General features: G+C 46.0%; 2 protein-coding genes and 1 pseudogene across 2 annotated transcripts; all 3 read right to left on the bottom strand.

The window, feature by feature from the left end:
• Positions 1-13153: 13153 nt before the first annotated feature.
• LOC123442044 (probable CCR4-associated factor 1 homolog 11) lies at positions 13154-14089 on the bottom strand. The gene has a single exon (XM_045118163.1). It carries the CDS (start codon positions 14087-14089, stop codon positions 13154-13156), a length of 936 nt encoding a protein of 311 aa, XP_044974098.1.
• A 16921-nt stretch (positions 14090-31010) lies between these two features.
• Positions 31011-60519, bottom strand: LOC123442045 (annotated as a pseudogene).
• Positions 60520-66526: 6007 nt separating this feature from the next.
• Positions 66527-67462, bottom strand: LOC123442046 (probable CCR4-associated factor 1 homolog 11). The gene has a single exon (XM_045118164.1). It carries the CDS (start codon positions 67460-67462, stop codon positions 66527-66529), a length of 936 nt encoding a protein of 311 aa, XP_044974099.1.
• Between the last annotated feature and the right edge of the window lie 3035 nt (positions 67463-70497).

Consider the following 70497-nt stretch of genomic DNA (forward strand, 5'->3'; position numbering starts at 1 on the left):
CCTCAAACATGTTGGATGTTGCTGCGCATATTCACAATTATGTTGGATGTTGTGAGAAATACATAAGAAAACATGGATAGTTGTTGAGTTATTCTTGCCCCCAATCTGAGTTCAAAGGTTGAGATCCCACGCGACACATATTCTTATGGATGTCGCTAGATCTCAGTTAAATGACGTAAAATAAAAGAAAACAAAGAAAAAATTGAAAATAAAATTTTGACCGCTTCTCAATGTAAGATCGCGGAAATATAGCATCGACTGAGGCGACTGAGTTTTTTTCGAGATTGAAAGGGGGGCAAAAACCCCACCTCTTGTTATATTCCAGCTCGAAAGTGACTTGACACTAGGTACAAGTACATGTAGCGCAAACGAGGCGCAGAAGGAAATTACAAAGGAAGGCATCCAAGAGGATAATCCATGACCCCTGCATGAGTTTTTCAAACTCACACAAGGCACGGGGGCTACTGGATATAGGGTTTGCTTATAAACCTATAAAACACAATTACTTGTAAAAAAGGAGCACACATTACCTTGAAACATGTTAAGAGGTCGTCGAAAGCCTCTTTCAGTCCGCTGTCAACGGACCAAATACTTATTAGAACCGCTCTCAGGTGAGCACAATCTTCTCCAGGGATGGAAGAGTCATTTAGACCCTCCTCCATCTTGACCGACCACCTAATTTGGGTCCGCTCTGTTGTGAACGGTTCTGGGTGCGAAATGGCAGTCTCCCTCTGCGGAGAAACTATTGCAGATGGTTCCGAAGGCTGAGAGGCCTTCAGAATTATCTTCGGAGAAGACCCGGAATGTTCGGGCTCTCCTTCCTTTCTTGCCACGAGGGATTCATCCTCCTGGTCCTTTGCGGGCGAGGTATTAGCCTCGTCCATGATATCGTCACCTCCGACCTTGGTTTCCAATTCCGGGAGATTTTGTCGAGATGCTAACTCTCCGATCTCATCGATGGTTGTGTGAACCGGACCCGCTTTCTGCCAGATCCACCGGCAAAGAGTCCCCCTATGAAATCTGATTAGCGAGGAAGTCACGCGGTGGTCTCTCAGGCGTCGCAACTTTTTTTTCTTTTTTCAATCTGCTCCAAATTTATATCTACATGATCTCATTTTTTTTTCTTTTTTCAATCTGCTCCAAATTTATATCTACATGATCTCATTTTTTTGTTTTTTCAATCTGCTCCAAATTTATATCTACATGATCTCATTATTTTTTCTTTTTTCAATCTGCTCCAAATCTATATCTACATGATCTCATTTTTGTTCTTTTTTCAATCTGCTCCAAATTTATATCTACATGATCTCATTATTTTTTCTTTTTTGAATCTGCTCCAAATCTATATCTACATGATCTCATTTTTGTTCTTTTTTCAATCTGCTCCAAATTTATATCTACATGATCTCTTTTTAGATCATCAGGATTGATGCTTCACGATCTATTGTGTTCTAGTATTAGTTAATCCCGAGCCTTCTTGAAATATAAATCCCGATCTTCTCAGACCACCTTTGACACATAATTCTCAATCTACTAAAGTACTTGCCATCCTGAGATACACTCAACAAATAGGATTAGTTTCCTATGTATGTGTTGTCATTGACACCAAAAGTCGATTAGGGGCATAACATGCACTTTCAATCTCCCCCTTTTTGGTAGTTGATGACAACATATACATAGGTGTCAAAAAGATTTAACATACATTATAGCCTAGGAGATATTTAGTACGGAGCTCCCCCTTAGTATGTGCATGATAAAATATCGGAGCTCCCATTTAATGTAGTGTATCGAACATATAATGGATCATCATGTAAGGATAATAAATCATCATAGAAAGACAATAGATCATCATAGAAGTAGTGGAGCAAAACATAATAGTCTATGATGATATCATAGCAATCCATAGCAATGACAATCATTCATAAGTAGCCATACATGAGTTTATCCATTACATTAAATCTCCAAAGACTAAAAGCTACGATACATTACTCCCCCTTTGGCACCAAGTACCAAAAAGGGAGGCACCAACAGCATCAACCATGCTTAGAGCTCATCAGCATCATCATCAGCATCATCCTCATCGTCAGGCAAGCCACTCCCACCAGCCTCATCAAGGAAATCAGCCCACTCAGGACCAGATGGGAAGCCAAAGTCAGAAGGAGGAGCAGCAGGAGGGGCCTCATCATCACTCACATCAAGAGTGCCCGAGGCTCTCAGACGATCCTTGAGGGCATTCTTGGAGGAGACTAAGCGAGAAACCACATCATGGGTTTGACCACACTGGAAAGAGACGACCTTCATCATAGCAGAATGTGCCTTGCCAAGGAATTTGGCAATGCGACCGAGAGGAGCGGAGCTAGATGAGGGGGTGGCTGACCTGGCAGCAGTGCGGCGAGTGGATGTGGAGGATGGGGCTTTCTTGGGAGCATAGTTATCCGCCATGTGAGCGGGAATGACCCACTTGCGATGTGTGTGAGTGACAGCAGCAGAGAAATCAGCAACATGATTAATAAGAGCCTGGATGAAGGGAGCATGAGGAAAGACTCGCTTGTATTGAAAGCTAGCAAGCCGAATCTCATGCCATGGAAAGTGAAGCACATTAATTTTTCTCCTCGGGTGCTCGTATAAGTCAGACATGATGTCAATACAGTAGCCACAGCAAGAGCCACTAGTAGAAAACGGGCCTTTGGCCTGGACCCTTTAGTCCCGGCCTGCCTCTCGGCCGGGACTAAAGGCCCGGCCACGTCGCCCCAATTCCCAATGCCTCCCTTGAATTATATGGGTGTTGGATTCGTTGAAATCAAATGGTGATGTGAACTAGATTGTTGACTCTAGTGCAAGTGGGAGACTGTTGGAAATATGCCCTAGAGGCAATAATAAGTAGTTATTATTATATTTCTTTGTTCATGATAATCGTTTATTATCCATGCTATAATTGTATTGATTGGAAACACAATACTTGTGTGGATACATAGACAAAACACTGTCCCTAGTAAGCCTCTAGTTGACTAGCTCGTTGATCAAAGATGGTCAAGGTTTCCTGACCATAGGCAAGTGTTGTCACTTGATAACGGGATCACATCATTAGGAGAATCATGTGATGGACTAGACCCAAACTAATAGACGTAGCATGTTGATCGTGTTATTTTGTTGCTACTGTTTTCTGCGTGTCAAGTATTTGTTCCTATGACCATGAGATCATATAACTCACTGACACCGGAGGAATGCTTTGTGTGTATCAAACGTCGCAACGTAACTGGGTGACTATAAAGATGCTCTACGGGTATCTCCGAAGGTGTTCGTTGAGTTAGTATGGATCGAGACTAGGATTTGTCACTCCGTGTGACGGAGAGGTATCTCGGGGCCCACTCGGTAATACAACATCACACACAAGCCTTGCAAGCATTGTGACTTAGTGTAAGTTGTGGGATCTTGTATTACGGAACGAGTAAAGAGACTTGCCAGTAAACAATATTGAAGTAGGTATGTGGATACCGACGATCGAATCTCGGGCAAGTAACATACCGAAGGACAAAGGGAATGACATACGGGATTATATGAATCCTTGGCAGTGAGGTTCAACCGATAAAGATCTTCGGAATATGTAGGATCCAATATGGGCATCCAGGTCCCGCTATTGGATATTGACCGAGGAGTCCCTCGGGTCATGTCTACATAGTTCTCGAACCCGCAGGGTCTGCACACTTAAGGTTCGACGATGTTTTATGCGTATTTGAGTTATATGGTTGGTTACCAAATGTTGTTCGGAGTCCCGGATGGGATCACGGACGTCACGAGGGTTTCTGGAATGGTCCGGAGACGAAGATTGATATATAGGATGACCTCATTTGCTTACCGGAAGTTTTCGGGCATTACCGAAAAAGTTTTGGGCTCATCGGTAGTGTACCGGGAGTGCCGGGAGGGGTAACGGGGACCATCGAGAGGGGTGTCATGCCCCAAGGGGTCTCATGGGCTATGGGAAGAGATAAACCAGCCCCTAGTGGGCTGGAATAAGTTCCCACTAAGGCCCATAAGGTTTGAGAAGGGAAAAACACAAGGTGGAAAGAGTTTCCAAGTGGGAAGGTGGAATCCTACTCGAAGTAGGATTGGAGTAGGACTCCTCCACCTCAAATTTCGGCCAAACCTTGAGGGTTTGAGGCTGCCTCCTCCCCTCCCTCCCTCCTATATATACTGAGGTATTAGGGCTGATTTGAGACTACTTTTGCCACGGCAGCCCGACCACATACCTCCACGGTTTTTCCTCTAGACCGCGTTTCTGCGAAGCTCGGGTGGAGCCCTGCTGAGATTAGATCACCACCAACCTCCGGAGCGCCGTCACGCTGTCGAAGAGCTTATCTAACTCTCTGTCTCTCTTGCTGGATCAAGAAGGCCGAGATCATCGTCGAGCTGTACGTGTGCTGAACGCGGAGGTGCCGTCCGTTCGGCACTAGATCGGAGCGGATCGTGGGACGGATCGCGGGGCGGATCGAGGGACATGAGGATGTTCCACTACATCAACCGCGTTTCTTAACGCTTGTTCTGTGTGATCTACAAGGGTACGTAGATCGAAAATCCCCTCTCGTAGATGGACATCACCATGATAGGTCTTCGTGCGCGTAGGAAATTTTTGTTTCCCATGCGATGTTCCCCAACAACCATAAGCCTAACTTTGGGGTGTGAACAAGGTATATAAGAATATGCTTAACCGCCGTATGATGGCTTTCCCTAGGGGAAGCTTGAAATCTAGCACATATGCCTACACTTAACATGATGTCCGGTCTAGATGCGCAAAGATAAAGTAGCGAACCAATCATGGAGCGGTAAGTAGATGGGTCAAAAGGAATACCGTTTGTGTCTTCATTTAGAACTACATCTGTGGCCATGGGTGTCTTCATTGGTTTAGCATTTGTCATATCAAATTTTTCAAGAATTTCCTTGAGGTACTTAGTTTGAGACAAGAAAATCCCTTCTTGAAATTGTTGTATTTGAAAACCAAGAAAGAACGTCAAGTCCGTGTTGAGTGACATCTCAAAGGTCTTGGTCATGGAAGTCGCAAACTTCTTGCATAAATGGATGTTAGGAGAACCAAAAATGATGTCATCTACATAGATTTGGCATAAGATCAAATCACCATTTTCCCTCTTAGTAAAAAGAGTGGGATCGATCACCCCCACCACAAAGCCATCATTGAGTAGGAACTTCTTAAGATGATCGTACCAAGCACGGGGTGCTTGTTTGAGGACATACAGAGCCTTGTGAAGTTTGTATACATGGTCTTTGTGGTGAGGGTCAACAAACCCAGGTGGTTGTGATACATATACCTCTTCTTGTAGAGGACCGTTAAGAAAAGAACTTTTCACATCCATTTGATGCAAAGTAAAACCATTGAAAGCAGCATAGGCCAATAAAATGCGAATGGACTCAAGACGAGTAACAGGGGCGCAAGTTTCACCAAAGTCCAAACCTTCAACTTGGGAGTACCCATGTGCTACTAACCTTGCCTTGTTGCGTAGGACAGTCCCATTCTCATCTTCCTTGTTCTTGAAAATCCATTTAGTTCCAATGGCATTATGTTCCTCAGTTGGTCGTTCTACCAATGACCATACTTCGTTGCGTGTAAAACTGTTTAACTCCTCTTGCATAGCAAGGAGCCAGTCATTGTCACACAATGCATCCTGAACCCTGTGTGGCACCGTACTAGAGACAAACAAAAAGTGAGCACAAAAGTTTGTTAATTGTTTACGAGTCACTCTACCTTCTGACACACCAGTGAGGATTTGATCAATATCACCACGACCGGCCACACGTGGCATGATGGAGGTCAGGGTTTCACGAGGTTCGACTTCGTTTCCATCATCAACGTCCTCAACATATGGATCATTTATGTGCGGAGGAAGATATTCCTCTTCGTGTTGCACCTGTTGAGGTTCATCATCAAACATACCCATACTTTGGTCTAGCTCTTGAAGATCAACTTGTTCTTGAGTGTGATCAGAGTGAGAGACATGTTCTCCCACTTGATCCTCAACAACTGGCATGATGTGTGTGCTAGTATCTTGTGGAGGTACAGGCAGTGAACTGTCTTGAGGATGAGAAATACTCTCATCATCTTCATCATCATCATGGGGTCTTTGTTCCATGGGAAGAAGTGCACCTACACCCATGTTTAAGATATCTTGTGGGGAGTCTTCTTCACCTGCATCATTTAGATCAACTTGCTCCCCATGGGAGCGGTTAAATTCATCAAACGTCACGTCACAGGTTTCTATAACACATCCAGTGGATTTGTTGTAGACTCTGTAGGCGTGAGAGTTTGACCCATAGACAACAAAAATCCCTTCAGTTGTTTTGGATTGAAATTTTCCTAACCGTTCCCGTTTGTTGAGGATGAAACACTTGCATCCAAACACACGAAAGTACTTAACATTGGGCTTGTTCCCGGTTAGGAGCTCATATGGAGTCTTCTCCAATATTGATCGAAGGAAGAGCCGGTTTGATGCATGACATGCTGTGTTGACGGCCTCAGCCCAAAAACTATGTGGTGACTTGTATTCGTCTAACATGGACCTTGCCATTTCCACAAGTGTCCGGTTCTTCCTCTCTGCCACACCATTTTGCTGAGGGGTGTAAGGTGCGGAGTACTGATGTTCAATTCCCTCATCACTAAGAAATTATTCTAGGGTGTAGTTCTTGAACTCAGAGCCATTATCACTTCTTACTGCTTTGATGTCCTTGTCAAACTTTCGCTGGGCTTGTTTGGCAAAATCAATGAAGGTGATCTTCGTTCGTCCTTGGACTTGAGAAAGAACACCAATGTATATCTTGAGTAATCATCAACAATGACTAGGCCATACTTTTTCCCTCCAAGACTTGCCCATGAAGGAGGCCCAAACAGATCCACATGAAGGAGCTCTAACGGCCTCGAAGTGGATACAATGTTCTTGGGTGGATGTTTTGATTGATGTTGTTTCCCAGCTATGCATGCACTGCACACACGATCTTTCTTAAAAGATACATTTGTTAGTCCAAGGATGTGATTGCCACCTTGCCCAACCCAATTACCTGCCCTTTCGACCCTCCACCAAATACAATGCTCATGTATGGTCGAATGGCTTGCATGAAGTCATAGAGCAAGTTACTATCTCCGGTCATATGATTGGTGCATCCACTGTCGATCACCCATTTGGCTCCTCCGGAGAAAACAACCTGTAAAGAATTAAGACTTGGTTTGAGGTACCCATTTCGTCATGGGGCCTTTCACATTAGTTACAAGAGTCTTAGGGACCCAAATAGCATAGAATCGGAATGCATTACGGGGACCAACGAATTTAGCATAAACCTCTCCTTCCTTTGATTTGCGTAGTACATAGGATGGAGGCATGAATTCGGTTGTCTTGTTGTGAGTAGGCGAACCCCTAGTGGCCGACCCACTCACAACCTTACCTTTCTCCTTGTGTCCCTCTCGTACAAATATTTCTTTAAGCGGAGTGGTACACTTGAGAGGAGATGCACTTTTCTTGGCGGTGCTTGGGTTGAACCCAAGCCCTTCCTTGGCAAGGCCTCCATCGTGTCGACTTAAGATCTCATTGAGAGTCTTTTGTCCTTGTGCACATGTCATGAGACCTCTGTCTAGCTGTGCCTTTAGCGAACAATTTTCCTCAAGGATAGATGTCAGTTCACTACTAGAGTTAGTAGTGCAGGTATCAACATTAATAATAGGTGAGGAGTAGGCCTTAACTAAAGTGTCAAGATAAGTAACCTTGAGTGACTCAAAGCTCTTTGTAAGAATAGTGAGTTTCTGTTCCTTGTCTTTGAGAGACAAGGATAGACGCTCACAGTCCTTAGAAAGGGAAGCATGAGAGTTCACTAGTCGGTTTTTATCATTTAGTAACTCTTTGCACACAGATTCAGCCTTTTTCAAGGAGGCAAGATCATTAGCATGTTTATCAAGGTTTTCACCTACTTTGGAGCATAATGCATCATTTTGTGCTTCCTCATACATGACTTTCTGCTCAAGGATTTCATTTCTTTCCTTCTCCTCAGTGACGAAGGTTTCGAGTTCCTTGATGGTATTGGTGTGCTTACTCACCATTTCCATAAGTATGCGAAACATAGTGAGATTCTTTCCTTTAAGAGAGCACATAAATTTGTTTATTTTAGCAAACATGGGATGATCTAAGTCATTATCCTCATAGTGATCTTCCGCTTCAAGATACTCATCAGATGGGGTAGAAGCTAGACTGAAGGAGTTTAACCGTGGAGTTACCTTAACCTTATCATGGAAGCTTTGGTCTTCCTCATCTCCCATGGCAGTCTTTGCCATCAAACACTTGTGAGCGTTTCCCTTGTAGTCATTCATATAGTTGTAGTGAACAACATCACCACTTTTGTTGACTAGCCTCAAGGTGTTTTGTGTATCATGAGCTACTCCGGCAACCCCACTAACATCTTCTGGATCTGATTCTCCTTGTGCAACCATTGCTCTTCCATCTGTCCTCTTGAGCTTGGAGTTCATAGGGTTTGGCAACTTCTTCTTTACAAAGGTCTTTGGAAACCTTGGTTTGTCTTCTCTCTTCTCATAAGGGCAGTCATTGGAGAAGTGGTTGGTTTCCTCACAGTTGTAGCATTTCCTTACCTTCTTCTTTGGGAATCTTCCCTTGAATTTTCCTGCACTGAACTTCTTTACAAAGAGAGCAATGTCCTCATAAGATGGGCTTTCATCAGAGTCAACATCATCACCATCTTCGCAGTCATCATCACCCTCTTCTTCTTCACTTTCTTCTTCGTCACATTCATGCTTGGCTTTCAAAGCAAGATTGATCTTTGATGTTGAAGTGCCATGCATGGCAAGGTGCTTTGTTGCATTTGCCTTTGACTCTTCAAATAATTGGAAAGTGGATATGATGTCATCTGGAGTCATTTCTTTGAACCCATGGTGCTGCCTCATGTCCCATACCATTTGATGGTGATATGGAGCAAGAGCATGAAGTAACTTGTCCACGAGAAATCTCTTGGTCAGATTGAAACCATCTTGCGTCTTGTCACAGTCACATGACTCAATGTCTGCGGCGGGAGTCATGAGCCGTTCTAGTAGTTGCTTGGGAGATTCACCCTTTTCCATACAGAAATTCTGTAATTGCCCCATGGCAATTTCATATTGAGCAAGCCGAAGAGTGGAGGTACCGGTCTTGGTCCTTATAATGCTATCCCACAGTTCCTTGGCACTTGTGATGTGAATGTAAGGTCTCCGTTGCTTGTCATTCATTCCTTTTCTTATGCACATGATCGCAGTGTCATTGAGATGCTTGTCATAAGTTTCTCTAGGAGTGAGGCACCTTGGATCTACAGGATTGTACCCATGCTCGAGGATGTCCAACATCTCATCATTGGCGTACCTAAGATGATCCTACATACCAACTCTCCACAAAGCAAAATCGGAATTGTCATCAAGCAAGGGAGGTTTTCCTCCAGGATTGTACTTAGGTTTCTCAATTTGAGATCTAGCATAAAGCCATGGAACACTGGTTTGGTTCCTTTCCGGAGGTTGTTGGCCAAATGAAGAACCGTGCACATGTGGCCCTGAGGCCCTCGGGGACGTGGTTGTCCCCGTGGTTATTGATGCCAGTCTCATTTGGACCATGGCCTCAAGAGAAGCATCATGCTCCTCTTTTTTCTTGGCAAGGGCCCGTTCCAGGTCCACAGAGGTGAAAGACTTGACTTCCGTGGAAGTCCCGTCCCTCTGCACTGGAGCTACCGTAGCTGGAACCCCGTCCATCTCGCTCTAGGGTGGTTAAGCCACAAGAATAGAGCACGAGGCTCTGATACCAATTGAAAAGGATCGAGATGGACCTAGAGGGGGGGTGAATAGGTACAGTTCCAAATTTTAATAATTACTTAGCAATTTTAGGCAAAAGTGCGGAATATGAGTGTAGGCCTAATAATTGCTATGACAAGGAGTAAGCTATTTTGAGTGAAGTAAGACAAGCGGTAAACAATAATCCAATACAAGTACGTAATAAGGTTAACACAAGTAGAGAGTTAGGGTTAGGAATAACCGAAACTCCAAGAGAGACAAGGATGTATCCCGATGTTCACTTCCTTGGAGGGAAGCTATGTCACCGTTAGAGGGGCGGATGTTACCACGAAGGCACACCAACGCCAGGAAGGCTCACCCTATTCTCCCTTTGAGATAACTCCACCAAGGCGTTTCTCAACCACTAGTGGTAAGCCTTGAGGTGGCTTCCAAACCTTCACAAACTTTCCGGGGGAAATCACAATGGTTTGATTCCTCTTCGAAGACTCCTACCGCCTAGGAGTCTCCAACCTCCAAGAGTAACAAGATCACGGGGATTGCTCAAAACTTGGTCAAATCACAAATCACTTTGGTGGGAAGGAGGAGAGGGAGACGATCTATCTTTTGATTGGAACAACACTCAAAGGGACTCACAAATGCTCTTGGGATCTAGGATTTGGTGTAGACAAGAGTGAGTGAGAAGAAAGGTGTTCTTGGATGTATTCTAGATGTGTTCAACACCCTCTCACGAAGTGGGAGAGGGGTATATATAGTGGGGAGTGTAAAACAGCCGTTGGGGACACTTTAAGTCACACAGGGTCCGGACGTCCGGCCGTTTCCGGAAGTCCGGGCGTCCGCAAGGGGTCGGACGTCCGACAGGGGTCGGTCGTCCGAGGGCTGTAGATATGACTGGAAACACTGTGAATTGAACAGCGATCGGACGTCCGGAGAAGACCGGAAATCCGAGTTATTCGACTCAACTTCTTCTGGTGGGAGGTTCCGGATTTCCAAAAGGGGACGGACGTCCAGCCCTCGGACGTCCGTAGGGAGCCAGAAACCCGAGTTATAGAGCTCATGTTCTTCTGGTGCAGGGCTCCGGATTTCCGAAGCTGGTCGGACGTCCGGCCCTCGGATGTCCGGAGGGAGCCGGAAATCCGAGTTATATGACTCAAATACTTCTGGTGGAGGGCTCCGGATTTCCGAAGCCTGCCGGTCGTCCGGCCCTCGGACGTCCGGAGGGACCCAGAAGTCCGAGGCAATAGACCCGTTTTGAGATAGGAACAGAGTGGAGAATATGTGGTGTTGGGTAGGATAGTGAAGATGTGGTATGAGCAAGTTCATCGCAAAACCTGTGATCCCCTCTTAATAGTGCAGGATCCCTATACTCAATAATAGTAAACTCAAAAGGACAATCTAGATCATCTTTTCTTAATCCCGAGCCTTCTTGAAATATAAATCCCGATCTTCTCAGACCACCTTTGACACATAATTCTCAATCTACTAAAGTACTTGCCATCCTGAGATACACTCAACAAATAGGATTAGTTTCCTATGTATGTGTTGTCATTAACACCAAAAGTCGATTAGGGCATAGCATGCACTTTCAGACGCTGAATAGCGTTGTCATCGTCCGATCTAAACTAGATCAAGGGTTTCCCCGGAGTACGTCGGGAAAGGCAAGGTGGGAGCGGCACATCGATGCCTCCAACGAGGGAGCGACGCCTCATGGCATCGCCATCGATGACTCCGGTCACAACCGGACTATGACTTTCGTCGGCAACCTGCATAGCCCGAACCTAGGATCTACTCGGTCTACCCATCAAACCACTACCCTGCCTACACGGCCAACCACACCTCCTCGGTAAGCTCGACGTGCTTCCAACCTTGCATCCGCGTTCCCACTGGCACTACCAGGAAATGCCTAATAGATAGATGCTTAGCCATAGTGAGGGTATATGGACCCCGTTGCTGTTAGTTAGTAGTAGCTTCGGGTATAGACCCCATGCTATTACTATCAAATCTGCTGCTAAGTGGTCTTTACTGTGCCCCTCTGAATAAGTCATAGTAATAGCGTGGGGTATAATAGTAGTAGTACGGGTTATAAACCCACGCTGCTACTAAGTGATCTCCACCGTGTCTCACGGGACATGTCATAGTAGTAGCGCGGGGTATAAACCCAGCGTTGGTACTACGTACAAGGTTTTTTAACAACCCTGAAATCCTCATCTCCTCCCCCGAATCCCTCCTTTCTCCGGTCACTCTCCCCCCTCTCTCCATAGGAGCTTCCACGAGGCTCCTGCCCATGCACGTCTCCTCCTCCACGGCGTCGAAAGAGGTCGCCGCCTCACGTCGTCGACATTCCAAAGCTCGTCGGTCTTCCCCCGCGTCTCCATGCCAACACGCCGGAGCACCTCATCATCGCCGACCTGCCCCGCTGGTCCCTTCATCTCCTTCCCCTCTTCCCCGTTTCTCTTTCCCTCTCTCTCCCCTGGTTTGACTCACCCTCCCATGTCTATACCCATGCAAGTCGTCGCCATGTACGACCAGGAGCTCTCTATCTTGACCGGGAAGAGGAACCCCATCGCCATGGACACCGCCGCCTTGCTCTGCCCTGGATGCGGACTCTCTCCAGCAGCCGCCACCGGATCTGGTCTGTCCCTGTCAGTCCGCGCCTCTGGCGCCCCTGCTGTCGCTTGATCGACTCATTGCCGCCATTGACAACATACACGGGATCGAGAATTTTTATTTTTAAAAAAACTAATAGTAGTAGCCGAGATCTTTATATACTTTCCTTCATAGCGAAGTACATATATATGTTTCTACAAACTACAATCACGATTTGGCACACACGTTCATGGCGTATGTTATTTGCTATTCGTAGCAACACATAGATTATTAGCTAGTCGTTATCAAACAACAGTGTAAGAAAATACAGAATCTAGCTAGTATTACCAACACAACACAACAGAACTAAAATATTGTGTTTGTATTTGCATGGAAAAGGTACACGGTGTTTGAACATACTACTCAAGTAAATATATATATATCTTTCTACAAACTACAATCACGTTTGGCACACACGTTCATGGCGTATGTTATTTGCTGTTCGTAGCAACGCACATATTTTTAGCTTGTCGTTATCAAATAACATTGTAAAAAAATACAGAATCTAGCTAGTATTATCAACACAACACAACGGAACTAAAATATTGTGTTTGTATTTGCATGGAAAAGGTACACGGTGTTTGAACATACTACTCAAGTAAATACTCCAATTAACCAGCTGTCGGCATCAGTCCGTTGCACATTCGAATTCTCGATCAGCATTGTTCGTGTCTGACCGACCGCGTCGAACTCGAACTAGTAGTGCAGGCCCTGAAGCAGACCTCGGAACCTCTCCACGTTGCCGCCAAACTCCCCGTGCTTCAATATCCTGAAGGCCAGAAGCGCGCGCACGCCGGCGGCGCCTGCGAGGCGAGGGCTCCCCCACGGCGGATGGATGCCCATGTGCGCGGCGATGCGGTCCAACCCCACCGGCATGCTTGGGCAGTCGACCGCCATCGTCGCTACATCGTAGACCTTCTGGCCGAGGTAACAATGCATGGCGGCGACAAACCCGGCCACGTTGTGCGGCAGCTGGGCGCCGTTGGTGATTACCTTGAGCAGGTAGGCTATGTGGTAGGCACCGTCGTAGGTGATCCACGACGGCCGCCCGTGTCCGGCGCCGACGAGGCCGGAGCCCAACAGCAGCGCGCCAAGAATGTATGCGTCCACGCCGTGATTACGGAGCGTGTCGACGTACAGGCCGCGTCGAGCAAGGTACTCGAGCGCCTTCTCCTCGTGCGGGTCGGCCTGGCGGCAGAAGTCGCGGAGATTGAACTCCCACGCGAGCTGCTGCCCTTGATGGTCACAGACGGCGACGCCGACCTGGAGCGGCTTCAGCTCGTCCACGTTGGCCTTCATGAGCGCGTAGCGCTCCTCCACCGTCATACTCTTATGATCCTGGCCGGCGGCGTGTACAACTCCAGGGTAGTGCACGTCGAAGGCAACGTAGCGTGCGCCCGCGGCGAAGTTCTCGAGGTAGGCCCACTCATCGGCGAAGTTCCACGCCCATACAGGGCGCACGAGGACCGGCAGCTGCGGCTGTACCGGCGGCAGGGGAAACGCGTGGTAGGCAAACGGCGGGGGCTGCACCTGCACGGGAAACATGGTGGTGAAACGCGGCGGCGTTGGCTGTGGAAACATGGCGAACGACATGCCGGCGGCCGGGCTCACGCCGATGCGTCCACGCTGCATATATATCGAATTGTTTGGTCAATTCGATCGCTTGTTGTGCTATTTTGTTGCTCTAAGCGGTGCGGAGGTCCTTTATATATACGGAAGAATCGAGCTGAGGTCGGACAAGGAGAGGAGCCGCACGCGGACTCGGAATACGAATCGGCCAGTAATTCGGCGAAGATGACGTACCACTGATTTTCGAGTTGAATACGGTGGGCCCTCTTTACGTGCAATACCCTCTAGAAAGGAAAACACAATAGCTATATGCAAATCAGGAGCATTTAGAATTTGAGTCCGTCATATTTTCTCCCTTGAAAAAGCAGCTCGTCAAAGAAGTCGGCGTTTGGGGGACGTCATGTTTTTGCACCCGAGCTCACACGGGAGAACAGTAAATTCAAAAAATTATTATAATATTTTGAAAAATTATTATAAAGGTAAAAACAGGGGGTCAAACTAATCAGTGCATCTGGTGGTGGGTCCCACTTGGCAGTGCATCGATTCCCTGCGTGACTGAACGCGTGCTTCTCCCCGCTTCTCCCTGCTGCTCTCATCATCGTCAGCGGCGGAGCTTTAGTTCACAGCCGCGGCTGCACATTTGGTGTGTATTTGGCACCATCCCCCTCCGTCTTGGGTTAGATCTGACAAAGTGAGCCTCTGTTTGCCCCTGTCTTCCATGGGATCCAGATCGTGGAGGTGGGTGGGACTGGGGAGCGGCGGCGGGGCGGCGTTGGGATGAACGAGATGGAGCCACCAGAGACAACGTCGATCAGGTAATCACCCTGTCCAACCTCTTCAACCCTGCGATGTGTGCCTCGTCGGCTTTTGCTGCCTCAAGGTGCCCGCCATTGATAAACAGGGGCAATGTTGCTCGGACCTTCGACTTCAGTGTTGAATTATTACCATCTAAAGCAAAGCAAGTTGATGGTAGCGTGCGAGACATAGATAGAGATACAATTGTAAAATGAGAGGTTGAATTTGAAGAGATTGATCCACAGGAAATACAGAGCATGGAAGATAGGGCCGTGAGGAATGTTGTGGAGAAAATTGGGGGAATCATTTTTTGGGGTCCAGAGCAAGAGGTATCATTGTTATGGTTTGACAATTGAAAGGGTGAGTATGTGATAATTCAGAATAGTGAAGAGATGGTTGATGAAATCGATCGGCAAGACGGCTGGGCAAGCAAATAGACTAGCTTTCCTCAGAACTCGTTGATCTAAAATCAGATTCTAAGGTTGGATATGTGCCCTCAAAGTTGTCTTCGCACATGGTAGATGATGATTGGGCTTCACAAAGATAGATAACGCCCATGTGTATGGGTGAAGTGACAGTAGTATAGGGGGCTGATCAAGATGCAAAAGAGGGCTGTGATGGTCCTCTGATACGTCTCCAACGTATCTATAATTTTTGATGGTTTCATGCTATTATCTTGTCAAACTTTGGATGTTTTGCATGCCTTTTATATATTTTTTGGGACTAACTTATTAACTCAGTGCCAAGTGCCAGTTCCTGTTTTTTCCATTTTTTTACCCCTTTCAGAGGAGGATTTTGAACGGAGTCCAAACGGAATGAAACTGCCAAAAAGATTTTTTCCGTAACAGAAAAAGATCGAAGTGCCGGAGAATCAGGGCAGGGGGCCACCAGGGACCCCACAAGCCCTCATGGCGCGGCCAGGGGGCCCGCAGCCCCCTGGCTTGTGGGCTCCCTAAGGCCCCTTTGCCCTAGGTTTTGCGCCTATATATCCCCAAAAATTCCACAAAAAATCAGGAGATCAACGAAAGTACTTTTCCGCCGCCGCAAGCTTCTGTCTCCGCAAGATCCCATCTGAGGCACGTTCTGGTGCCCTGCCGGAGGGGGGATTCGAATACGGAGGGCTTCTTCATCAACACCATGACCTCTCCGATATTGCGTGAGTAGTTCACCATAGACCTACGGGTCCATAGCTAGTAACTAGATGGCTTCTTCTCTCTCTTGGATCTTCAATACAAAGTTCTCCATGATCTTCATGGAGATCTATCCGATGTAATCTTCTTTTGCGGTGTGTTTGTCGAGATCCAATGAATTGTGGATTTATGATCAGATTATCTATGAATCTTATTTGAGTTTCTTCTGATCTCTCTTATGCATGATTTCATATCCTTGTAATTCTCTTCGAGTTTTGAGTTTTGTTTGACCAACTAGATCTATGATTCTTGCAATGGGAGAAGTGCTTGGTGTTGGGTTCATACCGTGCGGTGACCTCACCTAGTGAAAGAAGGGGTAGCGAGGCACGCATCGTGTTGTTGCCATCAAGGGTAACTCTGCTCGTGATGAACTCAATACACTAGATGCATGCTGGATAGCGGTCGATGTGTGGAGTAATAGTAGTAGATGCAGAAAGTATCGGTCTACTTGTCTCGGACGTGATGCCTATATGTATGATCATTGTCTTAGGTATCGTCATGACTTTGCGCGGTTCTATCAATTGCTCGACAGTAATTTGTTCACCCACCGTGATATTTGCTATTTTGAGAGAAACCTCTAGTGAACACTATGGCCCCCGGGTCTACTCCACACCATATTTTCAGCCTTACACTTTTTACTTCGTTGCATTTTCCGCCTTCAGATCTCACTTTGCAAACAATCTTGAAGGGATTGAAACCCCTTTATAGCGTTGGGTGCAAGCTCGTTTGTGTTTGCGCAGGTACTCTGGACTTGACAAGATTCTCCTACTCGATTGATACCTTGGTTCTCAAACTGAGGGTAAGACTTACTGCTCATGTGCTGCATCACCCTTTCCTCTTCAAGGGAAAACCAACGCAAGCAAGTCTCTGTCAACGTGTCAATTTCTGGCACTGTTGTTTGAGAAGTAGCAAGAAGAATTTCTGGCGCCGTTGTCGGGGAAGGACTTTTGTTGCCGTAGCAGAAGAATTTCTGGCGCCGTTGCCGGGGAGGATCAAGTCAAGAACTCATCCAAGTAAGTGTTGCAAACTCATATTTTGCATTTACTTTGTTTGCGAGTTGCCTCTCGTTTTCCTCTCCCCCACTTCACCAATTTGCCTTTTTCGTTTGCCTTTTCGTTCGCCCTTTTTCTCGCTTGCTCTTTGTTCGCTTGTGTGCTTGCTTGCTTGCTGAAGTCACCATGAATGAAAACACCAAACTTTGTGACTTCTCGAATACTAATAATAATGACTTTATTAGTACTCCGATTGCTCCCGCCACTAGTGCGGAGTCATACGAAATCAATGCCGCTTTGCTGAATCTTGTTGTATAAGAGCAATTCTCTGGCATTCCTAGTGAAGATGCCGCATCCCATCTCAATACCTTCATTGAGCTTTGTGATATGCAAAACAAGAAAGATGTGGATAATGACGTGATTAAATTGAAGCTTTTTTTCCTTTCTCGTTGCGATATCGCGCAAAAACTTGGTTTTCTTCTTTGCCCAAAAATAGTATCGATTCTTGGGATAAGTGCAAAGATGCTTATATATACAAGTATTTTCCACCGGCTAAGATCATCTCTCTCCGTAATAATATCATGAATTTCAAGCAACTTGATCATGAACATGTTGCACAATCTTGGGAGAGAATGAAATTAATGATTAGAAATTGTCCCGCTCATGGCTTGAGTCTTTGGATGATTATTCAAATCTTTACGCTGGCTTGAATTTCGCTTCTAGAAATATCTTGGACTCCGCCTCAGGTGGAACGTTCATGGAAATCACGTTAGGGGAAGCCACAAAGCTACTAGACAACATCATGACGAACTACTCTCAGTGGCACACTAAAAGGTCACCTACTAGTAAGAAGGTACACGCTATAGAAGAAATTAACTCGTTAAGCGCTAAGATGGATGAGTTAATGAATTTGGTTGCTAGTAGAAGTGCTCCTTTAGATCCTAATGATATTCCCTTGTCTTCTTTGATTGAGAGTAGCAACGCTAGCTTGGACGTTAATTTTGTTGGTAGGAATAACTTTGGCAACAACAATGCTTTTAGAGGAAACTATGTTCCTAGGCCCTTTCCTAGTAACTCCTCTAATAATTTTGGCAACTCCTACAACAATACTCATGGAAATTACAATAGATTACCCTCTGATCTAGACAGTAATATCAAAGAGTTCATCAACTCTCAAAAGATTTTCAATGCGTCCATACAGGTAAAACTACTCAAAATTGATGATTTGGCTAAGAGCATTGATAGAATGTCTAGTGATGTTGATGGGGTCATATTCCTAGGGTAGGGTCATAGGCCTGCCCTACAGGTCCTACCCAAGGACTACCCCACACAAAGGACAAGACCCTAAGTCTGCCCCGACTGAATTAAGGAGTCCCCATCATCTAGTCGGTAACAGGTCCTGAATCATCCAGTCGGAGACTAGCATTCAGAGGATACCAGGCTAACCGACTGGATACACTCGGTACATCGTAACCTCTCTGGAGAGAAACTATCATACGTTTCCGGGTGCATTTATTAGCATTTAGGGCATACGTTACCTGTAACGTACGCATTCAACCCCCGTTACTCCACCCCTGTACCGGAACCGTTGCGGAGGGCAGCGGACTCTATATAAGCCGCCCTCCCCCACTGGTAGAGGGGTTAGCAAATAGTTGTATTCCATATTCCACTCGACAACAAGCTCCGAGAGCGCTGAGACGTAGGGCTGTTACCTCCACCGCAGAGGGGCCCGAACTCATACAACCTCGCCGTAGCTAGGACTCTGCCCATCTCATTCGTACCCTACACATCTACTGTCAGGCTTATACCCACGACAGATGTCGATGCTTTGAAAGTTAGATGTGCTCCTCCCAAGATCAATATGGATGAAACTTTGAAAGCTATGCATGTTTCCATGATTGTGAGCCAAGAAAGAGCCACCCAAATTCGTGCTAGACATGAATGGCTTAAAAGGCGTGTTCTCGTGATAAGAATCACGAAGATCTTAAAGTGCTTGGTGTGACTCCCATTGAATCTTTGTTTTCTTGTGTCAAACCTAATGATTATGGGGCTGGATATGAATCAACTTTGGTTGAAAAGTGCCCCAATGATTCGGAGTCCATCTATCTTGATGCTAAAAGCATTGAAAGTGGAGTAGAAGATTTTAAAACTTTGAGTAGTATTGAAATTACTACTATGGGTTTCAAGGAATTCCATTATGATAGTTTATCCTTGATTGAATGCATTTCCTTGATGCAATCCATGTTAAACTCTCCACACGCTTATAACCAAAACAAGGCCTTTACCGATCATATCGTCAAAGCTATGATAAAATATCTTGAAGAGAAACTTGAATTGGAAGTCTCTATCCCTAGAAAGCTTCATGATGAGTGGGAACCTACCATCAAAATCAAAGTCAAAAACTATGAATGCAATGCTTTGTGTGATTTGGGTGCTAGTGTTTCCGCGATTCCAAAGTCTTTATTTGATGTTCTGGATTTTAATGAGATTGAAGAGTGTTCTCTTAATTTGCATCTTGCTGATTCTACTGTCAAGAAACCCATGGGAAGAATCAGCGATGTTCTTATTATTGCAAATAGGAACTATGTACCCGTGGATTTCATTGTGCTTGACATTGATTGCAATCCTACATGCCCTATTATTCTTGATAGACCTTTCCTAAGGACTATCGGTGCTATAATCGATATGAAGGAAGGGAATATTAGATTTCAATTTCCTTTAAGGAAGGGCATGGAAAACTTTCCTAGAAAGAAAATAAGATTGCCTTATGAATCCATGATGAGGGCCACTTGTGGTTTGAGCACCAAAGACGACGATACGTGATTCTATCGCTTTTATGCCTAGCTAAGGGCGTTAAACAATAGCGATTGTTGGAAGGCAACCCAATGAATTTATCTTTTTCTTTCTATTTTATTGCGTCTGCGCCATCATAATTCTGTTGTGATTGTGTTTTTTGTGTTTCTTTTCGTGTTTGAGCTAAGCAAAACCTTTATGACTAATCTTGGTAATGGTTGTTTAATCCTGCTGGAAAAAGACAGAAACTTTTCGATCACGAGATGATTTTTCATTTTTATTCAGAAAGAGATTTTGAGTTGATTCTTTTTGCTGCTGGTTGATATGCTTTTTCCGTAGTCAGTCGTAATGTTTCAGATTTTTTGAGGTACCAGAAGTATACGAAGTATACAGATTGCTACAGACTGGTCTGTTTTTGACAGATTCTGTTTTTCTTGAGTTGGTTGCTTGTTTTGATGAAACTATGGTTAGTATCGGGGGGTACTAGCCAAGGAAAAGTGAGAATACAGTAGCCCAACACCAATATAGATAGAATTCAAGTTTGCTACAGTACCAAAAGAAGTGGTAGTTTGTTTTCTTGTGCTAATATTATCATGAGTTTCTGTTTAAGTTTTGTGTTGTGAAGTTTTCAAGTTATGTATGATGTTCTTATGGACAAAGAGATAAGGAGTGGAAAGAGCTCAAGCTTGGGGATGCCCAAGGCATCCCAAGCCAAATTCAAGGACACCAAAAAGCCTAAGCTTGGGGACGCCCCGGGAAGGCATCCCCTCTTTCGTCTTCAATCCATCGGTAACATTACTTTGAGCTATATTTTTATTCACCACATGATATGTGTTTTGCTTGGAGCGTCTTGTATCTTACGAGTCTTTTATTTTTGTTGGGTCACAATCATCCTTGCTGCACACCTTTTGAGAGAGAGATATGCACTCATCGTGATTTTTCTAAAATGCTCATAGTGCTTCACTTATATCTTTTGAGCTAGATACTTTTGCTCTATGTGCTTCACTTATATCTTTTAGAGCACGGCGGTGCGTGACTTGGTAGTTGGCTTATGCTATGAAAGTAGTCCCAAAGGTGTTAGGTACCCAAATAGGATGCAAAAACCTCCATCTTCATGTGCATTGAGTAGAAAGAGAAGTCTTGATTCCTCTCAATTAGTTTTGAGACGTGGATTTGGTAATATTAAGAGTTAGGTTAGTAGGGTGTTGTGAATCTAGAAATACTTGTGTTGAAGTTAGTGATTCTTGTAGCATGCACGTATGGTGAACCGCTATGTTAGGAAGTCGGAGCATAATTGATCTATTGATTGTCATCCTTTGTGTTGAGGTCGCGGTCGCGCGATGGTTAACACCTACCAACCCTTCCCCTAGGAGTATGCGTTTAGCACTTTGTTTTGATTACTAATAAAAACTTTCACAACAAGTATGTGAGTTCTTCATGACTAATGTGAGTCCATGGTATAGATGCACTTTCACCTTCCACCATTGCTAGCCTCCCTAGTGTCGTGCAATTCTCGCCGGTACACAAACCCACCATATGGCTTCCTCAAAACAGCCACCATACCTACCTACTATGGCATTTTCATAGCCATTCCAAGATATATTGCCATGCAACTCCCACCGTTCCGTCTCATGACTTGTGCCGTCACTCTCATATTGGCATTGCATGATCGTAAGATAGGTAGCGAGATGTTTTCAACATCATACGCCAAGCTAGATCGTTGCACATCCCAGTACACTGCCGGAGGCATTTCCTATAGAGTCATCATAATTTTGAGCTTTGAGGTGTGAGTAAATAAAAGTGTGATGATCATCATTATTAGAGCATTTTCCCAAGTGAGGAATTAAAAAAAAGAGGCCAAAGAGCCCAAATAAAAAAAACGAGAAAAGAGAAAAAAGAGGGCCAAGTACCAAAATAAATAAATAAAAGAGAGAAAAAGAGAGAAGGGAAATGCTACTATCCTTTTCCACACTTGTGCTTCATAATAGCACCATGTTCTTCATGATTGAGAGCTTCTTGCTTTGTCACTACCATATGCTAGTGGGAATCTTCATTATATAACTTGGCTTGTATATTCCAATGATGGGCTTCCTCAAAAATGCCCTAGGTCTTCGTGAGCAAGCAAGTTGGATGCACACCCACTAGTTCTCCTTTTGAGCTTTCACATACTTATAGCTCTAGTGCATCTCTTGTATGGCAATCCCTACTCATTCACATTGATATCTATTAATGGGCATCTCCATAGCCCTTTGATATGCCGAGTCAATGTGACCATCTCCTCCTTTTTGACTCACAACCACCACCACACTCTATTCCACCTATAGTGATATATCCATGGCTCATGCTCATGTATTGCGTGATAGTTATAAAAGTTTGAGAAAGTAAGAGTGCGAAAACAATTACTTAGCCAATACCGGGGTTGTGCATGATTTACATTAGTTGTGTGAGGATGATGGAGCATAGCCAGAATATATGATTTTTTAGGGATAACTTTCCTTGGCTTTGTTATTTTGAAAGTTCATGATTACTTTGCTAGTTTGCTTGAAGTATTATTGTTTTCATGTCAATAGCAAACTGTTGTTTCCAATCTTACGGATCTGAACATTCATGTCACACGAAAGAAGTTGCAAATGACAACTATGCTAGGTAGCATTCCACATCAAAAAATCATTCTTTATCACTTCCCTACTCGAGGACGAGGAGGAGTTAAGCTTGGGGATAATGGATACGTCTCCAACGTATCTACAATTTTGATGGTTTCATGCTATTATCTTGTCAAACTTTGGATGTTTTGCATGCCTTTTATATGTTTTTGGGGACTAACTTATTAACTCAGTGCCAAGTGCCAGTTCCTGTTTTTCCATATTTTTGACCCCTTTCAAAGCAGGATTTTGAACGGAGTTCAAACGGAATGAAACTGCTAAAAAGATTTTTTCCAGAACATTAAAAGATCGGAGAATCAGGACAGGGGGCCACCAGGGACCCCACAAGCCCTCATGGCGCGACCAGGGGGCCCGCGGCCCCTGGCTTGTGGGCTCCCTCAGGCCGCTTTGCCCTAGGTTTTGCGCCTATATATCCCCAAACATTTCACCAAAAATCAGGAGATGATCGAAAGTACTTTTCCGCAGCCGCAAGCTTCTCTCTCCGCAAGATCCCATCTGGAGCACGTTCTGGTGCCCTGCCGATGATGCGTTAGTAGTTCACCATAGACCTACGGGTCCATAGCTAGTAACTAGATGGCTTCTTCTCTCTCTTGGATCTTTAATACAAAGTTCTCCATGATCTTCATGGAGATCTATCCGATGTAATCTTCTTTTGCGGTATGTTTGTCGAGATCCGATGAATTGTGGATTTATGATCAATTATCTATGAATCTTATTTGAGTTTCTTCTGATCTCTCTTATGAATGATTTCATATCCTTGTAATTCACTTCGAGTTGTGGGTTTTGTTTGGCCAACTAGATCTATGATTCTTGCAATGGGAGAAGTGCTTGGTTTTGGGTTCATACCGTGCGGTGACCTCATGTGACACCCCGATGCCGACGTTCCTGAAGATACCCCTTCTATTCCGTTTTTGTTGTGTGGTTCTTTTTATTTGTTGCATCATCATCGCATCATGCGCATCATCGGCATTGCATCGGCATCTCCGTTGCCGCCAATTTTGAAACTTGCATCCGTTGTTAGTTGCCGGTTCTCGTGTTGTTCATTCTCAGCCCTTTCCCACATGCACACGCACGCGGCATCGTCAAACCCTGTTTTAAAAGTGTGTTGAAAATTTTCTCTGATCGGGTTGAGATTTGACGTGCGGTGTTATTTATATATAGCTAGGCCGCCTGTCGAATTTCGTCGCGATCGGAGTTCGTCTGGTAACCGAACGGTCGACCGTAGCGGCACCGTATTCGGTCTACCGTCGGACGTTTGTCGGTGTTTTAAAATTTGTTGCCGCGCCGCCCGTTCTCCCTCTCGTCCCCGGATATCCACTCTACACGGCCTCGTAACAATTCCCGCGTTCGGAATCGTCCGAATCCGACCGCACGGTTGGATCCGGAACGCGATTCCGGTTAACCGAGCCCCTCTTTTCTCTATAAATACCCCTCCACCATATTTTTTAGACAACCCCCTCTCTCTCTCCCTCGAAATTTGTGCCTCCCCTAACCCTAATCCTCTCTCTCTCCTCCCTGTCCCCCTCCTCCAGACGCCGGGCCCGCCCGAGCCCGGGTCAGGCCCGCCCCAAGCCCATCTGACCCGAGCTCCTCCCGCGCGCGCCTCTTGACGAGTGAGCCAAGGCGCCTCCTCTCTCCGGCCGCCGCCGGCGAGCCACCGGAGTGCCGCCCCTTGCAGGTACTGGCCGCGTCGTCCCTTTTCCTCTCTTCTTCCTCCCTCTCACCCTTCTTCTCTCCCTCTTCCCGCAGGAACCGCCATGGAAGCGCCGCCGATCTCCTCCAACAGCCACCGGCTTGAGCTGCCACCGGCGGGAATGGGACCGGAGTTCCCGGATCTGCCCGGATCCGTCGCCTCCCGGCCCTCCCCGCGCATTGGTCGTCCGCCGCCTCCATGGCTGCATGCAGCCTGTGCACGAGGAGGACGACGACCGCCCGAGCGCAGCAGCCAGCCGCGTGGGCCTTGCTCGCCAGCGCCCGGCTGGGCCTGCTCCAGCTGCAGCCCAGCACGAGCAGCATCGGCCTGCCCCTAGGCCCACCTCCGGGCCTTTGGCCCAAGGTGAGATCCCCGGCCTTCTAATCTTTCACCTAGGTGACGTGTTAGCTAAGCTGCGCCCACCTGTTCGGCCCATTAGAATAATTAGGTTAATTTTTTTCGGAATTAATAAATTCTAGAAAAATGACGATATTAAAACGTCCATAGTTTTCAACTTGTGTGTCGGATCGCGACGTGTAACATATGTATCTTGTGTAACTTTTCGCGTAGATCACGAATTTACAACTTGCATATTTGTATGACGATGTTTAGCGTGTCGAATGCATAGATTAGCGTGCTGTTTAGATAGGATAAACGTCGTAGTTATTTTTCGCGCAAGTCCGGATTGATCGTATGCCGTAGATTAAATGTCCATGTTTTAGGAACCTATTTTCCATGTATTTTAGAGTAGCCGTCGGTATTTTTGCGCATAGAGATTTGCCGCTAGTTTATTTTCCGTGTATAGGTTTTTATCTCGCATTTATGAGTGGCATTATTTTTTTTGTGCAACCCCAGATATTTTATATGTTAAATCCATGGATTTTTCTATGCAATTAGTTTTAGCTTTAGAGTAAGTTAGTTCGCGCGATATTTTGCCGTGATGCCCTTTTGTTTATTTCGTAGGATTTATTCCGTGCTTCGTTTATCGGAGTTGTCAACTAGGAACTTGTTCTTTGATGTTTTGTCTAGCCCCTGGTATTTTTAGTTGCAATAGAAATGCATGTTTAGGTGTGGTTTGCTTGCTCTCAAGTTGCTATAAATAGTGCTGATTTGGAGGAGCTGAAATATTTCTAAGTCTGGAATCTGTTATTATTTTGTTGCTGTCTTGTCTTGCTTCTATCTTGTGATCTGTAGCTCTTTTGAGGTTGGTCCAATGGAGTTAGTTGTAGCCCTTGTGTTTCTCTAGCATGCTGTGAATTGTCATGCCATTTGGAGTCATGTAGCTTATGGTTTTGCTGCTGTCAATATTGCTTCAGATCGAAAACTGCACTCTCATGAGGTGTAATTTTCACTAAGTCTGAAATAGTGTGTGGGATGGCATTTTGTATCTTCTTTCCCTAGTGACCCATGATGCCATGCTAGTTGTTGTTAGTTATTTGTAGTAGCGCTTCTTGCCCTCTTTCGTGTCATGCCTTGCTTGAGTTTATCGGAGTTGTGTAGCTCCTAGTTGTGGGGCGTAGAAAATGCTATGTGGCTCATGATTTTGGCAGATTGTAGTCATTTCTTGTTTTGCCCGTATCTTTTGATCCGTAGCTCCGATTTGAACGTGTCCTACATGAAACTTGCTTAGAATCTCGTGTAGTTTCATTTTCTCTTGCTGGTTGTATGTTTTGAAGTGCTTGTGTCCGTCGTTGCACACATATTGTATTCATGCCATCATATCTTGCGGTGCTTGTATCTTTTGATCCGTAGCTCCGTTGGAGACGTTCTCTATGTGTAGATTGCTTGAAATGACGCGTAGAATCACGTGAACCTATTTGTTTTGATGTTTAAGAACTAATTAAGTGTGTTAGTCAGATCTGGATAGAATTGTAAATTAACATGTGAGGTCGTCTCGGAGGTGCTATATGTCATCTCCGACCTCATTTGAAATGCCTAGATAAGTAGTTTATTTACGCTTCACCTCTTGCCATGTTTAATCGCATTTAATATTGCCAAGTATCTAATCGTCAATATGCAACTCGTTGCATATTGATCTTCACTTAATGTGTAGTGTTTGATTGTGTGAATTGTCATGCCGTGACTTGCATTTATTCAGCTGCTCATGCATCATTTGTATTGTGCATCGTGTGGTGAATTCCGTGTGTTGATTTGTGTTTCTGGTTTACTTCATCTCGATAGAGTTCCGCAGTGTGCCGGATTGTGAGGACCCGTTCGACTACGTCGGTTCGTCTGCTTCACGGAGGCATTCTTCTTCCAAGCGGGATCTCAGGCAAGATGACCATTTCCCAGATACCATTACTATCATTGCCATGCTAGTTATTTCGATGCTATCGATTTTGTCTCGTTGCCTACCACATGTTAAATCTCAGCCTCTCAACAATGGCATGAAAACCTTCTACCTGTTCAACCTAGCAAACCACTGATTGGCTATGTTACTGCTTGCTTAACCCTGTGTTAGCGTTGCTAGTTGCAGGTGCAGTTGCTTCCATGTGAAAACATGGGTTCCTTGTTATATCACCCTCTTAAATGCTATTTAATTTAAGGCACCTATGTACTTGGTAAAAGGTGGAAGGCTCGGCCTTTCTAGCGAGTGTTTTGTTCCACCTTTGCCCCCTTAGTTTCCGGCTCCCGGTGTTATGTTCCATAATTGAGCGCTCCAAACACGATCGGGGTTGTTATGGGGACCCCCTTGATAATTCGTTTTAGATTAAAGCTGGTCTGGCAAGGCTCAACATTGGTACTACATTTGCCTAATCACCTAATAAAATTGCATAGGGACTTTCCGGACCCCGGGGATAATTTAATCAACCCCCGGGCCAGTGCTCCTCATGAGTGTTGGTCCCACCTGAGCAATGTCCGGCGCCCCTCTGGTCACCCGGAGGTTTAGCGATCCCGACGTCTAGCAAATCCGTCGTGTCCTGAGAACGAGGTACGCGACTCCTATCGGGATGATCGACACTTCGGGCGACCTTGCTGGATTAGTTTTACCTTTGACGAGATATCTTGTGCATCAGGATTCCGATGATTCTTTGGGTAATCTCAGAGTTGAGGTTTTCCACTAGGGAATCCGACGAGATCGCGAGCTTCGTGATTGAGGATTTCTATGCGGCTTGTGGTAATTTGTGATGGACTAGTTGGAGCACCCGTGCAGGGTTAAATCTTTTTGGAAAGTCGTGCCCGCGGTTATGTGGCAACGTGGAAACTTTGTTTAACACTGGTTCTAGATAACTTGAAGTTAACTTAATTAAAATATGCCAACTGTGTGCGTAACCGTGACTGTCTCTTTCGTGAGTTCTTACTCAAATCGAGGACACGGTAGGATTATGTCTAACGTAGGTAGGTGTTCAGGATCATTCATTTGATCATCAGTAGACACGTCCGTTATGCGTAGATCTTCCCCCTCTTATTTCTTGTACTCATAAGTTTAGCCCCCTCATATATGCTTAGCCGCTGCTGCAACCTCACCACTTAACCATACCTCACCCATTAAGCTTTGCTAGTCTTGATACCTTTGGAAATGAGATTGTTGAATCCCCTATGGCTCATAGATAACTACAACACCAGTTGCAGGTACAGGTAAAGGTTACTCGACGCGAGCGCGTTGATTGTTCATTTGGAGTTGCTTCTTCTTCTTCTTCTTCATCGATCTAGGATGGGTTCCAGGTCGGCAGCCTAGGATAGCAAGGATGGACGTCGTTCTTCTTTTGTCGTTTGTTTTCGTCCGTAGTCGGACCCTGCTCTTACTCTTGATGATTATGTAATGTACTGATGTGACTCTGATGTAGCTTGTGGCGAGTGTAAGCCAATTCTATTAGATATCTCTTCTTTTCAGTACATGTACTTGTAACGATATCCATCCTTGCGACACGACGAGATGCGCTTCTATCCCTGACGAGGCCTTCGTGCCAAATTGAGGATAGGGTCGCATCTTGGGCGTGACAAGTTGGTATCGAGTCCTGGACACCCCAATTTACCTCGTTCCTGCTATTTTTATTTTTGGCACGCACACATAGTTCTTGGGCCGATTTCAGCCATGGGCCATTGCACCATGGTGCAATTCCGTCCATTGTTTTTTTAACGTGGTGTGATTTTCCAATTTCCACGGACTTTGCTAATTTCAGGAAAGCTTTGTGTTTTTTCAAACGAGCATAGTTTCTAAACCGTGCATCGGATCGGAGTGAGTTATATATGGTTTTTGACTAGAATTTTGCGTAGAGTAATAATTTCCAACTCTCATGCATAATCAGAACTATGTAGTGTGTTGTTTGCATCAGTTTGCGTGTCGACGTGTTGAAACGGTTTAGGTCGTAACTATTTGTCCGTAGCTCCGTTGGAGATGTGTCATATATGTAAATGGACCAGAACGACGAGTAGAATCACGTGAACCACTTTGTTTTGACGTTTGACAAACCTAAAATGTGATTAGAACAAATTTGGATAGAATTAGAATTTAACGCGTGGGGTCATTTCGGAGACTAGTAAGCATGCACGTGCAACGCACGTCTAAAAAATCTCGCGCAAAATGCATATAGATATTCATGTATCAAGGACAAAATTGTTTCTCATATATCACATACATGACCTCTTAAATTGTATAACTGATATAATTCACCAGTTATTTCGATCTGAGAGTCGTAATTGTATCCAAACTAAATAAATTTAAGGTGTAATGTTTCCAACCAAAAGAAATACATCCTGTATCAAGGTATTGAGATACAAGGTTGTCCATCTAAGAAACAAAACATTGCTAGTTAGGAAAACAAGATGCAACAATATGACATCCTCACCCCTTGTAGCTGTACCAAGCAAAATCAGGTACACATGAAACCAGCAGAGACAAAGCAGATGCGCAACCACTGAAGGCAGAACCATGATTACTCATAATCTAGAGGCATTTGTGGCCGTTTAGTGTTCATCTTTCCGTGGCAAGGTCCAAAGAAATAAGGGTATTTGCAACCTGGCCTTTTTGTGAAAGCAAAGAAACCAATCTCTAGTATTAACACATATCACTCATGATGAACATAACTCTACAAGGAAAGGTGAGAAGGAGATCAACACATATGGTACATAAATTTGCATCTACTTCTCACCTTGTTCCCGTTCTGCGGTATATTGTCTTGCTCATCCAAACTGAACTGATAGAGAAAGTTCCTTCTAGCACTTTATTTGTGAGGATATAACATGAGTCAGCAACAAATATATCATTTTAATTCACGGCAAGATAATAGATCAGTGTATTTCATTACAAGATAATAGATCATTTATAAATATATATTTTGTTGGCTATTGATTAATTACTGGAAAGTAATACAAATATGGGCTTACAAGTTTGGGCATGTTTCTTTGCAATGACATATGTTAGAAGAATCAATTCCTTCCATGTCCCGAAACATCTCATAGAGCCTCTCCGGCTTTAACTCAACAATTTTGGGTTAGGATAAAATCATGTCTTTACCCCAAAATAAATAAACAAGAACAATAAGAAATAAAAAACTAAGAATTCAAGCCTATCAGACAATCAGGCACTTCCGATGGCATGTCAACAATCATACATACCAAAACCTTTGGTCCTCAATTTTTTCCGCTACAAAATTAAACGTGGAACAACCGTGCATGCGTGCGTGTGAAACAACAAACATAACATTTATGCCAGTAATAAATATTAATATTAGAAGGTCAAAGTGTGTTTCGCTATGTAACATTTCAGTTGCATGTACATACCATGTTATGCATCAGATCCCCCTGTATGAGCTTCCTCTGTCGCAGCCACACTCGTATCCGGCGATAGTGGAGTAGCCTAGGCCGTGGAGCAGAGAAACGGGCACAATACACCACAGACTGATCGACCTCCTCGTCCCCATGATGTTTTAATCATCTTGGATATCTAAAACAAAATGCCAATGAGGGTGTCACTTGTTACAAATTCATGACTTCAAAGGAACACAATAACCGATTAGATGGTTCAGTACAAATCATCTCTTCACTTGCAATACTATGTAAAACATTGAATAGATATGCATCACTCATCATTTCAAAAGACACCGAACAAAAACATTCAACACGTTTGACACCAAAAAGGCTTAAGAAATTAGGGTGCTTCTTTATGCAGAACTGGGAACATGCTAATTGAATATTGTTTCCTTGAAAAGACCAATTCACTCAAAGAAAAAACAGAAAACATGGCATCGGCGTACAATATTCAGTGCAGATTGCAAGAGAAAGCCCATAAAAAGAAAAATGCTCCACTCGAATAGATTGTTGAAGCAAATTTACTTTGCCATACCTGATACTACACTGTTAGTGCTATATATATAAACATTAGTAGCATTAGAGATTGCTCAAAAGGGCACAACCACTCACCATGCTACTCTCATACTCCAACATCAGAGAATAATCTCATCTAGAGAATACAGGGAAAGCCAAACATGACAAGAAACAACATACGGGGAGCAAATCACCATCTAGCCGACATAGAAATTAGTCTGCTACTTCTCTTTGTCGGCTCAACATTACCAATGTTCTTCTGTGTTATCTACAGAAAAAAGTACCGAGAGAGTTGAAATTCAGTTTGGATCCAAAACTCTCTCCATTCCCCACGGCTGGAGGTCTCCCCGTCCCCAAAACATGCCCCCGCCAACAAAGCACCCGTGCTCCCCGTTCCTCACAGTCGAAGCTCCCGGCTTCCGGCGAGTCCACAGTAACGGGCTCAATTTAAATTGCCGAAACATTATATATATATATATATATATATATATATATATATATATATATATATATATATATATATATATATATATATATATATGAACAAATTTAGTACAAGACAATCGTCCATAAACAACTGCAATCCAATTCTCAAACATTTACGAGAAATCCAAGTCCGTCGCCACCCATGAAAAATGCAAAAATAAGATAAACACCAGCACGAGCACAACATATGCAGAACAGTAATACAATGATCAGAGTATGAGTACAGAAAAACTGCAAAGGAACTGAGATGTGAAAATTCTCACCATGCAAGACTGCAGAAAGGCTCCCCATGGGCATGAAGTCGTACACAAGCAGCTTCTCATCTTTGCTGTAATAGTAAGCACGGAGAGGCACGATGAACTCGTGCTGGAGCTCGCCAATGTCAGCGATGCGGTCACGGAACTCTGGTTCATACATGGTGACATCCTTGAGCCCCTTCACCGCCACGGTAGCGCTGGATTCAAGCACAACCTTGTAGGTCATCCTGATGGCACCTTTGCCAAGGACCTCGGCCGACACGCGCAGCAGGTCCTCGAGGTCGAAGGGTTGGACGGCAGCCGCTGTCCTGAAGAAGACCAGCTTCTTCCCTGAAGTCGATTGACCCGCAGGGTGGCCGACAGTGGCCATATGAGCCACGACCGAGACACTGGGCAACTCGGGAGGTTTTCGGCCGCCGGGGATGACGGCGGAGGACGGAGACGGAGTCGGCATCTCCAGAGCCCGCGTTTTGGTCCGCCCGACCTGCGACAGAGGCAGATGAGGAGGAACAGGAGAAGCGCGGCACCCACGACGGAGGCTATGGCGATCCCGGCAATGGCGCCGCCGGAGAGCTTGTTCCCCTTCTTGTCAGTTTGTTCGTCGTTTCCGCCATTGGGGACGTTCGTCGCCGGTGTTGTCGACGAGGGCGTCGTCCCCATGGGAGCCGGAGAAGGAGGAGGGGCCTCGCCAGGGCAAGGGCCGAGGGGCCCGCCGCAGAGGGCCGACATCCCGAGGAACGCCGCTCGTGGCCTGGAGCGGAGCGAGGCGGGGATGGATCCATTGAGGCGGTTGAAGGAGACGTTGAACTCGCGCAGCTGCGGCAGCGGGAGGTCGGGAGTCTCCCCGACGAAGCGGTTCTCCTCGAGGAGCAGGGTCCTGAGGCGGGTGAGGTTGGCGAGGGCCGGCGGGATGGCGCCCGAAAGGCCGTTCCCGCCGAGCGAGAGGTGGAGGAGGTCGGGCTGCGCGAGGAGCGGTGCCGGGAAGTTCCCCGAGAGTCGGTTCCCGTTGAGGAAGACGTTGCGCGGCGCGGCGAGCGGGGTAGGAGGCACGGCACGGCATGGCGAGCGGGGTAGGAGGCACGGCGTGGCGAGCGGGGGAGGCCCGGCGCGGCGAGCGGGGCGAGCAGGCCAGTGGCGCGGCGCGGCGAGCGGGAGGAGGAGGCGCGGCGCGGCATGGTGAGCGGGGGAGGAGGCGCGGCGTGGCGAGCGGGGCCGAGCGGCGCAGCGTGGCGAGCGGGGGAAGCGCGGCGAGCGGGGGTAGCGGGGCCGAGCGTCGCGATCAGGCCAGCGGCACGGCGCGGTGAGCGGGGGACGCGCGGCGCGGCGAGCGGGGGGAGCTGGGGCGAGCGGCGGTGGCGGCGATGGCGGCTGGCTGGCCGGGGATTGGGGCAGATCTCGGGCACCCAGCACGGCTTGTAGTTGGTTGGTGGAGTATGTTCAGCCAATTGTAATTTCTAAGTCCACCCAGGAGACGGTGGATTAACGAGGACTATTAGATTAAGATCTGTGGGATTAACCGTGGGGTGCTGATTGGTTATTTTTTTGTGGGGCGTTTGATGGGGTGTCTGTAGTGTAATTCTTGTTGGATTGTTTAATAGTAGTATAGATGTTATATGTCGTTTTCGGTCTCATTTAAAATGCCTAGATAGGTAGTTTAATTTGTGCTTCACCCCTTGCCATGTTAACAACATTTTAAATATTTTCGTGTAAATTAACGGGAGTGAACTAAACAATTAAATGTTGAGTTTCGTCGATATGCAACCCGTTGCATATCGAGCTTCACTTAATGTGTAGTGTTTGATTGTTGTGATTGTCATGCCTTGCATTAGACCGTTCATGCATCATCTGTGTATTGCATCTTGTGGTGTATATCATGTGTTGATGTTTGTTTTCGGTTTGCTCCGTCTCGATAGAGTTCCGCAAGCGTGTCAGAATGTGAGGACCCGTTCGACTATGTCGGTTCGTCTGCTTCACGGAGCCATTCTTCTTCCAAGCGGGATCTCAGGCAAGATGACCATTTCCCCAGATACCATTACTATCATTGCCATGCTAGTTTTATCGTGTCCATCGTTTATGTCTCGTTGCCTACCACATGTTAAATATCAGCCTCTCAACAATGCCATGATTACCTTCAACCTGTTCGACCTAGCAAACCACTGTTTGGCTATGTTACTGCTTGCTTAACCATGTTGTAGCGTTGCTAGTTGCAGGAGTAGTTGCTTCCATGTGATAACATGGGTTCCTTGTCTTATCACCATATTTTAAATGCTATTTAATTTAATGCACCTATATACTTGGTAAAAGGTGGAAGGCTTGGCCTTTTCTAGCCTGGTGTTTTGTTCCATCTTTGCCCCCTTAGTTTTCGGCTACCGGTGTTATGTTCCATAAATGAGCGCTCCTAACACGATCGGGGTTGTTATGGGGACCCCCTTGATAATTCGTTTTAGATTAAAGCTGGTCTGGCAAGACCAAACTTTGGTACTACATTTGCCTAATAACTTATGAACTGCATAGGGAGTAATTAACCCCAGGAAATTTAATCAACCCCCGGGCCAGTGCTCCTCATGAGTGTTTCTCCCACCAGAGCGATGTCCGACGCCCCTCTGGTCACCCGGAGGTTTAGCGATCCCGACGTCTAGCTCATCCGTCGTGTCCTGAGAACGAGGTACGCGACTCCTAGCGGGATCGTCGACACGTCGGGCGGCCTTGCTAGATTAGTTTTACCTTTGACGAAATATCTTGTGCATCGGGATTCCGGTGATGCTTTTGGTAATCTCAGAGTTGAGGTTTTCCACTAGGGAATTCGACGAGATCGCGAGCTTCGTGATTGAGGATTTCTATGCGGCTTGTGGTAATTTGTGATGGACTAGTTGGAGCACCCCTGCAGGGTTAAATATTTTCGAAAAGCCGTGCCCGCGGTTATGTGGCAACGTGGAAGTTTTGTTTAACACTGGTTGTAGATAACTTGAAGTTAACTCAATTAAAATATGCCAACTATGTGCGTAACCGTGACTGTCTCTTTCGTGAGTTCCTTCTCCGATCGAGGACACGGTGGGGTTATGTCTGACGTAGGTAGGTGTTCAGGATCATTCATTTGATCATCAGTAGTTCACGTCCGCTATGCATAGATCATTCCCCCTCTTATTTCTTGTACTCGTGAGTTTAGCCACCAAATATATGCTTAGCCGCTGCTGCAACCTCACCACTTAACCGTGCCTCACCCATTAAGCTTTGCTAGTCTTGATACCTTTGGAAATGAGATTGCTGAGTCCCGTGTGGCTCACAGATTACTACAACACCAGTTGCAGGTACAGGTAAAGGTTATTTGACGTGAGCGCGTTGATTGTTCATTTGGAGTTGCTTCTTCTTCTTCTTCTTCATAAATCTAGGATGGGTTCCAGGCCGGCAGCCTCGGATAGCAAGGATGGACGTCGTTCTTCTTTTGTCGTTTGTTTTTGTCCGTAGTCGGACCTTGCTCTTACTCTTGATGATTATGAAATGTACCGATGTGACTCTGATGTAGCTTGTGGCGAGTGTAAGCCAATTCTATATATATATATATCTCTTCTTTTCAGTACATGTACTTGTAACGATATCCATTCTTGCGACACGATGAGATGCGCTTCTATCCCTGACGAGGCCTTCGTGCCAAATTGAGGATAGGGTCACATCTTGGGCGTGACAAGTTGGTATCAGACCTAGGAATTGTCACGTCCAAGATGCGACCCTATCCTCAATTTGGCACGAAGGCCTCGTCAGGGATAGAAGCCCATCTCGTCATGTCGCAAGAATGGATATCGTTACAAGTACATGTACTGGAAAAAAAGATATGTATAGAATTGGCTTACACTCGCCACAAGCTACATCAGTGTCACATCAGTATATTACATAATCATCAAGAGTAAGAGGAGGGTCCGACTACGGACGAAATCAAACGAGAAAAATAAGAACGACGTCCATCCTTGCTATCCCAGGTTGCCGGCCTAGAAACCCATCCTAGATCGATGAAGAAGAAGAAGAAGATGCAACTCCAAATGATCAATCAACACGCTCGCGTCAAGTAATCTTTACATGTACCTGCAATAGGTGTTGTAGTAATCTGTGAGCCACAGGGGACTCTGCAATCTCATTTCCAAAGGTATCAAGACTAGCAAAGCTTAATGGGTGAGGTATGGTTAAGTGGTGAGGTTGCAGCAGGGGCTAAGCATTTATTTGGTGGCTAAACTTAGGAGTACAAGAAGTAAGAGGGGGAAGATCTACGCATAACGGACGTGAACTACTGTTGATCAAATGAATGATCCTGAACACCTACCTACGTCTGACATAACCCCACCATGTCCTCGATCAGAGAAGGAACTCACGAAAGAGACAGTCACGGTTACGCACACCGTTGGCATGTTTTAATTAAATTAACTTCAAGTTATCTACAACCAGTGTTAAACAAAGTTTCCACGTTGCCACATAACCGCGGGCACGGCTTTCCAAAAGATTTAACCCTGCAGGGCTGCTCCAACTAGGCCATCACAAATTACCACAAGCCGCATAGAAATCCTCGATCACGAAGCTCGCAATCTCGTCGGATTCCTTAGTGGAAAACCTCAACTCTGAGATTACCCAAAGCATCACCGGAATCCCGATGCACAAGATATCTCGTCAAAGGTAAAACTAATCCAGCAAGGCCGCCCGGCGTGTCGACGTTCCCGATAGGAGCCGCGTATCTCGTTCTCAGGACACGACGGATAAGCACAGTGTACGGTGGCCTGATAGAAATCTTCCGGGTTGCCCCGGGTTGGCCCCGCAAACGGCTCTAGTTTTGGACCAGCACCAACAGCACTGGCCTCCCTGTATTATGTAGAATTACTCCTCGGGTAGCGCTAACTCCCTATGCATTTTAGTATTATCAAAATTATTATGTTGGGCAAATAGTACCAATGTTGGGCCTTGCCAGACCAGCTTCAATCTAAAACGAATTATCAAGGGGGTCCCCATAACAACCTCGATCGTGTTAGGAGCGCTCAATTATGGAACATAACACCGGTAGCCGAAACTAAGGGGACAAAGGTGGAACAAAACACCAGGCTAGAAAGGCCGAGCATTCCACCTTTTACCAAGTATATAGGTGCATTGAATTAAATAGCATCAATATGGTGATATGACAAGGAACCCATGTAATCACATGGAAGCAACTGCACCTCCAACTAGCAACGCTAACACAGGGTTAAGCAAGCAGTAACATAGCCAATCAGTGGTTTGCTAGGTCGAACAGGTTGAAGGTCATCATGGCATTGTTGAGAGGCTGATATTTAACATGTGGTAGGCAACGAGACATAGTCGATAGAAATGGTAAAACTAGCATGGCAATGATAGTAATGGTATCTGGGGAAATGGTCATCTTGCCTGAGATCCCGCTTGGAAGAAGAATGCCTCCGTGAAGCAGACGAACCAACGTAGTCGAACGGGTCCTCACAATCCGGCAAGCTTGCGGAACTCTATCGAGACGAAGCAAACCGGAAACAAGAATCAACACATGAGATGCACCACACGATGCACAAGACATATGATGCATGAGCAGCTGTATACATGCAAGACACGGCATGGCAAATCACACACTCAAACACTACACATTAAGTGGAGTTCAATATGCAACGAGTTGCATATTGACGAAACTTCACGTTTATTTATTTAGTTCTATCCGGATTAGATACACGGCAAGATTAAATGTGATTAAAACATGGCAAGAGGTGAAGCGTAATTAAACTATCTATCTATGCATTTCAAATGAGGTCGGAAATGACATATAGCACCTCCGAGACGACCTCACATGTTAATTTACAATTCTGTCCAGATCTGAACTAACACATTTAATTGGTTGTTAAACAGCAAAACAAATAGGTTCACATGATTCTACGCGTCATTTCAAGCAATTTACACATAGAGATCATCTCCAACGGAGCTACGGATCAAAAGATACGGACACCGTAAGATATGATGGCATGAATGCAATATGTGTGCAACGCTGGTCACGAGCATTTCAAAACATACAACCAGCAAGAGAAAATGAAACTACACGAGATTCTAAGCAAGTTTCATGTAGGACACGATCAAAACGGAGCTACGGTTCAAAAACTACGAGCAAAACAAGAAATCACTACAATATGCCAAAATCAGCCACATATCATTTTCTACGCCCCACAAGTACGAGCTACACTACTCCGATAAACTCAAGCAAGGCATGACACAAAAGAGGGCAAGAAACACTACTACAAACAACTAACAACAACTAGCATGGCAGCAAGGAACACTAGGAAAAGAAGTCACAAAATGGCTTCCCACACACTATTTTCAGACTTAGTGAAAATAGCAGTTTTTGAAGCTGAAGTTTTCGATCTGAAGGCATATTGACAGCATCAAAACCTATATCTATAGGACTCCAAATGGCATGAAAACTCACAGCATGCTAGAGAAACACAAGGGCTACAACTAAATCCATTGGACCAATCTCAAAAGAGCTACAGAGCAAAAGATACAAGCAAGACAAGACAGCAACAAAATATAACAGATTCCAGACTTGGAAATATTTCAGCACCTCCAAATCAGCACTATTTCTAGCAACTTGAGAGCAAGCAAACCACGCCTAAACATGCATATCTATTGCTACCAAAAATACCAGGGGCTAGACAAAACACCCAAGAATAACTCCCTAGTTGACAACTTAATCAAACGAAGCACGACGATCCCGATAGGAGCCGCGTATCTCATTCTCAGGAGACGACGGATAAGCACAGCGTACGGTGGCCTGATAGAAATCTCCTGGGTTGCCCCGGGTTGGCCCCGCAAATGGCTCTAGTTTTGGACCAGCACCAACAGCACTGGCCCCCCTGTATTATGTAGAATTACTCCTCGGGTAGCGCTAACTCTCTATGCATTTCAGTATTATCAAAATTATTATGTTGGGCAAATAGTACCAATGTTCGGCCTTGCCAGACCAGCTTTAATAAAAAACGAATTATCAAGGGGGTCCCCATAACAACCCCGATCGTGTTAGGAGCGCTCAATTAGGGAACATAACACCGGTAGCCGAAACTAAGGGGGCAAAGGTGGAACAAAACACCAGGCTAGAAAGGCCGAGCCTTCCACCTTTTACCAAGTATATAGGTGCATTGAATTAAATAGCATCAATATGGTGATATGACAAGGAACCCATGTAATAACATGGAAGCAACTGCACCTCCAACTAGCAACGCTAACACAGGGTTAAGCAAGGAGTAACATAGCCAATCAGTGGTTTGCTAGGTCGAACAGGTTGAAGGTTATCATGGCATTGTTGAGAGGCTGATATTTAACATGTGGTAGGCAACAAGAAATATTCGATAGAAACGGTAAAACTATCATGGCAATGATAGTAATGGTATCTCGGGAAATGGTCATCTTGCCTGAGATCCCGCTTGGAAGAAGAATGCCTCTGTGAAGGAGACGAACCGACGTAGTCGAACGGGTATCACGAGATTCGTGATAGAGGATGCCTTTGCGGCATGTGTACGTTTGTGATGGACTAGTTGGAGCACCCCTGCAGGGTTTAATCTTTCGGAAAGCCATGCCCGCGGTTATGTGGCAACTTGGAAATCTGGAATTTCACTAAGTCTGAGAATCTGGAAACATTTTCTTCTCCTGTAGATGAGGTTGTGCTGGTCATTGTGTTGTGATCTAGCCTTAGTTCAGTGCTAGGAATTTGGACCTGATATGTTTGTGAAGCTCCCTGTCAAATTTCATCCCATTTGGAGTCTTGTAGGTTATGTTGTGGTTGCTGTCAAAAAGGCTTCAGAGCAAAGACAGAAGGTCAGGTGCAGGAATTTTCACTAAGTCCCCGAGACCTAATGATTTTGGGAAAGTTTGTAGCCTTGTATCTTCCTGTGTTTAATTCCTTTTTGTGTGATTCTTTCTTGTGCTGGTAGTATTCTTGGCTAGCTACAGCCATTCATATTATTTGTCATATTTGGAGGGCTGTAGCTATGTTGCATGTAGCTCACAAAGTGCTAAGATGCAGATTATGGCAGATTGTGTAGAATTGTCATTTTGATGTTTGAGAGTACTTAGTTGATGTTGAGGTGTTCTTACTTGCTCCAATGCATTCATGTTGGGTTGTTATATGTTTTGGCAACCTGGGAAAACCAGATTTTTGCCATTTGAGCGAGTGGTGAAGATTTTGACACGTAGGGCTTAATATCTTGTTTCGTTGATTCCCGTTGATCCGTAGCTCCGATTGTATTGTTCTTTATATGGTTTTTCATCGATTTCTCGAGATGCATATGATCATGTCATTCTCATGCATGTCAATATAGCTTAGGATACAGTACTGTCCAGGAACTTTTATTAGCTTCTTTTGCTTGTGCTAGTGGTAGAAATAGTGATGCATGCTCATTTTTCATCTCATGCATCATGTGCTTGTTGCATCTTGAGGTGCTGTTGTTCATTGGATGTTATTCTTTTGTTGGGTAGCACCGGGATCGGAGAACGAGTACGTGGATTCGGGAGAGTACGTGCAGGACGAACAAGAACCATTCCAAGCTGAGGATATCACACGCAAGATGATATGACCTTGATTCCATCTCTAGACTTGTTATGCTAGTTTGCGTATCCATGTCATATTGCTCGCTGCCTACCACTGAACTAAATTGCCTCTTGAGATGTCATGAACCCATACACTCTCCCTACCTAGCAAAACTTGAATGCTAAGTAGGCTTTGCTTAGCTACTAATGTTAGCGTTGCTAGATGCAAGTGCTTTGACTCATGTGATAACATGAGCTGGATATCATTATCTTAAATTATGTTATTTAATTAAATCACCTATATACTTGGTAAATGACGGAAGGCCTAGCCTTTTGCCGGGTGCTTTGTTCCGTTATTGCCCCCTATCTTAGCGTAACGCGAGTCGAGGCGGAGGTCGTCGCGGTAGCGACGACGAACGCCGAGATGAGCCCGTTGCACCACTTCCCTCCTGTCTTACATTATGGCGAGTCAAGGCGGACGTCGCCGCTGACGCGACGACGGACGCCGAGACGAGCCCGTGACACCACTGCCCCCATGTCTTAGCGTAACGCGAGTCGATCCGGGCGTCGTCGCGGTAGCAACGACGGCCGCTGAGACGAGCATGTGACACCACTGCCCCCCTGTCTTAGCGTAACACGAGTCGAGGCAGACGTTGTCGCCGTAGTGACGCCGTACGCCGAGACGAGCCCGTGACACCATCGCCCCCTTGTCTTACCGTAACACGAGTCGAGGCGGACGTCGTCACGGTAGCAACGACGGACGCCAAGACAAGCACATGACACCACTGCCCCCTTGTCTAAGCGTAATGCGAGTCGAGGAGGACGTCGTCGCGGTAGCCACGACTGACGCCGAGACGACCCCGTGACAGCACTGCCCCCTGTCTTAGCGTAACGCGAGTCGAGGCGGACGTCGTCGCTGTAGCAACGACGGACGGTGAGACGAGCCCGTGACATCAGTGCCCCCGTGTCTTAGTGTTACGCAAGTCGAGGCGGACGTCGTCGCGGTAGCGATGACGAACTCCGAGACTAGCCCATGACACCACCGCCCCCCTGTCTTAGCGTAATGGAAGTCCAGGCGGACGTCTTTGCGGTAGCGATAACGGACGCCGAGACGAGCCCATGACACCACTTCCCCACTTTCTTAGCGTAACGCGAGTCGAGGCGGACGCCGAGAAGAGCCCGGGACACCATTGCCCTCTGTCTTAGCATAACGCGAGTTGAGGCGGACGTCGTCGCGGTAGCGACGACGGACGCCGAGACGAGCACGTGACACATGTGCCCCCTATCTTAGAATAATGCGAGTCGAGGCGGACGTCGTCGCTGTAGCGACGACGGACGAGGAGAGGAGCCCGTGACACCACTGCCCCCTGTCTTAGTGTAACGCGAGTCGAGACGGACGTCGTCGCGGTAGCAACGATGGACGCCGAGACGAGCCCGTGACACCACAGGCCTCTGTCTTACCGTAACACGAGTCGACGACGGACGCCGTCGCAGTAGCGACGACGGACGCCGAGACGAGCCCGTGACACCGCTGCCCCCTGTCTTAGCGTAACGCGAGTCGAGGCGGACGTCGTTGTTGTAGCAACGACGGACGCTGAGATGAGCCCGTGATACTGTTGGGTAACGTAGCATAAATTCAAAAATTATCCTACGCATATTTAGATCTTCCTATGGAAAGACCAGCAACAAGAGAGGGGTGACTGCATCTTCATACCTTTGAAGATCACTAAGCGGAAGCGTTGCTAGAACGCGGTTGATGGAGTCGTACTCGCGGTGATTCAGATCACGGTGTGATTCCGATCTAGTGCCGAACCACGGCACCTCCGCGTTCAACACACGTGCAGCCCGGTGATGTCTCCTGCACCTTGATCCAGCCAGGAGGAGGGAGAGGTTGGGGAAGATCTCTGGAAGCACGACGGCTGGTGTCGATGGAGAGACGAGGTCTCCCGGCAGGGCTTCGCCAAGCACCGGCAGAGAGGAGGAGAAAGAAGAGCAGGGCTGCGCCGAGGGAGAGGAAGATTGGTGTCCCCAACAGCCCAAAGTGCCCACTATATATAGGGGATGGAGGGGCTGCGCCCCCCTTGAGGGTTTCCCTCTCCTAGGAGGGGCGCCAACCCTAGATGAGGGGGGGAGGTGCGGTGGGCAGGAGGGGAGGAGGGGTGGCGCACCCTTCTGGTGGGCCTTAGGTGTTGGGGAACGTCGCATGGGAAACAAAAAATTTCCTACGCGCACGAAGACCTATCATGGTGATGTCCATCTACGAGAGGGGATGAGTGATCTACGTACCCTTGTAGATCGTACAGCAGAAGCGTTAGTGAACGCGGTTGATGTAGTGGAACGTCCTCACGTCCCTCGATCCGCCTCGCGAACAATCCCGCGATCAGTCCCACGATCTAGTACCGAACGGACGGCACCTCCGCCTTCAGCACACGTACAGCTCGACGATGATCTCGGCCTTCTTGATCCAGCAAGAGAGACGGAGAGGTAGAAGAGTTCTCCGGCAGCGTGACGGCGCTCAGGAGGTTGGTGATGACCTTGTCTCAGCAGGGCTCCGCCCGAGCTCCGCAGAAATGCGATCTAGAGGAAAAACCGTGGAGGTATGTGGTCGGGCTGCCGTGGAAAAGTCGTCTCAAATCAGCCCTAAAACCTCCGTATATATAGGTGGGAGGGAGGGGAGTAGGCAGCCTCAAAATCTAAAGGTTACGCCGATATTGGAGGTGGAGGAGTCCTACTCCAATCCTACTTGGAGTAGGATTCCACCTTCCCACTTGGAAACTCTTTCCACCTTGTGTTTTTTCCTTCTCAAACCTTATGGGCCTTAGTGGGAACTTATTCCAGCCCACTAGGGGCTGGTTTATCTCTTCACATAGCCCATGAGACCCCTTGGGGCGTGACACCCCTCCCGATGGTCCCCGGCACCCCTCCCGGCACTCCCGGTACACTACCGATGAGCCCGAAACTTTTCCGGTAATGCACGAAAACCTTCCGGTAACCAAATGAGGTCATCCTATATATCAATCTTCGTTTCCGGACCATTCCGGAAACCCGCGTGACGTCCGTGATCTCATCCGGGACTCCGAACAACATTCGGTAACCAACCATATAACTCAAATACGCATAAAACAACGTCGAACCTTAAGTGTGCAGACCCTGCGGGTTCGAGAACTATGTAGACATGACCCGAGAGACTCCTCGGTCAATATCCAATAGCGGGACCTGGATGCCCATATTGGATCCTACATATTCTACGAAGATCTTATCGTTTGAACCTCAGTGCCAGGGATTCATATAATCCCGTATGTCATTCCCTTTGTCCTTCGGTATGTTACTTGCCCGAGATTCGATCGTTAGTATCCGCATACCTATTTCAATCTCGTTTACCGGCAAGTCTCTTTACTCGTTCCGTAATACAAGATCCCGCAACTTACATTAAGTTACATTGCTTGCAAGGCTTGTGTGTGATGTTGTATTACCGAGTGGGCCCCGAGATACCTCTCCGTCACACGGAGTGACAAATCCCAGTCTCGATCTATACTAACTCAACGAACACCTTTGGAGATACCTGTAGAGCATATTTATAGTCACCCAGTTACGTTGCAACGTTTGATACACACAAAGCATTCCTCCGGTGTCCGTGAGTTATATGATCTCATGGTCATAGGAACAAATACTTGACACGCAGAAAACAGTAGCAACAAAATGACACGATCAACATGCTACGTCTATTAGTTTGGGTCTAGTCCATCACATGATTCTCCTAATGATGTGATCCCGTTATCAAGTGACAACACTTGCCTATGGCCAGGAAACCTTGACCATCTTTGATCAACGAGCGAGTCAACTAGAGGCTTACTAGGGACAGTGTTTTGTCTATGTATCCACACAAGTATTGTGTTTCCAATCAATACAATTATAGCATGGATAATAAACGATTATCATGAACTAAGAAATATAATAATAACTAATTTATTATTGCCTCTAGGGCATATTTCCAACAGTCTCCCACTTGCACTAGAGTCAATAATCTAGTTCACATCCCCATGTGATTCCAACGAATCCAACACCCATATAGTTATGGGGTCTGATCACGTCTTGCTCGTGAGAGAGGTTTTAGTCAACGGTTCTGAAACTTTCAGATTCGTGCGTTCTTTACAAATCTTTATGTCATCTTATAGATGCTGCTACTACGTGCTATTCGGAAATGCTCCAAATATCTACTCTACTATACGAATCCGTTTCACTACTCATAGTTATCCGGATTAGTGTCAAAGCTTGCATTGACGTAACCCTTTACGACAAACTCTTTAACCACCTCCATAATCGAGAAAAATTCCTTAGTCCATTAGTTACTAAGGATAAATTTCGACCGCTGCTAGTGATTCAATCATGGATCACTCTCTGTACCTCTCAACATACTTTGAGTCAAGGCACACTTCAGGTGCGGTACACAGCATGGCATACTTCAGATTCTACGGCTAAGGCATAGAAGACGACCTTCGTCTATTCTCTTTATTCTGCCGTGGTCGGGTTTTGAGTCTTACTCAAATTCACACCTCACAACGCAACCAAGAACTCCTTCTTTGCTGGTCTATTTTGAACTCTTTCAAAAACTTGTCAAGGCATGCATCTTGTTGAAACTTCCATTAAGCGCTTTTCGATCTATCTCCATAGATCTTTGATGCTCAACGTTCAAGTAGCTCAATCCAGGTATTCCTTTGAAAACTCCTTTCAAACAACCTTGTATGTTTTACAGAAATTCTACATTACTTCTGATCCACAATATGTCAACCACATATACTTATCAGAAATTCTATAGTGCTCCCACTCACTTCTTTGGAAATACAAGTTTCTCATAAACCTTGTACAAACCAAAAATCTTTGATCATCTCATCAAAGTGTATATTCCAGCTCCGAGATGCTTGCACCAGTCCATTGAAGGATCACTGGAGCTTGCATACTTGCTAGTATCTTTAGGATCGACAAAACCTTCTGGTTGTATCACATACAATGTTTGCTCAAGGAAACCGTCGAGAAAACAATGTTTTGACATCCTACGTGCAATATTTCATAAATAATGCATCAACAACTAACATAATTCTAACAGACTTTTAGCATCGCTACGAGTGAGAAAGTCTCATCATAGTCAACTGTTTGATCTTATCGAAAACATCTTTGCGACAAGTCGAGCTTTTCTTAATAGTGACTTATCACCATCATCGTCTGTCTTCTTTTAAAAATCCATTTTTACTCAATAGTCCTATGACCATCAAGTAGTTCTACCAAAGTCTACACTTTGTTTTCACACATGGATCCTCTCTCGGATTTCATGGCTTCCAGCCATTTGTCGGAATCTGGGCCCACCATCGCTTTCTCCATAACTCGTAGGTTCACTGTTGCTCAACAACATGACCTCCAAGACAGGGTTACCGTACTACTCTGCAGCAGTACGCGACCTTGTCGACCTACGAGGTTTGTAGTAACTTGATTCGAAGCTCAATGATCATCATCATCAGCTTCCACTTCAATTGGTGTAGGCGCCACATGAACAACTTCCTGCGCCCTGCTACACACTGGTTGAAGTGATGGTTCAATAACCTCATCAAGTTCTACTACCCTCCCACTCAATTCTTTCGAGAGAAACCTTTCCTCGAGAAAGGATCCGTTTCTAGAAACAAACACTTTGCTTTCGGATCTGAGATAGGAGATGTACCCAACTGTTTTGGATATCCTATGAAGATGCATTTATCCGCTTTGGGTTCGAGCTTATCAGACTGAAACTTTTTCACATAAGTGTCGAAACCCCAAACTTTCAAGAAACGACAGTTTAGATTTCTCTAAACCTCAGTCTATACTGTGTCATCTCAATGGAAATACGCGGTGCCCTATTTAAAGTGAGTGCGGTTGTCTCTAATGCATAACCCATAAACGATAGTGGTAATTTCGATAAGAGACATCATAGTATGCACCATACCAAATAGTGCGTGGCTATGACGTTCAGACACATCATCACACTATGATGTTCCAGGTGGCATGAACTGCGAAACAATTTCCACATTGTCTTAACTGTGTACCAAAACTCGTAACTCAGATATTCATTTCCATGATCATATCGTAGACAGTTTATCCTCTTGTTACGACGAACTTCACTCTGAAACGGAATTGAACTTTTCAACATTTTAGACTTGTGATTCATTAAGTAAATACTCCTGTATCTACTCAAATTGTCAGTGAAGTAAGAACATAATGATATCCACTGCGTGCCTCAGCACCCATTGGACTGCATACATCAAAATGTATCACTTCCAACAAGTTACTATCTTATTTCATCTCAATGAAAACAAGGCCTTGCTCATGTGGTATGATTCGCATGTCACTAGTGATTCGAAATCAGGTGAGTACAAAGATCCATCAGCATGGAGCCTCTTCATGCAATTTATACTAACATGACTCAAGCGGCAGTGCCACAAGTAAGTGGTACTATCATCATCAACTCGTATCTTTTGGCACCAATATCATGAACATGTGTAACACTACGATCGAGATTCAATAAACCATTGAAGGTGATTATTCAAGAAAATAGAGTAACCATTATTCTCTTTAAATGAATAATCGTATTGCAATAAACACGATCCAATCATGTTCATGCTTAACGCAAGCACCAAATAACAATTATTTAGGTTTAACACCAATCCCGATGGTAGAGGGAGCGTGCGACGTTTGATCATATCAACCTTGGAAACACTTCCAACACGTATCGTCACCTTGCCTTTAGCTAGTCTCCGTTTATGCCGTAGCTTTCATTTCGTGTTACTAATCACTTAGCAACCGAACCGGTATCCAATACCCTCATGCTACTAGGAGTACTAGTAAAGTACACATCAATATTATGTATATCAAATATATTTCTCCCGACTTTTGCCAGCCTTCTTATCTACCAAGTATCTAGAGTTGCTCCGCCTCAGTGACTGTTCCCCTCATTACAGAAGCACTTAGTCTCGGGTTTGGGTTTAGTCTTGGGTCTCTTCATTAGCGCAGCAACTGTTTTGCCGTTTTCACGAAGTATCCCTTCTAGCCCTCGCCTTTCTTGAAACTTAGTGGTTTTACTAACCATCAACTATTGATGCTCCTTTTTGATTTCTACATTCGCAGTGTCAGAACATCACGAATCGCTCAAGGATCATTGTATCTATCCTTGATATGTTATAGTTCATCACGAAGCTCTCACAGCTTGGTGGCAGTGACTTTGGAGAACCATCACTATCTCATCTGGAAGATTAACTCCCACTTGATTCAAGTGATTGTTGTACTCAGACAATCTGAGCACACGCTCAACGATTGAGCTTTTCTCCTTTACTTAGTGGACAAAGAATCTTGTTGGAGGTCTCGTACCTCTTAACAAGGGCACAAGCATGAAATCACAATTTCATCTCTTTAGAACATCACCTATGTTCCGTGACGTTTTACAATGTTTTCGGCGCCTTGCTTCTAAGCCATTAAGTATTTTGCACTGAACTATCGTGTAGTCATCAGAAACGTGTATGTCGGATGTTCATAGCATCCACAGACGACGCTCGAGGTGCAGCACACCGAGTGGTGCATTAAGGACATAAGCCTTCTGCGTAGCAACGAGGACAATCCTCGGTTTTACAGACTTAGTCTGCAAAGTTTGCTACTATTAACTTTCAACTAAATTTTCTCTAGGAACATATTAAAACAGCAGAGCTATATCGCAAGCTACATCATAATTCGCAAAGACCATTAGACTATGTTCATGACAATTAGTTCAATTAATCATATTACTTAAGAACTCCCACTCAAAAAGTACATCTCTCTAGTCATTTGAGTGGTACATGATCCAAATCCACTATCTCAAGTCCGATCATCACGTGAGTCGAGAATAGTTTCAGTGGTAAGCATCTCTATGCTAATCATATCAACTATACGATTCATGCTCGACCTTTCAGTCTCATGTGTTCCGAGGCCATGTCTGCACATGCTAGGCTCGTCAAGCTTAACCCGAGTGTTCCGCGTGTGCAACTGTTTTGCACCCGTTGTATGTGAACGTTGAGTCTATCACACCCGATCATTACGTGGTGTCTCGAAACGACGAACTGTCGCAACGGTGCACAGTCGGGGAGAACACAATTTCGTCTTGAAATTTTAGTGAGAGATCACCTCATAATGCTACCGTCGTTCTAAGCAAAATAAGGTGCATAAAAGGATTAACATCACATGCAATTCATAAGTGACATGATATGGACATCATTACGTGCTTCTTGATCTTCATCACCAAAGCACCGGCGCGATCTACTTGTCACCGGCGTCACACCATGATCTCCATCATCATGATCTCCATCAACGTGTCGCCATCGGGGTTGTCGTGCTACTCATGCTATTACTACTAAAGCTACGTCCTAGCAAAGTAGTAAACGCATCTGCAAGCACAAACGTTAGTTATAAAGACAACCCTATGGCTCTTGCCGGTTGCCGTACCATCGACGTGCAAGTCGATATTAACTATTACAACATGATCATCTCATACATCCAATATATCACATCACATCGTTGGCCATATCACATCACAAGCATACCCTGCAAAAACAAGTTAGACGTCCTCTAATTTTGTTGTTGCATGTTTTACGTGGTGACCATGGGTATCTAGTAGGATCGCATCTTACTTACGCAAACACCACAACGGAGATATATGAATTGCTATTTAACCTAATCCAAGGACCTCCTCGGTCAATTCCGATTCAACTAAAGTTGGAGAAACTGACACCCGCCAGTCATCTTTGAGCAACGGAGTTACTCGTAGCGATGAAACCAGTCTCTCGTAAGCGTACGAGTAATGTCGGTCCGAGCCGCTTCGATCCAACAATACCGCGGAATCAAGACAAGACTAAGGAGGGCAGCAAAACGCACATCACCGCCCACAAAAACTTTTGTGTTCTACTCGAGAAGACATCTACGCATGAACCTAGCTCTGATACCACTGTTGGGGAACGTCGCATGGGAAACAAAAAATTTCCTACGCGCACGAAGACCTATCATGGTGATGTCCATCTACGAGAGGGGATGAGTGATCTACGTACCCTTGAAGATCGTACAGCAGAAGCGTTAGTGAACGCGGTTGATGTAGTGGAACGTCCTCACGTCCCTCGATCCGCCTCGCGAACAATCCCGTGATCAGTCCCACGATCTAGTACCGAACGGACGGCACCTCCGCGTTCAGCACACGTACAGCTCGACGATGATCTCGGCCTTCTTGATCCAGCAAGAGAGACGGAGAGGTAGAAGAGTTCTCCGGCAGCGTGACGGCGCTCCGGAGGTTGATGATGACCTTGTCTCAGCAGGGCTCCGCCCGAGCTCCACAGAAACGCGATCTAGAGGAAAAACCGTGGAGGTATGTGGTCGGGCTGCCGTGGAAAAGTCGTCTCAAATCAGCCCTAAAACCTCCGTATATATAGGTGGGAGGGAGGGGAGGAGGCAGCCTCAAAACCTAAAGGTTTGGCCGAAATTGGAGGTGGAGGAGTCCTACTCCAATCCTACTTGGAGTAGGATTCCACCTTCCCACTTGGAAACTCTTTCCACCTTGTGTTTTTTCCTTCTCAAACCTTATGGGCCTTAGTGGGAACTTATTCCAGCCCACTAGGGGCTGGTTTATCTCTTCACATAGCCCATGAGACCCCTTGGGGCGTGACACCCCTCCCGATGGTCCCCGGCACCCCTCCCGGCACTCCCGGTACACTACCGATGAGCCCGAAACTTTTCCGGTAATGCACGAAAACCTTCCGGTAACCAAATGAGGTCATCCTATATATCAATATTCGTTTCCGGACCATTCCGGAAACCCTCGTGACCTCCGTGATCTCATCCGGGACTCCGAACAACATTCGGTAACCAACCATATAACTCAAATACGCATAAAACAACGTCGAACCTTAAGTGTGCAGACCCTGCGGGTTCGAGAACTATGTAGACATGACCCGAGAGACTCCTCGGTCAATATCCAATAGCGGGACCTGGATGCCCATATTGGATCCTACATATTCTACGAAGATCTTATCGTTTGAACCTCAGTGCCAGGGATTCATATAATCCCGTATGTCATTCCCTTTGTCCTTCGGTATGTTACTTGCCCGAGATTCGATCGTTAGTATCCGCATACCTATTTCAATCTCGTTTACCGGCAAGTCTCTTTACTCGTTCCGTAATACAAGATCCCGCAACTTACATTAAGTTACATTGCTTGCAAGGCTTGTGTGTGATGTTGTATTACCGAGTGGGCCCCGAGATACCTCTCCGTCACACGGAGTGACAAATCCCAGTCTCGATCTATACTAACTCAACGAACACCTTCGGAGATACCTGTAGAGCATCTTTATAGTCACCCAGTTACGTTGCAATGTTTGATACACACAAAGCATTCCTCCGGTGTCCGTGAGTTATATGATCTCATGGTCATAGGAACAAATACTTGACACGCAGAAAACAGTAGCAACAAAATGACACGATCAACATGCTACGTCTATTAGTTTGGGTCTAGTCCATCACATGATTCTCCTAATGATGTGATCCCGTTATCAAGTGACAACACTTGCCTATGGCCAGGAAACCTTGACCATCTTTGATCAACGAGCTAGTCAACTAGAGGCTTACTAGGGACAGTGTTTTGTCTATGTATCCACACAAGTATTGTGTTTCCAATCAATACAATTATAGCATGGATAATAAACGATTATCATGAACTAAGAAATATAATAATAACTAATTTATTATTGCCTCTAGGGCATATTTCCAACATTAGGCCCACCTGCGCTAGGGTTTCCCGCTTCTCCCCTCTTCTTGCGCCATGGGCTGAGTATGGGGGCACACCAGCCCACCTAGGGGCTGGTTCCCTCCCACACTTGGCCCATCTAGCCTCCCGGGGTCGTGGCCCCCTTCCGGTGGACCCCCGGGGCCACTTCCGGTGGTCCCAGTGGTCCCCGTACGTTACCGGCGACGCCCAAAACACTTCCGGTGTCCAAAACCATCCGTCCTATATATCACTCTTTACCTCCGGACCATTCCGGAGCTCCTCGTGACGTCCGGGATCTCATCCGGGACTCCGAACAAGTTTCGATAACCTCGTATAACAATTCCCTATAACCCTAGCATCATCGAACCTTAAGTGTGTAGACCCTACGGGTTCGGGAGACAGGCAGACATGACCGAGACACCTCTCCGGCCAATAACCATCAGCGGGGTGTGGATACCCATGGTGGCTCCCACTTGCTCCATGATGATCTCATCGGATGAACCACGATGTCAAAGATTCAATCAATCCCTTATGCAATTCCCTTTGTCTGTCGGTATAGAACTTGCCCGAGATTCGATCGTCGGTATACCTATACCTTGTTCAATCTCGTTACCGGTAAGTCTCTTTACTCGTTCCATAGCACGTCATCATGTGACTAACTCCTTAGTCACATTGAGCTCATGATGATGTTCTACCGAGTGGGCCCAGAGATACCTCTCCGTCACACGGAGTGAAAAATCCCGATCTCGATTCGTACCAACCCAACAGATACTTTCAGAGGTACCAGTAATGCACCTATAGTCACCCAGTTACGTTGTGACGTTTGATACACCCAAAGCACTCCTACGGTATCCGGGAGTTGCACAATCTCACGGTCGAAGGAAAGGACACTTGACATTGGAAAAGCTTTAGCATACAAACAATACGATCTAGTGCTATGCTTACGATTGGGTCTGGTCCATCACATCATTCTTCCAATGATGTGATCCCGTTATCAATGACATCCAATGCCCATGATCAGGAAACCATGATCATCTATTGACTAACGAGCTAGCCAACTAGAGGCTTGCTAGGGACACATTGTGATCTATTTATTCACACATGTATTACTATTTCCTGTTAATAAAATTATAGCATGAACAATAGACGATTATCATGAACAAGGAAATATGATAATAACCATTTTATTATTGGCTCTAGGGCATATTTCCAACAGTATCCCACTTGCACTAGAGTCAATAATCTAGTTACATTGTGATGTATCGAACACCCATAGCATTATGGTGTTGATCATGTTTTGCTCGTGGGAGAGGTTTAGTCAACATGTCTGCAACATTCAGATCCGTATGTACTTTACAAATCTCTATTACTCCACTCTAGACATGGTCCTGGACGGAGTTGTAGCGGCGTTTGATGTGCTTCGTCTTCCGGTGAAACCTGGGCTCCTTGGCTATGGCAATGGCCCCAGTGTCATCACAGAAGAGTGTCATTGGACCCGACGCGCTTGGAACCACTCCAAGGTCGGTGATGAGCTCCTTCATCCAAATTCCTTCATGAGCTGCTTCTGAAGCAGCTATGTACTCCGCTTCACATGTAGATGCTGCCACGACTTCTTACTTGGTGCTGCACCAGCTCACTGCCCCACCATTTAAAACATATACGTATCCGGTCTATGACTTAGAGTCATCCGGATCTGTATCGAAGCTAGCATCAACGTAACCCTTAACGACGAGCTCTTCGTCACCTCCATAAACGAGAAACATTTCCTTAGTCCTCTTCAGGTACTTAAAGATATTCTTCACCGCTGTCCAGTGTTCCATACCGGGATCACTTTGGTACCTCCCTACCAAACTTATGGCAAGGTTTATATCAGGTCTGGTACACAGCATGTCATACATAAGAGAGCCTACGGCTGAAGCATTGGGGACAGAACTCATCTTCTCTCTATCCGCTGCCGTGGTCGGCAACTGAGTCTTACTCAATCTCATACCTTGCAAAGCTGGCAGGAACCCTTTCTTTGAGTTTTCCATATTGAACTTCTTCAATATCTTGTCAAGGTATGTACTTTGCGAAAGACCTATGAGGCATCTCGATCTATCTCTATAGATCTTGATGCCTAATATGTATGCAGCTTCTCCATAATATGTCATCCACATACAGTATGAGGAAAGCTATAGAGCTCCCACTCACTTTCTTGTACAGACAGGCTTCTCCATAAACCTGTATGAACCCAAACGCTTTAATCACCTCATTAAAGCGAATGTTCCAACTCCTAGATGCTTGCACCAGCCCATAGATGGAGCGCTGGAGCTTGCACACTTTGTTAGCACCCTTAGGGTCGACAAAACCTTCTGGTTGCATCATATACAACTCTTCCTTAAGGTTCCCGTTAAGGAACGATGTTTTGACGTCCATTTGCCAAATTTCATAATCATAAAAGGCGGCAATTGCTAACATGATTCGGACTGATTTTAGCTTCGCTACGGGAGAGAAAGTCTCTTCGTAGTCAATTCCTTGAATTTGTCGAAAACCCTTTGCGACAAGTCGAGCTTTATAAACGGTTACATTACCGTTTGCATCAGTCTTCTTCTTGAAGATCCATTTATTTTCTATGGCTCGTCGGTCATCGGGCAAGTCCACCAAAGTCCATACTTTGTTCTCATACATGGATCCTATCTCGGATTTCATAGCTTCAAGCCATTTGTTGGAATCTGCGCCCGCCATCGCTTCTTCATAGTTCGAAGGTTCACCGTTGTCTAACAACATGATTTCCATCACAGGGTTGCTGTACCACTCTGGTGCAGAGCGTGCCCTTGTGGACCTTCGCGGTTCAGTAGTAACTTGATTTGAAGCTTCATGATCATTATCATTAACTTCCTCTTCAGTTGGTGCACGCGCCACATGAACAATTTCCCGCGCTGCGCTACTTTCCTGTTCGAGAGGGGGTGTAATTACCTCATCAAGTTCTACTTTCCTCCCACTTACTTCTTTCGAGAGAAACTCTTTCTCTAGAAAGGATCCGTTCTTGGCAACAAAGGTTTTACCTTCAGATCTAAGATAGAAGGTATACCCAATAGTTTCCTTAGGGTATCCTATGAATACGCATTTCTCCGCTTTGGGTTCGAGCTTTTCTGGTTGAAGTTTCTTCACATAAGCATCGCAGCCCCAAACTTTAAGAAACGACAACTTAGGTTTCTTGCCAAACCATAGTTCATACGGTGTCGTCTCAACGGATTTAAACGGTGCCCTATTTAAAGTGAATGCTGCAGTTTCTAATGTGTATCCCCAAAATGATAGCGGTAAGTCGATGAGAGACATCATAGATCGTACCATATCTAATAAGTGCGATTACGACGTTCAGACACTCCGTTGCGTTGCGGTGTGCCAGGCGGCGCCAGTTGTGAAACGATTCCACACTTCCTTAGGTGTGTGCCAAACTCGTGACTCAAATATTCTCCTCCACGATCACATCGTAGACACTTAATTTTATTGTCACGTTGATTCTCGACCTCACTCTGAAATTCCTTGAACTTTTCAAACTTCTCAGATTTGTGCTTCATCAAGTAGATATACCCATACCTACTCAAATCATCGGTGAGAGTGAGAACATAACAATAGCCACCGCGATCTTCAATGTTCATTGGACCACACACATCAGTATGTATTATTTCCAATAAGTCGGTTGCTCTCTCCATTATTCCTGAGAATGGAGTCTTAGTCATCTTGCCCATGAGGCACGGTTCGCATGTGTCAAATGATTCAAAGTCAAGAGACTCTAATAGTCCATCAGTATGGAGCTTCTTCATGCGCTTAACACCGATATGACCAAGGCGGCAGTGCCACAAGTATGTGGGACTATCATTATCAACTTTACATCTTTTGGTACTCACACTATGAATATGTGTAACATGATGATCGAGATTCATCAAGAATAAACCATTCACCAGCGGAGCATGACCATAAAACATATCACACATATAAATAGAACAACCATTATTCTCTGACTTAAATGAGTAGCCGTCTCGCATTAAGCAAGACCCTGATACAATATTCATGCTCAAAGCTGCTACTAAATAACAATTATTAAGTTTTAAAACTAATCCCGATGGTAGATGTAGAGGTAGCGTGCCGACGGCGATCACATCGACCTTGAAGCCATTCCCGACGCGCATCGTCACCTCGTCGTTTGCCAGTCTCCGCTTATTCCGCAGTTCATGCTTTGAGTTGAAAATGTGAGCAACAACACCGGTATGAAATACCCAGGAGCTACTACGAGCGCTGGTAAGGTACACATCAATAACATGTATATCACATATACCTTTAACGTTGTCGGCCTTCTTGTCCGCTAAGTATTTGGGGCAGTTCCGCTTCCAGTGACCCTTTCCCTTGCAATAGAAGCACTCAGTCTCAGGCTTGGGTCCATTCTTTTTCTTCTTCCCACCATCTGGCTTACCGGGCGCGACAACGACTTTGCCGTCTTTCTTGAAGTTCTTCTTACCCTTGCCCTTCTTGAAACTAGTGGTTTTGTTGACCATCAACACTTGATGCTCTTTCTTGATTTCTACTTTTGCAGACTTGAGCATCGAGTACAACTCGGGAATGGTCTTCTCCATCCCTTGCATGTTGTAGTTCAGCACAAAACCTTTGTAGTTTGGTGGGAGAGATTGGAGGATTATGTCAATTATAGCATCATCCGGAAGTTCGACTCCAAGTGAAGTCAGACGACCGTGTAACCCAGACATTTTGAGTATGTGCTCACTGACAGAACTGTTCTCCTCCATCTTAGAGCTAAAGAACTTGTCGGAGACTTCATATCTCTCGACACGGGCATGTGCTTGAAAAACTAGCTTCAGCTCTTGGAACATCTCATATGCACCGTGTTGCTCAAAACACCTTTGGAGCCCCGTTTCCAAACTGTATAACATGCCACACCTAACCAGAGAGTAGTCATCACTCCGCGTTTGCGAGACGTTCAGAATGTCCTGGGCTGCTGCAGGAGCGGGAGGGTCACCTAGCGGCGCATCAAGGACATAAGCCTTTTTAGCTGCTTCAAGGATGAGCTTCAAGTTGCGAACCCAGTCCGCATAGTTGCTACCATCATCTTTCAGCTTGTTTTTCTCTAGGAATGCGTTGAAATTGAGGTTGACGTTGGCCATCTACAATATTTATAAAGACAACTTTTAGACTAAGTTCATGATAATTAAGTTCATCTAATAAAATTAAGTATGAACTCCCACTTAAATCAACATCCCTCTAGTCATCTAACTGATACATGATCCATGTTGACTAACCCGTGTCCGATCATCACGTGAGACGGACTAGTCACCATGGTGAGCAACTTCATGCTGATCGTATTCAACCATACGACTCATGTTCGACCTTTCGGTCTCTTGTATTCGAGGTCATGTCTGTACATGCTAAGCTCGTCGAGTCAACCTAGGTGTTTCGCGTGTGTAAATCTGGCTTACACCCGTTTTATGCGAACGTTAGAATCTATCACACCCGATCATCACGTGGTGCTTCGAGACAACGATCCTTCGCAACGGTGCACACTTAAGGGAATACGTTCTCGAAATTTTAAGAGGGATCATCTTATTATGCTACCGTCTTTCTAAGCAATAAGATGAAAAACATGATAAACATCACAATGCAATCATATAGTGACATGATATGGCCATTATCATCTTTGCTCTTTCGATCTCCATCTTCAGGCATCGCATGATCATCATTGTCACCAGCGTGACACCATGATCTCCATCATCGTGTCTCCGTGAAGTCGTCACGCCAACTACTACTATCACTACTACTATAGCTAACCGTTAGCAATGAAGTAAAAGTAGCAAGCACATGGCGTTGCATCTCATACAATAAATTAAGACAACTCCTATGGCTCGTGCCGGTTGTCATACTCATCGACATGCAAGTCATGAAACCTATTACAATAACATGATCATCTCATACATCATACATGCAACATCACAACTTTGGCCATATCACATCACATGTCAAACCCTGCAAAAACAAGTTAGACGTCCTCTAATTGTTGTTGCAAGTTTTACGTGGCTGATTTGGGTTTCTAGCAAGAACGCTTTCTTACCTACGTGACAGCCACAACGATGATATGCCAAGGCTATTTACCCTTAATAAGGACCCTTTTCATCAAATCCAATCCGACTAGAGTAGAAGAGACAGACACCCGCTAGCTACCTTTATGCACGGTGTGCATGTCTGTCGGTGGAACCAGTCTCACGTAAGCGTACGTGTAATGTCGGTCCGGGCCGCTTCATCCCACAATACTGCCGGAAAAGAATAAGACTAGTAGCGGCAAGCAATTGACAAATCATCGCCCACAACCTTTTGTGTTCTACTCGTGCATAGAATCTACGCATAGAAAACCTGGCTCGGATGCCACTGTTGGGTAACGTAGCATAAATTCAAAAAAATTCCTACGCATATTCACATCTTCCTATGGAGAGACCAGCAACGAGAGAGGGGTGAGTGCATCTTCATACCTTTGAAGATCGCTAAGCGGAAGCGTTGCTAGAACGCGGTTGATGGAGTCGTACTCCCGGCGATTCAGATCGCGGTGTGATTCCGATCTAGTGCCGAACCACGGCACCTCCGCGTTCAACACACGTGCAGCCCGGTGACGTCTCCCGCACCTTGATCCAGCAAGGAGGAGGGAGAGGTTGGGGAAGATCTCCGACAGCACGACGGCGTGGTGTCGATGGAGAGACGAGGTCTCCCGGCAGGGCTTCGCCAAGCACCGGCACACAGGAGGAGAAAGAAGAGCAGGGCTGCGCCGAGGGAGAGGAATATTGGTGTCCCCAACAGCCCAAAGTGCCCACTATATATAGGGGAGGGAGGGGCTTCGCCCCCCTTGAGGGTTTCCCTCACCTGGGAGGGGCATCACCCCTAGATGGGGGGAGGTGCGGCGGCCAGGAGGGGAGGAGGGGTGGCGCACCCTTTTGGTGGGCCTTAGGCCCACCTACGCTAGGGTTTCCCCTCCCCTCTCCCTTCTTCTTGCGCCATGGGCTGAGTGTGGGGGTGCACCAGCCCACCTACGGGCTGGTTCCCTCCCGCACTTGGCCCATCTAGCCTCCCGGGGTCGTGGCCCCCTTCCGATGGACCCCCGGGGCCACTTCCGGTGGTCCCGGTGGTCCCGGTATGTTACCGGCGACGCCCGAAACACTTCCGGTGTCCAAAACCATCCGTCCTATATATCAATCTTTACCTCCGGACCATTCCGGAGCTCCTCGTGACGTCCGGGATCTCATCCGGGACTCCGAACAACTTTCGATAACCTTGTATAACAATTCCCTATAACCCTAGTGTCATCGAACCTTAAGTGTGTAGACCCTACGGGTTCGGGAGACAGGCACACATGACCGAGACACCTCTCCGGCCAATAACCATCAGCGGGGTGTCGATACCCATGGTGGCTCCCACTTTCTCCACGATGATCTCATCGGATGAACCATGATGTCAAAGATTCAATCAATCCCGTATACAATTCCCTTTGTCTGTCGGTATAGAACTTGCCCGAGATTCGATCATCGGTATACCTATACCTTGTTCAATATTGTTACCGGTAAGTCTCTTTACTCGTTCCGTAGCACTTCATCGTGTGACTAACTCCTTAGTCACATTGAGCTCATGATGATGTTCTACCGAGTGGGCCCAGAGATACCTGTCCGTCACACGGAGTGACAAATCCCGATCTCGATTCATACCAACACAACAGTTACTTTCAGAGGTATCTGTAGTGCACCTTTATAGTCACCCAGTTACGTTGTGACGTTTGATACACCCAAAGCACTCCTACGGTATCCGGGAGTTGCACAATCTCACAGTCGAAGGAAAAGACACTTGACATTAGAAAATCTTTAGCATACGAACAATAAGATCTAGTACTATGCTTAGGATTGGGTCTGGTCCATCACATCATTCTTCCAATGATGTGATCCCGTTATCAATGACATCCAATGCCCATGATCAGGAAACCATGATCATCTATTGACTAATGAGCTAGCCAAGTAGAGGCTTGCTAGGGACACATTGTGATCTGTTTATTCACACATGTATTACTGTTTCCTGTTAATACAATTATAGCATGAACAATAGACGATTATCATGCACAAGGAAATATGATAATAACCATTTTATTATTGCCTCCAGGGCATATGTCCAACAGACACCACTACCCCCCTATCTTAGCGTGATGCGAGTCGAGGTGGACGTCGTCGCGGTAGCAACGACGGACACCGAGACGAGCATGTGACACCACTGCCCTGTGTCTTAGCATAACACGAGTCGAGGCGGACGTCGTCGCGGTAGCGACGACGGACGCCGAGGCGAGCCCGTGACACCACTACCCCCGTGTCTTAGTGTAACGCGAGTCGAGGCATACGTCGTCGCGGTAGCAACGACGGACGCCGAGACAAGCCCTTGACACCACTGCCCCCGTGTCTTAGCATAACGCGATTCGAGGCGGACGTCGATGCAGTAGCGACGACGGACACTGAGACGAGCCCGTGACACCAGTGCCCCCTTGCTTAGCGTAACGCGAGACGAGGCGGACGTCGTCGTGGTAGCGACGACAGACAACGAGAAGAGCCCGTGACACACTGCCCCTGTCTTAGCATAACGCGAGTCGAGGCAGACATCGTCGCGGTAGGGACGACGGACAACGAGACGAGCCCGTGACACCCCTTCCCCCCTATCTTAGCATAATGCGAGTCGATCGAGGCAGATGTCGTCGCGGTAGCGACGACGGACGTCGAGCCGAGCCCGTTACACCACTGCCCCCTGTCTTAGCGTAATGCGAGTCGAGGCGGACGTTGTCGCGGTAGCGACGCAGGACGTCGAGACAAGACCGTGGCACCACTTCCCTCCTGTATTAGCATAACGCGAGTCGAGGTGGACGTCGCCGATGTAGCATCGACGGACGCCGAGACGAGCCCGTGACACCACTGCCCACATGTCTTAGCGTAACGCGAGTCGAGGCGGGCGTCGTCGCGGTAGAGACGACGGCCGCCGAGACAAACATGTGACACCACTGCCCCCCTGTCTTAGCGTAACACGAGTCAAGGCATACTTCGTCGCCGTAGCAACGACGGACGCCGAGACGAGCCCGTGACACTACTGCCCCCTGTCTTACCGTAACGCGAGTCGAGGCAGACGTCGTCGCGGTAGCAACGACGGACGCCGTGATGACCCCGTGACGAGCTTGTGACAACACTGCACCCTGTCTTAGGTAGTGCGAGTCAAGGCAGACGTCGTCGCGGTAGCGAGGACGGACGCCCAGACGAGCTCGTGACAACACTGCCCCTTGTCTTAGCGTAACGCGAGTCGAGGCAGACATCATTGGAGTAGCGATGACGGACGCCCAGACGAACCCGTGACAACACTGCCCCCTGTCTTAGCGTAACACGAGTCGAGGCGGACGTCGTCGCGGTAGCGATGACGGACGCCGAGACGAGCATGTGACACCACTTCCCCCCTGTCTTAGCGTAACGTGAGTCGAGGCGGATGTCGTAGCGGTAGCTACAACGGACGCCGAGACGAGACCGTAACACGAGTGCCCCCCCTGTCATAGCGTAACACGAGTCGAGTCGGACTTCATCGCGGTAGCGACGACGGACGCCGAGACGAGCCCGTGACACCACTGCCCCCCCTGTCTTACCGTAATGGGAGTCGAGGCAGACGTCGTCGTGATAGCGACGACGGACGCCGAGATGAGCCCGTGACACCACTGGCCCCCTATCTTACCGTAATGCGAGTCGATGCGTACGTCGTCGCGGTAGCGACGTCGGACACTGAGGCGAGCACGTGACACCACTGCCCCCCTGTCTTAGCGTAACGTCAGTCGAGACGGATGTCGTTGCTGTAGCGATGACGGACCGCGAGACGAGCCCGTGACATCAGTGCCCCCTGTCTTAGCGTTACGCGAGTCGAGGCGGATGTCATCGCGGTAGCGAAGACGGACGTCGAGACTAGCCCGTGACACCATCGCCCCCTTGTCTTAGCGTAATGGAAGTCGAGGCGGACGTCTTCGCAGTAGCGACGATGGACGCCGAGACGATCCCATGACACCACTTCTCCACTTTCTTAGGTAACGCGAGTCGGTAGTGACGACGGACGCCGATACGAGCCCGTGACACCACTGCCCTTTGTCTTAGCGTAACGCGAGTCGAGCTGGATGTCATCATGGTAGCGACGATGGACGCTGAGACGAGCACGTGACACCTCTGCCCCCTGTCTTAGCATAACGCGAGTCGAGGCAGACGTCGTCGCGGTAGCGACGACGGACGGCGAGACGAGCCCGTGACACCACTGCCCCCCCCCCTGTCTTAGCGTAACGCGAGTCGAGGCGGATGTCGTCATGGTAGCGACGACGGTTGCCAAGACTAGCCCGTGACACAACCGACCACCTGTCTTAGCGTAATGGAAGTCAAGGCTGACGTCTTCGCGATAGCGACGACGGACGCCGAGACGAGCCCATGCCACCACTTCCCCACTTTCTTAGCGTAACGCGAGTCGAGGTGGACATCGTCGCGATAGCGACGACGGACGCCGAGACGAGCCCGTGACACCACTGCCCTGTGTCTTAGCGTAACGAGAGTCGAGCGGAGGTCGTCGCGGTAGCGACGACGGACGCCGAGACGAGCCTGTGACACCACTGCCCCCTGTCTTAGCGTAACGCGAGTCGAGGCGGATGTCGTCGCGGTAGCGACGACGGACCCCGAGACGAGCCCATGACACCACTGGCCCCTGTCTTAGCTTAACGCAAGTCGAGGTGCACGTCGTCGCGGTAGCGACGACGGACGCAGAGGCGAGCCCGTGACACCGCTGCCACCTGTCTTACCATAACGCGAGTCGAGGCGGACGTCGTCGCGGTAGCGACGACGGACGCCGAGACGAGCCTGTGACACCGCTGCCCCCTGTCTTTGCGTAACGCGAGTCGAGGCGGACGTCGTCGCGGTAGCGACGACGGACGGCCGAGACGAGTCCGTGACACTGCTGCCCCCTCTCTTAGCGTAACGCGAGTCGAGGCGGATGTCGACGCGGTAGCGACGACGGACGCCGAGACGAGCCCGTGACACCGCTGCCCCTCTCTTAGCGTAACGCGAGACGAGCACGTGACACCAAATTGACACAAGAAAAAATTAAGTTCTAAAAATTGTACACAGTTTAGAAAAATGTTCTTGATTTGCAAAAGAAAAGGTCAAATTTAGTTCATTATTTTTGAAATATTGTGACACAAAGTTAACAAAATCAATTATTTTACATTTTTTTAAAATTATGACGAATTCCAAAATTGTTCATGATTTGTAATAGAAAAAAATCATGATTTGTTCTTAATTTTGAAATTTTGTTTCTCGCTATGGATTATTTCTCGTTAGTTCTAAGAAAATCATATTAAATTAATTCAATGAACATTCCCGATTCAATCAAAAAGCTCTAGATTAATTTAATGGAGGATGATATTTCTTTTATACAAATATTTTCTGTTAGAGTTTTAATCCAAAAGGAATAGTCGATTAGGCTAATTTATTTTTTAGGGGGCAAAAGTACGAATTGAGTTTAGTTGGAAGTGTTAGCTTTTTAAAATTAAAAGTGCAATTTCCCGCCCACTAGTATCCCTGAAAAACTCAATTTTTCTGAAACAAATGCTTGCAATCACGTCGTCGTTGCCCTCTCAGTCGCACGAGTCTCCATCGTTCCAAACTCTCTTTTTCTGAAACAAATGCTCAGTTATAGAAAAAACATAGACACAAAAAAGCTTACTCACGACTGTACAATCAAAAGCCAATCGAAAACCAATCCAACGGACGCGAAGGTGGCGGACGCCCGCAAGCTATCTGCCAGCTGAAGGTAAGAGTTTAACTATTTTTTATGTCATTTCATACAAAGATTCGGTATTTATAAAATCCTATTCCGACAATGTTTTGATGTTCTTGTCATGTTAATCCTATCTAGTTATGATATTGTCTCATAAAGCTTGTCAGTGCTTATAAAATTCCAGTTGTCACAGTTTTTTTTGTGTTGTTGTCACTTTGTTTCTACCTAGTTGCCATACAGTCTCATGCAACTTGTGAGAATTTTTATTTTTTGAAAAACTAATAGTAGTAGCCCAGATTTTTATATACTTTCCTTCATAGCGAAGTACATATATATCTTTCTACAAACTACAATCACGTTTGGCACACACGTTCATGGCGTATATTATTTGCTATTCGTAGCAACACACAGATTTTTAACTAGTCGTTATTAAACAACATTGCAAGAAAATACAGAATCTAGAGTATTACCAACACAACACAACAGAACTAAAATATCGTGTTTGTATTTGCATGGAAAAGGTACACGGTGTTCGAACATATACTACTCAAGTAAATATTGTGAATTTACAAGGAATATATACATCATGCATCACTAAGAGAACCAGCTATCGGCATATATCTTTCTACAAACTATAATCATGTTTGACACACACGTTCATGGCGTATATTATTTGCTGTTCGTAGCAATGCAGAGATTTTTAGCTAGTTGTTATCAAACAACATTGTAAGAATTTGCACGGAAAAGGTACACAGTGTTTGAACATACTACTCAAGTAAATATTGCAAATTATCTTCTGAACTAGTACTACAATTAACCATGACATCATAGCTTTGGATTGCAGAAAAGATCACTCCAATTTTAGCCAAGAAACAAAACACTACAGCAAAGAAACATAAATTAGATTTGGAAAAGCAGTACGACATTAAGGTGAAGTATACCAGAGTGTGGAAAGCAAAGTAGAGGGCAATGAAAGAACTATATGGTGATTGGGCAAATACTTTTAGGATGCTTTATAACTTCAAAGCAGAGGTGGAGAAGAGGTCACCTGGCAGTATTGTGGAGATAGATACTGAGGTAACAGAGGATGGTAGAGTTCTTTTCTCCAAGTTCTTTATGGCTTTAAAGCCTTGCATAGATGGCTTCAAAGCAGGGTGCCGTCCATATTTGAGCATAGACTTATCTTTTTGACTGGAAAATAGAATGGTCAATTGGCAGCATGCAGTGCTTTAGATGGACACAACTAGATTTTCCTTGTTGCTATTGGTTTGTTTCAGTCAGAGACAGAGGTTTTATGGACATGGTTCATGATGCAATTGAAAAGATGCATAGGGCCAGTGTCACCTTTGGCAGTACATACAGCTGCATATAAAGGGCTAGAAAATGCCGTGAAGAATGTTTTCCTCATTATGAGCAAAGGGAGTGCTTCGGCCATATGTGGATGAATATGATATGTTTTCAACGTTAACTTTTTTCGCGGATAGATCTTCTTAACTAGATCCAAGTCGACATGCTCCGAGATTTTTTTTTCCTGGCCATAATTACCACATTCTTTCACTCACTTACCATATTATTAACCACTTACTTGCCGAATAAAATAAACTTAATTGCCATATTTTTAGGGCATCGCTACGCGTCCTCCGGTAGATGTTTAGTAAACATCCGTCACCAAAATAGTCGTCAGATCTCCACGTGCATAGTCGTCCACGGTTGTCCAATCTCATTACTAGCACACAGCTCGGTCGCTTCCTGAAACAACAAGATAGTTACAGAATCAACCGACCGATCTGTTTCCCGTGCGCGTGCCAAATCATTTTTTCTTTAAAACTAGACCTATGTTTCTGAAACAAGAACGCTGTTGCAGAAATGGTAGCCGTAGGATCACGAGCTCGACGACCGTCTGATATTCTTCCCGTACGTGTGTTGTTTTTTCTTTAAAACAAGTCCTATGTTTCTGAAATAAGAATGCTGCTGCAGAAAAAAAGATCCACACTCATTCGGCAGAATGGCATCTTTCATCACTGTAACAAAGTGGTTGTTGCAGAAAATATTTTGCAATATATGTCTTGTTGCAGAAATCTTTGCAACCCATGTCTTGTTGCAGAAATCTTTGCAACCCATGTCTTGTTGCAGAAATCTTTGCAACCCATGTCTTGTTGCAGAAATTAGGCTTGAAATCCTCGTCATCTTTGCCCTCACAGCCGCACGAGCCTCCGTCGCTGCAAACTCTCTTTTTCTGAAACAAATGCTCAGTTACAGGAAAAACATGGACACAAAGAAGCTTGCTCACGACCGTACAATCAAAAACCAATCCAACGCACGCGGAGGTGGCGGACGTCCGCAAGCTATCCGCCGGCTGAAGGTAAGAGTTTTCCTATTTTTTATGCCGTTTCATACAAAGATTCGATATTTATAAAATCCAATTCCCACAATGTTTTGATGTTCTTGTCATGTTAATCCTACCTAGTTGTCATATTGTCTCATAAAGCTTGTCGGTGCTGATAAAATTCTAGTTGCCACAGTTTTTTTTGTGTTCTTGTCACTTTGTTTCTACCAAGTTGCCATATGGTCTCATGCAAGTTGTGAGTTATTGTAAAAAATATTTTTCACGGTGTTTTGCTGTATTTATTTGTTTCATTCTACCTGATTGTTGTGTTGTATCATAAAATGTCATTCGATTGTTCTAAGACCTAGTTGTCATGGTGTTTGTTTTTCTTATGAAATTAGTTTGACTCTGTTGTCTATATAAGCTTGTTATGTGTATTAAATATCAATTCTCGCATTATTTTGCAGCGTTTTCCATTTAAATTATACCTAGGGGCCAGTTATTTCATATGTACCAGTACATTATATGGATAAAAGTATACCCGGTTACCTATATAAGCTTGTCAGTTATTATAAATACAGTTGTCTTGTTATTATTTTGCAATGCTTGCCACTTAAGTATATCTGAGGGCCAATTATTTCATATGTATTAGTATATTATATACAAATAAAAAATGTTTATAATGGTTGCCTAGCCTGCAATGTCCTACACCCCCTACTACGTGTTTACTAGGAATAGTAGGAGTAGTAAAAACGTAGACCAAACAAGCATGCTAGCATGATGTGTCATTTAAAAAAGGTAGACACATGCATGCTACTAGCATGCTTGTTTCGGGTTTGACTGGGACATTAAAAAAGAAACAGTCACTACTACTAATGTCTTGCACATCGGTTACCCTCTTTCTCGCGTGTCCCATGTCGCCGCACGGGACGACGTCCGTGTGCACACTGCTAGATATATATTCCCATATATCTTTCTACAAACTACAATCATGTTTGACACACACGTTCATGGCGTATATAATTTTCTATTCGTAGCAACGCACAGATTTTGAGCTAGTACATATATATCTTTCTACAAACTACAATCACGTTTGGCACACACGTTCATGGCGTATGTTATTTGCTATTCGTAGCAACACATAGATTATTAGCTAGTCGTTATCAAACAACAATGTAAGAAAATACAGAATCTAGCTAGTATTACCAACACAACACAACAGAACTAAAATATTGTGTTTGTATTTGCATGGAAAAGGTACACGGTGTTTGAACATACTACTCAAGTAAATATATATATATATATCTTTCTACAAACTACAATCACGTTTGGCACACACGTTCATGGCGTATGTTATTTGCTGTTCGTAGCAACCCACAGATTTTTAGCTTGTCGTTATCAAATAACATTGTAAAAAAATACAGAATCTAGCTAGTATTACCAACACAACACAACGGAACTAAAATATTGTGTTTGTATTTGCATGGAGAAGGTACACGGTGTTTGAACATACTACTCAAGTAAATATATATATATCTTTCTACAAACTACAATCACGTTTGGCACACACGTTCATGGCGTATGTTATTTGCTGTTCGTAGCAACGCACAGATTTTTAGCTTGTCGTTATCAAATAACATTGTAAAAAAATACAGAATCTAGCTAGTATTATCAACACAACACAACGGAACTAAAATATTGTGTTTGTATTTGCATGGAAAAGGTACACGGTGTTTGAACATACTACTCAAGTAAATACTCCAATTAACCAGCTGTCGGCATCAGTCCGTTGCACATTCGAATTCTCGATCAGCATTGTTCGTGTCTGACCGACCGCGTCGAACTCGAACTAGTAGTGCAGGCCCTGAAGCAGACCTCGGAACCTCTCCACGTTGCCGCCAAACTCCCCGTGCTTCAATATCCTGAAGGCCAGAAGCGCGCGCACGCCGGCGGCGCCTGCGAGGCGAGGGCTCCCCCACGGCGGATGGATGCCCATGTGCGCGGCGATGCGGTCCAACCCCACCGGCATGCTTGGGCAGTCGACCGCCATCGTCGCTACATCGTAGACCTTCTGGCCGAGGTAACAATGCATGGCGGCGACAAACCCGGCCACGTTGTGCGGCAGCTGGGCGCCGTTGGTGATTACCTTGAGCAGGTAGGCTATGTGGTAGGCACCGTCGTAGGTGATCCACGACGGCCGCCCGTGTCCGGCGCCGACGAGGCCGGAGCCCAACAGCAGCGCGCCAAGAATGTATGCGTCCACGCCGTGATTACGGAGCGTGTCGACGTACAGGCCGCGTCGAGCAAGGTACTCGAGCGCCTTCTCCTCGTGCGGGTCGGCCTGGCGGCAGAAGTCGCGGAGATTGAACTCCCACGCGAGCTGCTGCCCTTGATGGTCACAGACGGCGACGCCGACCTGGAGCGGCTTCAGCTCGTCCACGTTGGCCTTCATGAGCGCGTAGCGCTCCTCCACCGTCATACTCTTATGATCCTGGCCGGCGGCGTGTACAACTCCAGGGTAGTGCACGTCGAAGGCAACGTAGCGTGCGCCCGCGGCGAAGTTCTCGAGGTAGGCCCACTCATCGGCGAAGTTCCACGCCCATACAGGGCGCACGAGGACCGGCAGCTGCGGCTGTACCGGCGGCAGGGGAAACGCGTGGTAGGCAAACGGCGGGGGCTGCACCTGCACGGGAAACATGGTGGTGAAACGCGGCGGCGTTGGCTGTGGAAACATGGCGAACGACATGCCGGCGGCCGGGCTCACGCCGATGCGTCCACGCTGCATATATATCGAATTGTTTGGTCAATTCGATCGCTTGTTGTGCTATTTTGTTGCTCTAAGCGGTGCGGAGGTCCTTTATATATACGGAAGAATCGAGCTGAGGTCGGACAAGGAGAGGAGCCGCACGCGGACTCGGAATACGAATCGGCCAGTAATTCGGCGAAGATGACGTACCACTGATTTTCGAGTTGAATACGGTGGGCCCTCTTTACGTGCAATACCCTCTAGAAAGGAAAACACAATAGCTATATGCAAATCAGGAGCATTTAGAATTTGAGTCCGTCATATTTTCTCCCTTGAAAAAGCAGCTCGTCAAAGAAGTCGGCGTTTGGGGGACGTCATGTTTTTGCACCCGAGCTCACACGGGAGAACAGTAAATTCAAAAAATTATTATAATATTTTGAAAAATTATTATAAAGGTAAAAACAGGGGGTCAAACTAATCAGTGCATCTGGTGGTGGGTCCCACTTGGCAGTGCATCGATTCCCTGCGTGACTGAACGCGTGCTTCTCCCCGCTTCTCCCTGCTGCTCTCATCATCGTCAGCGGCGGAGCTTTAGTTCACAGCCGCGGCTGCACATTTGGTGTGTATTTGGCACCATCCCCCTCCGTCTTGGGTTAGATCTGACAAAGTGAGCCTCTGTTTGCCCCTGTCTTCCATGGGATCCAGATCGTGGAGGTGGGTGGGACTGGGGAGCGGCGGCGGGGCGGCGTTGGGATGAACGAGATGGAGCCACCAGAGACAACGTCGATCAGGTAATCACCCTGTCCAACCTCTTCAACCCTGCGATGTGTGCCTCGTCGGCTTTTGCTGCCTCAAGGTGCCCGCCATTGATAAACAGGGGCAATGTTGCTCGGACCTTCGACTTCAGTGTTGAATTATTACCATCTAAAGCAAAGCAAGTTGATGGTAGCGTGCGAGACATAGATAGAGATACAATTGTAAAATGAGAGGTTGAATTTGAAGAGATTGATCCACAGGAAATACAGAGCATGGAAGATAGGGCCGTGAGGAATGTTGTGGAGAAAATTGGGGGAATCATTTTTTGGGGTCCAGAGCAAGAGGTATCATTGTTATGGTTTGACAATTGGAAGGGTGAGTATGTGATAATTCAGAATAGTGAAGAGATGGTTGATGAAATCGATCGGCAAGACGGCTGGGCAAGCAAATAGACTAGCTTTCCTCAGAACTCGTTGATCTAAAATCAGATTCTAAGGTTGGATATGTGCCCTCAAAGTTGTCTTCGCACATGGTAGATGATGATTGGGCTTCACAAAGATAGATAACGCCCATGTGTATGGGTGAAGTGACAGTAGTATAGGGGGCTGATCAAGATGCAAAAGAGGGCTGTGATGGTCCTCTGATACGTCTCCAACGTATCTATAATTTTTGATGGTTTCATGCTATTATCTTGTCAAACTTTGGATGTTTTGCATGCCTTTTATATATTTTTTGGGACTAACTTATTAACTCAGTGCCAAGTGCCAGTTCCTGTTTTTTCCATTTTTTTACCCCTTTCAGAGGAGGATTTTGAACGGAGTCCAAACGGAATGAAACTGCCAAAAAGATTTTTTCCGTAACAGAAAAAGATCGAAGTGCCGGAGAATCAGGGCAGGGGGCCACCAGGGACCCCACAAGCCCTCATGGCGCGGCCAGGGGGCCCGCAGCCCCCTGGCTTGTGGGCTCCCTAAGGCCCCTTTGCCCTAGGTTTTGCGCCTATATATCCCCAAAAATTCCACAAAAAATCAGGAGATCAACGAAAGTACTTTTCCGCCGCCGCAAGCTTCTGTCTCCGCAAGATCCCATCTGAGGCACGTTCTAGTGCCCTGCCGGAGGGGGGATTCGAATACGGAGGGCTTCTTCATCAACACCATGACCTCTCCGATATTGCGTGAGTAGTTCACCATAGACCTACGGGTCCATAGCTAGTAACTAGATGGCTTCTTCTCTCTCTTGGATCTTCAATACAAAGTTCTCCATGATCTTCATGGAGATCTATCCGATGTAATCTTCTTTTGCGGTGTGTTTGTCGAGATCCAATGAATTGTGGATTTATGATCAGATTATCTATGAATCTTATTTGAGTTTCTTCTGATCTCTCTTATGCATGATTTCATATCCTTGTAATTCTCTTCGAGTTTTGAGTTTTGTTTGACCAACTAGATCTATGATTCTTGCAATGGGAGAAGTGCTTGGTGTTGGGTTCATACCGTGCGGTGACCTCACCTAGTGAAAGAAGGGGTAGCGAGGCACGCATCGTGTTGTTGCCATCAAGGGTAACTCTGCTCGTGATGAACTCAATACACTAGATGCATGCTGGATAGCGGTCGATGTGTGGAGTAATAGTAGTAGATGCAGAAAGTATCGGTCTACTTGTCTCGGACGTGATGCCTATATGTATGATCATTGTCTTAGGTATCGTCATGACTTTGCGCGGTTCTATCAATTGCTCGACAGTAATTTGTTCACCCACCGTGATATTTGCTATTTTGAGAGAAACCTCTAGTGAACACTATGGCCCCCTGGTCTACTCCACACCATATTTTCAGCCTTACACTTTTTACTTCGTTGCATTTTCCGCCTTCAGATCTCACTTTGCAAACAATCTTGAAGGGATTGAAACCCCTTTATAGCGTTGGGTGCAAGCTCGTTTGTGTTTGCGCAGGTACTCTGGACTTGACAAGATTCTCCTACTCGATTGATACCTTGGTTCTCAAACTGAGGGTAAGACTTACTGCTCATGTGCTGCATCACCCTTTCCTCTTCAAGGGAAAACCAACGCAAGCAAGTCTCTGTCAACGTGTCAATTTCTGGCACTGTTGTTTGAGAAGTAGCAAGAAGAATTTCTGGCGCCGTTGTCGGGGAAGGACTTTTGTTGCCGTAGCAGAAGAATTTCTGGCGCCGTTGCCGGGGAGGATCAAGTCAAGAACTCATCCAAGTAAGTGTTGCAAACTCATATTTTGCATTTACTTTGTTTGCGAGTTGCCTCTCGTTTTCCTCTCCCCCACTTCACCAATTTGCCTTTTTCGTTTGCCTTT

The sequence above is a fragment of the Hordeum vulgare genome, chromosome 3H (assembly GCF_904849725.1).
Source record: "Hordeum vulgare subsp. vulgare chromosome 3H, MorexV3_pseudomolecules_assembly, whole genome shotgun sequence".
Lineage (NCBI taxonomy): Eukaryota > Viridiplantae > Streptophyta > Magnoliopsida > Poales > Poaceae > Hordeum > Hordeum vulgare.

What these genes read in the sequence shown, in the direction of transcription:
- LOC123442044 (XM_045118163.1), bottom strand. Translation starts at nt 14,089, where the DNA reads ATGCAGCGTGGACGCATCGGCGTGAGCCCGGCCGCCGGCATGTCGTTC.
- LOC123442046 (XM_045118164.1), bottom strand. Translation starts at nt 67,462, where the DNA reads ATGCAGCGTGGACGCATCGGCGTGAGCCCGGCCGCCGGCATGTCGTTC.